This window comes from Pseudorasbora parva, chromosome 8 (assembly GCF_024679245.1).
Source record: "Pseudorasbora parva isolate DD20220531a chromosome 8, ASM2467924v1, whole genome shotgun sequence".
NCBI lineage: Eukaryota > Metazoa > Chordata > Actinopteri > Cypriniformes > Gobionidae > Pseudorasbora > Pseudorasbora parva.
The window spans coordinates 741,214-813,302 of NC_090179.1; the positions used below are offsets into that span (position 1 = coordinate 741,214).

General features: G+C 43.6%; 2 protein-coding genes across 5 annotated transcripts in view; both read left to right on the top strand.

The window, feature by feature from the left end:
* Window positions 1-15,148: 15,148 nt before the first annotated feature.
* mlf1 (myeloid leukemia factor 1) lies at window positions 15,149-52,405 on the top strand. 4 transcript variants are annotated; one of them, XM_067449916.1, is made up of 8 exons: window positions 15,156-15,289; window positions 17,052-17,117; window positions 27,208-27,370; window positions 42,614-42,694; window positions 45,070-45,198; window positions 45,273-45,432; window positions 47,827-47,965; window positions 51,493-52,405. In XM_067449916.1, the coding sequence occupies exons 3-8, from the start codon at window positions 27,236-27,238 to the stop codon at window positions 51,569-51,571; spliced, it is 723 nt and encodes a 240-aa protein (XP_067306017.1). In that variant the 5' UTR covers window positions 15,156-15,289; window positions 17,052-17,117; window positions 27,208-27,235; the 3' UTR covers window positions 51,572-52,405. The 4 variants fall into 4 exon arrangements, with proteins under 4 accessions (XP_067306015.1, XP_067306016.1, XP_067306018.1 ...); XM_067449914.1 differs by lacking the exon at window positions 17,052-17,117 and having other exon boundaries at window positions 15,149-15,289; XM_067449915.1 differs by lacking the exon at window positions 17,052-17,117 and having other exon boundaries at window positions 15,149-15,289; window positions 42,617-42,694.
* Window positions 52,406-61,330: 8,925 nt separating this feature from the next.
* The window catches only part of gfm1 (G elongation factor, mitochondrial 1), a 48,689-nt gene continuing 37,930 nt past the window's right edge, over window positions 61,331-72,089 (top strand). The window contains exons 1-3 of the mRNA XM_067449918.1: window positions 61,331-61,502; window positions 62,212-62,364; window positions 69,377-69,509. Of these exons, the coding sequence (XP_067306019.1) occupies window positions 61,434-61,502; window positions 62,212-62,364; window positions 69,377-69,509 (355 nt within the window). The 5' untranslated portion in view covers window positions 61,331-61,433. The remainder of the gene's footprint in view (window positions 61,503-62,211; window positions 62,365-69,376; window positions 69,510-72,089) is intronic.

A 72,089-nucleotide genomic window follows, 5' to 3' on the forward strand; every position in this document is an offset into this window, starting at 1 on the left:
GTTTGGTCACCATTATGGAGATCAGTGTTTCCTTTAGTTGGCCAGTTTGCCTCTTGGCTTCTGAGATCAGTTTGTGATTTAAGCAATTGTGTATTTTAAACACTTAGTTTGTTGTGAAAACAATATTGCTTTCATCATCATAAAACAAGATGTTATCTTAACTTCTCATTGATCAAAACAGGTTTCTTGATGTTAATTGATGATATTCACCAACAATAATTTCTTTTAACTAATAAAACAGTCTGAATTGTTATTTTTATTTAAAAAAAAAATGGTGTTACTTATTTTAGATCCACACACAAATCAGGAATCAGCACACTCTAAAAAATAATTCAGTGGCTTAGTAAATATCACAGTAATAATTAACTTTATTAACTAAAACCATCAAGTAAATTATATTGAGAGATTTTATTAAGTTAAACATACCAAAATAATTGACTAAAAATCCAACAGTTAATTTTGTCTAAAATTTATAGTTATATTTAAGTTTTTTTCACTAAAATAATTTAGTATTCAAATAACCAATTATTTATTTTAAATATACTTAATACATTTGTGAAATTTATTTCAAAATATTTGAGAATGGAGAATTAAACCGATCTGTTTCAAGAACCACAAATATTACTTAATTAAAATCAAGATTATAAATATTTAACACACACTGAAGAAATTGAGTAAGTTTACTCGATTAAAACAATGCACCCCTCCCCCACCCTCTGACGCCACGACAGCTCGCCGGTTGAGTGAGTGCGGATATTTGAATTCTCCTCAGTCACCAGAGCAGTTTCTTCTTCTCAGCGTCGCAGAATTGGGGCATTTCCTCTGTGAAATTCAGGTTTGTATGTTTTGTTTTATCTATATAATCATTACTGTGCTAAAAGGCATTTTATTTAATTCAAAACAACATACAGGGACAATGTGAGTCACCTTAAGTTAACGTGTGACGTTGGTCTTTGAAACGCCTGCTGTGTTGCTCAAAACACACAACTTTATTCGTAAAGATAATGAATATAATGAATTTGGATGATAAAATCTTATTAAAACTGGGCACTGTTTGTTTATTGTCAGGTTATGGAGTCTGGCGCCTCGCAGCATCTTTCATCTACGAATGAAACGCAGGACAGCGGTCTCGAGTTCAAAGTCCACCCGCGGACCGCTAACGTTAGTCAATCTCAGGCTCGAGAAAGTCAGCGCTGATACGGTGGAAATGGGATAACAGGCAATCAATAACACTGATTACACTTGAATTAACTGTTACTTTTAAATGTTTAATTTTTACTTCTAAAATGTTTGTTACATGATTTTAAATGTAAAATAACTGTTATTCTTAATATGTCAAAACAGTATATGCTGTAACGTTACTCGTCGACAATAAAGGCCATGTCATGTATAAGTTTGTTTGTGTGCACTGTGGAGTATTTTACAAAGGTTTAGAGGAAATTAAAGTTATACTATACAAGTTAGTAATACTCATAAATAAAAACAGTTCATATTAGTCATAAATATTGGTTTTTAAATGCTTTTTACCCATTTTTTTCTACTCAATTGAATTTGTTAATGTAACAAATGCAGTTACTCAGATCTACTTAATTTTTTTACTTACATTTACTCAGATCATATGGTGTCTATAATTGATTTCACTGCTTAAAAATTTACTCAATATTTTTAGTGTAAAAATGTTTCACCAAAAAAATTGAGTAAATCATAGTATTAGTTTTTAGAGTGCATATGAATCTCAACAATGGTGACACACTTAAATGCTGCAATGTATGCTGGGAGCTATGGTTTTTAGACTGTAGTGGCTCCGAGAATGCATTACAGCATGAAAGCGTGTCACCGTTGTTGAGATTCATTGGCTGATTCTTGATGTTTCTGTGTTTGGATAAAGATTATTTTTCAGAATGTTTGATCTGTGGCGAGGAAGCACTTGAATATAATCTGTAAAGAGTTAAATAATTTAAGCCTGGATGAGTTTAATCAACACTTTCTTATGATGAACCAAGGTTTATCACCTGATAATCTTTGGTTAAACTTATTTTGTAACTAATTATGTGTTTTGATAAACACTGTTACACAAACTGACATCAGAAGCCAAGAGGCAAACTGCCCAACTAAAGGAAACACTGATCACCATAATGGTGACCAAACATTTCAAGAAAACAGCACGATCTTTCCTTCAGTGATTCTGCTCATTATCATCAGGTGTCATCATTAATCAAACAATCATCCCTCAGTAAATCACTTAAGTGTCTTATTAACTCTAACACTGCTTCAGTGTTACTTTAACACCCTGCTGGTTGTTCCCATATGAACACCGACCGGTGTTAATTCAACACCGGGGAATTTACTGTGCATGTGCACACAAGACAGGACAGGCATGTGACAATAATCAAGTAATCGTCACACATAAAAAGTTCATGAGGTAGTTTAAGAATGCGTGCATCTTTGGTTTTCTAAAAGCCATATTTTTGAATGAGTTTTAAAATTAGTGTATGATGGACAGGCCCTTATTGTGGTGGGTAGGCTATTCCAATATTTACTTCCCTTTACTTACAAGACAGTTTGTCCAAATGTAGTGCGCCTAAAAGGTCTCCTTTTAGAGAGGCCCTTGTTCTACCATCACTCTCAGTTCTCTTAAAAAAATTATTCAGTGAGGGAGGGGCAAGATGATGAATAGTCTTATAGACAAAGCAGGCGTACTTAAAATTTATACAATTTTCAAAATTCTATAATTTATGTTTTTCCAGTATGGTACAGACTGACAGCGGTTTTTTATCAAAAATTGTAATGGCTCTTTTGAAGAGTACTTCAATAGGCTTAAGTGTTGTTAGTATATTAGTTAAGTGTTGTTATATTAGTTAGTGACCAATTTGTAAAACAGTACTCAAAATGTGAGAATATCATTGTGTGTAAATACATTCTGGCAGCACTTAGACTGAGAAATGGCCTGATTTGTTTGAAATTCTGTAAATTGAATTTAACCTTATTTGCTACCCTTTTTATGTGGCTTTTAAATGTTAAGTTACAGTCCAAAGTCATCCCCGAATATTTAAATTCCTTTAAAATTTGTATCTCCTCTCCTCTAAGAAACATGTTAGACTGTATCACCTTTGTGTTTTTTTTTGAAAATATCATGCAAACAGTCTTGTGGGTGTTCAAATGAAGACAAGACCTAGTAAGCCAATAATCAATACGGACCATTGCAGATGTAAGAATAGATGAAACCTCCTGATAGTTTTTGCCATATGTGTAAATTACAGCATCATCTGCATACATCTGGATGTTAACATTTTGACATACATCAGGCAAGTCATTAATGTAGAGTGAGAATAAAATTGGACCAAGTATGGAGCCTTGAGGGACCCCTACTGGACAATCAAGAAGGGGGATTTGGTGTTACTAACACAGACAAACTGCTTTCTACTGGATAGGTATGAATTCATCCAGCAGAGAGCTTGCTCAGAAAAATTAAAATATGTTAATTTAGACAAAAGCACTTGATGGTTAACAGTGTCGAACGCCCTCTTTAGATCCAGATAGCATTTGATTTTTCTAAAAAAAAAAAAAGAGGCAATTTGCCGTTTCTGTGGAATGTTGGGCTCGAAACCCAAATTGCATCGGGTGTAATGGATTATAGCCTGTGTTTAGATGTTCAATCATTTGCTTAGCAACCCATTTTTCTGCTACCTTAGACACAACAGGTAGGAGGCTAATTGGCCGGTAATTCACCATTTCTGATCTTTCTCCTAATTTAAAAATGGGACTGACCACGGCCACCTTCCAAGCTGATGGCATGATTGAATGTCTAAAGGACAGGTTGACCCAATGAGTGATTGGGTGTAAGAGAGAGTCCTTGTGCCTTTTTATGAAATTGGTGTCAAGCCCATAGAAGTCCTTAGCCTTGGAGTTTTTCAGAGTCCCTCTGATATTTGCCACTTCTGTTGCTGTTATTTGGTCTATAAAGAAACCCGGATGTGTATGATTTACACTAAGAGGTACCCTGATTAGGTTGTTTATAAAGTTGGGTAATTTCATTGACTGAATTTATAAAAAAGATATTTAATTCTGTAGCTATACAGTTAGGATCAGTTACCAGTTCACTTTTAATTTTCAGTTCTAACTCTTTATTATTGTGATTCTGTTTTGTACCAGTCAATTTATTTATGTTTTGCCAAAAACATTTCCCATTCCCTTTGGCATCCTCAATAATTTTGATGAAAAAGTTATTTTTTGCTTGCCTTATTGTCTTTATTACTTTGTTTCTCATAGAAGTACATTTTTGTCTATCTGTTGTGAGACCTGATTTTAAAGATCGTTTCAGTAGCTGGTCTCTATCCTTCATGAGGTGTCTACATTCTTAATTTAACCAGGGCAGAGAGTCCTTCCTTAATTAGGTTGGCTCCGCCTTTTTAAAAAAGGTCTCATAGTTTCCTTGATTTTCGAAGTGAATTGGTTACTGTCACTCACCTGTAGAGAGGACTTTATCCCAGTCCACCTCTCCTATAGCTATACCGATGTTCTGCATTTAATATAAATATACTGGCTGAAATGACCGTTGTATTTTTATAAGTGCAAATCTCAAATAACAGATCATTTACAATGCCATAATCGTATTTACTTTTAATGTACTTAGTTACAACAAAGAGTCTGAGAAAATGATCTAAAAAAAATCCCATTGAAAGTCGTCCCCGGTTACGTATGTAACCTTAAGGCGGGCGTACACTGTGCGAATTCGGACACTCGGAAGGTCGTGAGATATTGCAGACGCTACGAGTCATTTAATTTGATCATCGCATCAAATTAGCTGGTACACGGCACGACTGTTTGCACCGCGAGCCGGCCGCGATCACACGAGTTTTCATGTAACACAGACACCGAGCTTTCAATGTTGCTGCTATAGCTTCAGATACAAAAAATAAAGAAAAAAGGTGTAAACAAAAAAAAAACAACCAGAGGGAGAGAGAAGAGTGCACGTGAGAGAGAGAAAGTGTGTGTGTGAACGCAGTATGTGGCAGCCACTGAGCTAATAATAGTCATATAGATTGAGCGTATGTGACGTGCTTGTGCATGATTTGGCTATAGGGGACAGCCATATGCTGGTAAAAATCGGGCCGACTCCCCGAACTTTTTAAACATGATCGTAAGGTCGGGAGGTGCTCTTAACGTGCTCGGCTCGTCTCGTATTTCCTCTCACACGGTGCGAGCCGCGACCATACGAGCATCCACGATGTCCACGCGATTTCTCCCGAGAAAAAAAAAATCGTCTGCGAGTTCGTACGACAGCAAAAATCGCACCGTGTACGCCCGCCTTTAGTTCCCTGAGAACAGGGAACGAGACGCTGCGTCAGCTGACGCTACGGGGGAATGCCTTCAGCGTGACAGGTGTCTGAAATCGCTATCAAATCACAATCCTGCTGACCATCGGCAGCTGGTGATGTCATCACCGTAGGAAGTATAAAAAGGGCACCGTGCCAACATGACGCTATCCGCTTTGTCTGAAGGGACTGTGGGCAGAAACACCTTGAAGCATGGCCATGTGACGCAGCGTCTCGTTCCCTGTTCTCAGGGAACTAAGGTTACATACGTAACTGGGGACGTTCCCTTTCGAAAGGGAACTCGAGCTGCATCAGCTGACGCTACGGGGAACGATATACCCACGCCGCCATGCTGAGGGGAGTGCACGCCCCTTACTGGCAGTGGGAACTGCCTGGACGAGAGTTCGAAGAAAGTCTGAACCACTCCCCCTCTAGCCACGCAGGCTGCCAGCGACATCATTCCCTACGGTCATAGCCCAAGCTATATCCCTAAGAGAGAACCTTATCAAGTTTTATCTGAGGTTTCCTACTCTCGGCTTGCTCGAGGGCCTGGGACCTACTACTTCGAAGGAAGGAGTCCCTTAAGGGGATGTGGCTAGGGGACCCGATGGCGCCCCAGCCGTCACTAATTCGGGAAAACCTTCACCGAACGCCACCAGGGAGGCCTCACCTGGCATCACTTCTGTGGGACACCCCAGCTTGGCCAACCCTGTCTGTAAAACAGAGCCTCCGGATATTGCTCTTACTCATGAGCATCCAGACTGAGGGACTGCAAACTGGCAGTGTCCTCCTCAGACCGGAACTCAGAGATGGGAATCCTGGAGAGCAGTACTGAGCTTAGTGCTTCTTACCCTTGCCAGCGAGGGCAGTCTCTTCTGCTCAATCCTAGGATCTACTGAACACATTTATTACAGGGGTGCTCAGGAGGCCGGAAAGGCCTATGGACTGATCTAACCAGGAGGCCCCGAGGGGGGCCTACCCGTCTGACCAGACTTAAGCGGCCGTGAGCTCGCAGACGACCCTCAATGAGGGGAGCTCTTAAGCCAGCCTGGTAGGTAAACCATGCTGTAGGCTAGCCAGTCCCTGTCCTGAAGGGACTGCGCAGCAGAAACGGAGTCTCGTCGCGCTGGGGCATGAGCCCGTCCTTGAGTTATACCGGCCAAGGCCGGGACCCACTGGCGGGCAGCCGCTAGCTGTCAGCACAAAGCCAGTTATGCGTTCCCGCTCAAGGGAACCGATTCCCGTCCAAGGGAGGCCAAGAGGTGCCTCTACCTGGCACCGTTAGCGCTAGCTGTTAAGAGCCGCAGGAAGGTGGCTTTACTGGTTCCACAGGGGGCCCGTGAGGCCATAACCCCAGAAGCCACCCATGCTAATGGCTAGCTTGTCACTGAGACCTGGTCCGGGAATCCCTTCCCAAAGCGGCCAGAAAGGCCTGACAGCATAACACACTGGCCTACCGAGCGTCCCGGCTCGGGGGCTCACCCTCAGGTGGCCTGAAGAGGCCTGCTACCTGTCAGCCAATGTGCAAACTTTTGGAGGTTGCTGTGTTCCCGGGGCTCGCCTCCAGGGAGGCCTGTTTGCCACGTATAGTATGGTCTTCTAGGGCGGCCTGGAGAGGCCTATTGTCGAATGGCAGTTCCCAATAAGATTGGTGACAGACGGTGCTTATCCGATGGCAAATCCCACCCGAAACCCTGCAGGGCCGGGAAACGACCATAGGACGGCCTGAAGCAGCCTGCCCCTGATAGCAGACCATGCTAGCCACCTGGCTAGCACCCACACACACTGTTGCAAGACCTGGGAACCGGGGCTCACCCTACAGGAGGCCTAAAGCGGCCTAGATCCTGTCACCCAATGGTCGGAACCCTAGGTCACCCCCTCAGGGGACCTCCTTCTGCTGCAGCCGACATCATTGGGGAGAACCCTCCCGGCTCACATGGGCCACGTCGGAACTCACCCGCAGGGAGGCCTACTGAGGCCTATCACCTGACCCAGAGTTAACTGCCCAGACTGTCTCGGCTGGCATCTCCCCGCCAGCCAGCCTTCTGTAGATGGTCCGTCCCAGCGGCCCGTAGAAGCCTTCTGTGACGGCGCAGTCTCCCAGGCAGCGCCTACCAGCGTGGAAATAAAACACAATGCCCACAGCAGTGCACTCAGCATAAAACGCTTGGACCCTCTAAAGCGAGAGGAGTACAACTTACGCCACCTGCCTCCAGGGCGGCCGCCTGGTCGTCCAGCGGTCCGCCGTCCGCGCAAGGGCATCAGCCGTGACAGTGTTTCGTCTCCAGGGGAGCATCCTACCAACCCATGCTTTCCGATGGTTGCGAAGTACAGCTCGACCCGAGCCCTAAAAGGTGAAGCAGAAGACACAGAGCAAGAGGTGAAATATTGAACACACACAACCGGCCATTTCCTGAACCAAGCCGGGGGGGCTCTGGGGGGCAGGGCTAGCAAAGCCAGTCTAACTGCGCACCGCGAAGAGACGCCTACCCCGTCCCCACGACCACTGGCCGAGTCGCGATCCATTCTGCTACACACCTTTTTGCATTAATAACAACCCCCAAATGCAGAAGGGGGTGGGCATTGGCCGGACGACCCTAACTGCGGGGAGGCCGGATAGAGATAAAAAGCTCCTGCGGGACTACCGACAGGAGCCCCGGCAACTGCCAGGGCGACATGCCACCGCGAGACGCCACCACCATCCCATCAACAGCCTAGGCCAACTTGATGCACTAGCATCGGTCTGATAAACCCACAAACAAAGGCCCTAAAGAGGGCTGGGACAGACCTTACTGCAGTTCATGCGGTAGCCTAACCTCACGTATTCATCTAGATATTTCACTAGCAGAGGTGCCAACGCTACCCAGAGGTGGCTGCAGCTAAAAAGTTCGCTATGAGAACGTACATCTGTTTATATCGCCGCTACATGCCGCATGTGCGGTGGCCTCAACTGCTCATATTACACATATCCAGAAGAGAAACAGCCTTATAAACTACTGTTGCTACACTAGCAAACATACAGCCTACATAAACACTCTGTGTTTATCACAAACATCGTTCTAGCCACCTTCACAGGGGAACTACAGGCCAACTTCTCCAACTGTTACATCTTCTTTTTTCACTCTTTTTGCAGAAAAAACATCCCTCAGGAAAGCATAGAGTCCAAACATATGGCATTGAAAAGAAGAATGTTTGTCCTAAAAGGGGACTCACCCGCTGTCTTCAGTGCCTCATCGCTTCATGTAACATGCATGCTTCGGCGCACTAACCTGAGGGTGGGACGCTCTCACACACCGGACTGGCCGGCCGTCAGAGTCTCACATCTGCTCATCATAGGCCTGCGCGGCCTGGTGTAAAGCGCGCCCGGGGAGAGAAGGAAACAAAAGAAAACAAAGGAAGGGACACAACATCGTGTTCTCCGCGCCCTCGGGGGCGGAGAATCACCGCCTCGCTTCCGGTGCTGGAAGCGGTTCTTCTCCCCGATGTCCCTCCTCCTGTTGCGGGTGTCCCGCCTCTTCTGCGTCCTACTCCTCCACGGAGGGGGCGCACGAGAGGCCACGCTACTGTGTTGGCCCAGCCGATGATCCTCGGATCTCGACGGGCCAGGGACACCCTCCTGCCTGGGCGGCACCCCGGACCTCAGCGGAATACAAGTTCTATACGACGCCGAGCGCGTCGTCGCCTCTCTGAACTTTCCCACCACCGCCTCGACGGAGGTGCCGAAAAGTTCAGAGGGCGAGACCGGGGCATCGAGGAGAAAGGCCTTTTCTTTCACCCCGATGTCCGCCAGGTTCAGCCACAGATGCCTCTCCGTGGCGACCATAGCTGTTTGGCTGCCTGGAGAGAGAGAGATCCATGGTGCAGCGCAACTCAGCCATCGCATCAGGGGGTAGGCCCTCCCCCTGATCGAGGTCCCTCAGCAGGTCAGCTTGATAAGCCTGCAACACAGACATCGTGTGCAAGGCCGCCGCCGCCTGACCCGCCGACGTGTATGCCCTGCCATTAAGACACGAAGTCGTCTTTAAGGGTTTCGATGGCAGGGCTGGAGCTCTTAGTGCCGATGGCCGCCCAGATGCAATAGTTCGCGAACGTCTCGTCGATCGGCGGCATCGACCCATACCCTGCCTCGGCCAATCCCTCGACATCAGCGAAATTAAAACGCTGATGTCGATGGACTCGCGCCGAGTAGGGTTTCTTCCATGCCCCCACGACCTGCTCGTGAAGGTCGGGGAGGAATGGAAGGCTCCCGGGAGCTGGGCGGCTATGGTCGGGGAGAAACGGATCGCCCAATCTGTCAGGGCGGGCGGCCTCTCCCCTGGCTCTCTGCCACGGCAGCTGAAGTCTCAGCGCCACGCGCCCCATTACGTCCAACAGCTCCCCATACACGGGGCAGGATGGCTGGGAGGATTCAGCCTCATTCTCCTCCTCATCTACAGCCATCCTCTGATCGACCGGAAAAGCACGGGCTGCCGAAGAGGAGGAGTCTCCATCCGACTCCTCCTCCGTCAGCCTGCCCTCGCGACCTGGCTGATCGTCCGCGAGCACTGTACTCTCCAGACGATGAGCCAGGTCCATCTGGGAGCCCCAGGACAGACAGCGCGCTCAGCCTCGGCATGAGCGGGACCGCTCCCAGATGCTGGCTCTTCTTCCCTCGAGAAGAAGGCCAAGCGAGAGCGGAGCGTCTTCAGCGGAAAACGCTCGCAGTTTGCGCAGGAGGCCCCCTTGAGAACCTCCCGCGCGTGCTCTTCCCCCAGGCAGAGCACACAAAGGGTGTGCGTGTCCTCAGGCGTGAGAAACCTGGGACACGGATCAGCGCATTTCCTATACGTGTCTTACTTGGTCTTACGTGTGCATTTCATTTTAACTGATTTAGACAGACTTTCTAGCGAACCAGACAGAACAGTCCCTGAAGACGAAAGGATAGCGTCATGTTGGCACGGTGCCCTTTTTATACTTCCTGGTCGCACGGTGATGACATCACCAGCTGCCGAAGGTCTCTAGGATTGTGATTTGATAGCAATTTCAGACACCTGTCACGCTGAAGGCGTTCCCCCGTAGCGTCAGCTGACGCAGCTCGAGTTCCCTTTCGAAAGGGAACTGCAAGTTTTCGCAGAAGTGAGGAAACCTGTGGGTTTTATAGTGGTGTTCTTTTTTTGCACAACTTGGCCAGTTTTCTTTGAAGTTACTTTTCCTTTCTTTGTTTTTGATCCATGTTCTGGATTGATGTCAAGAAAGCATCTAAAAAAACAGAAGAAAAATAAACAATTGTTACAGAAAGATGCAATGTTGGATGTTGTGATTATCCCCTCATCATCCCCTCATCAGTTCCTATATTAGGTCCAATCTGAGTATCAGTGGAAATGCAGCCACATACAAATGCTGCACATTGCCATAATCCAGTCCAAACCCTTATGACTTCAATACTTTAACTCATTTGCAAGCCTTGCAGTGTGATTATGACTGCATGATAATGTTAAACATCATTTAAAATGCGTGTTTGAGCTGTCTTAACTGAAATCTTTTTGAAGCTGCTTAAATACCCTAATTTTACTGAAGCCTACACCTGGCAAAAAATAATAGGTCAGTCAAAACTGAAAATGCGACCATGATTTACTCACCCTCAAGACATGTATATGACTTCTTTTAGATGAATACAATCAGAGTTCAATTTAAATAATATTCTGGATCTTACAAGCACAATGGCAGTGTCAACTTTGAACCAGCCATTCACTGCTATTATAAAGCTTGGATTTGCCAGGATATTATTTAATTTAACTGTGATTTTTTTCTTCTAAAAGTCATATAAATCTAGGATGGCTTAAAGGTGAGTAAATCATGGGTGGATTTAAAAAATATCCCTTTAAACTAAACCCTGTCTGAAACCAGGGCCATTCGCCTTATTCACCTGGCGGCCATTTTGAAAACTCTAACGCCGTTGTGGGGTACACAAACCCGGAAGCTGGACTCCGATACAGTACTAATCAGTAGCAGCATTCTGTGTCACTGCACTTCGTCACTCAGGAAAAAATCCAACAGAGGACAAACCTTTCACCGTTTTCCGGAGGATAAGGGATTACATGGAGAGTGGATTAAAAAAATATCAGAAGGGATCCTGGTCGTAATTTCTGCATTTTACTACAGACGAAGTTCAAAAGACTCGAGCACTAGCAAGACTGGGACATGTCAAGTCAGCTTTATTCAGCGCTGTTACAATACCGATTGATCCAAAGCAGCTTCACGGTGTTAACAGGACAATATTGCAACACAATTTGATTCGGCTGTAATCATTCTGGAGAAAACGGTGATGTTATCAGCTTATTTTAATCTATCATATAGTGTCAACGTGGGCAGATCAGTATTATAGTTGATACAGTTGATTTACATGTGGGAGATATGTGTATGTATAAGCTACTGGATCTTCATATATGTAAAATAAAATGTCCATTTATCTTAATAAAGTACAATTTTATTACACATGGATGATGTCTTTCATCACTTGACAACTGGTCAGAACATCAGAAAGAAATAAGTCATTCAAAAACATTGATAGGCACACTGGTCTAGGTTTGTAAATGGTAACTATGTACATTTATTGGTATGGAGGAATACAAATGGCCTGCTTGTATATTGTAAGTATGGAAAAACGTACCAGAAAAGGGCAGAACATTAGAAATTACATTAGGAGGAAAATTAAAAAACATTAACAAATGAAAACTATACATAAACATATTATCAGTGATGCATTACATGATTTTGTTACACACAGCAGGCAGAAAGTGCAGTGACACAGAATGCTGCTACTGATTAGTACTGTATCGGAGTCCAGCTTCCGGGTTTGTGTACCCCACAACGGCGTTAGAGTTTTCAAAATGGCCGTCAGGTGAATAAGGCGAGTGTTGTTCATTCCTGTAGTCAGCTTTACAAAATGTTTGTGAACAAAAAATGAAGTCCTTAAAAAATGCTAAAAAAGGTTAGTGACAACTCAGTCTAAAATATATTAATGGCAAAAATGCTAATGACTAACCTCTGAACAAACTCTAAACAAACTAACCTCAAGGGTGAATGGTGCTTCTTCCTGGTACTGCACGTTGTGCTCCTTCACAAACAACTTGACCTTCCAAACTTAACATCCAGCGCTGGTTGCTTAGAGATTGACCTGTAAATGAAAAATGAAATAAATAAATAATAATACTAATAATAAACATTAAAGGGGGGGGGGGGGGGGGGGTGAAATGCTGTTTCATGCATACTGAGCTTTACACTGTTAAAGACTTGGATTCCCATCCTAAACATAGACAAAGTTGCAAAAACTAATGTTGGACGTTTGATGGAGTATTTCTGTGTTAACATTCATGTAAACAATGTCAAAATGCGAACGCAAAATATTTGGCTTACCGTATCAATACTGAGTCGAACAAATTTACATCTTCTTAAACTCTAAACTCCTCATCCTCTTCTACAGATGACAAATTCTTCCGCCGCTCCATCTTCGTGTAAAGGTACGTACACACCGAACGCAAATAGAGTGCGGAGCGAATGATTTCCATGTTAAGTCAATGGAAAGGCGGTTGATGCACGCCTGGAGGTCCTGCGGCGCGGCACGAAAACGTGGTAAAGTGACGTGATGAGAAACCCTGCATATAATTAAAAATACTGTTATTTTGTCACTAAATGGCACACTGTCTTTATTAGTAACTAAATAAAAGTATTTTTTTAATTATATGCAGGGTTTCTCATCACGTCACTTTACCAGGTGACAGCAGCAAGCAGGCTCCTCATTGGTTAACGTGGCGCGAATTGACGCCAAAGTTCAAATTTTTCAACTCGGGCGTAGACGCGAATTGGCTTCAAACGCGTGAATGCACAAAAAGCACCACTTGCGCAAGACACTCAATTCGCTTCAAATTCACGTTCTCCGCGAACAGGACGCGCGAATGAGGCGGAATCGCGTCCATCACGCCGCACGAAACGCGTCTATTGCGCCGCAGGACCTCCAGACGTGCGTCAACGCGCCTTTCCGTTGACTTAACATGGAAATCATTCGCTCCAGACGCTCTATTCGCGTTCGGTGTGAACGTACCTCTAGTCCTCCCTTTCTGATGCGTCACAGGCAACTAGTTAACGTAATGTTTTGAAACGCGAAATGAATCAACCGAAGCACAGAAAGCTTAAAAACTGCTCACAAATTCACGTTGCAGTGTTTTAACATGATAGCATGAATAATGATTCTGTGAAGTTGAGTGGCGCTGACAAGACGAGTTTGCTGTTTGTTCTGTCGCATCTGATCTGAAATGAGCACTAACGAAATAAATCCCACAATGCAATGTTTTTACAGTGTGATACTGTATTACGAATTAAAAATAGAAAAGTGCTGTATATTTACAGATGTGCTGTAAAAGATACAGTATATTACTGCTTTATGGAAATACAGTACAATACTGTTAGATATTCCCAATGGTCAGTGGTTTTCAGTTCCTCACAATATCACCGCTCGAACATTATGCTCCTGAACACTCCTGGTTTAGACCAGACGCCCATGGGGGAACACACACACACACTCACACTGACTCTCTCTCTCTCTCTGATGGGTGAACAGATGAGAAAGTGCATTGGATATTTAAACACTGTGAGCTGGATGTGAAAATGAGATCTGTGTTGAGCTGAAACTAGTAGAACACACTTGCCTGGTGTCACATTGCACTGGGTGTGTGTGATAGATCTCTGTCCTGGTGCACTAACACATAAAGGAGTATCGTTGGCACAGTCTCTGTTTTTTTTCATGGAGTTCAGATTAGAGTCACTAGATGGCCTCGTTCCCCTGAACACTACACCGTGAACCTGTGTGTGCTGAAGGTGCTAGAAAGAGTGTCCTACATGTTTTTGCTGAAACCATGCTCTCCTGTTAGAATACATGCTACTGTGGAGAGAGTCTGTCCAGCTCAATAATGAATTAAATCAATCAGTCCCCAAAAACAAAGATCATACAGAGCTGGCATCGAATTACAGCACACAATATGAGTGCCTTTGTTTTGTACGTGGGTCATGTATGCAGCATGCAGACTAATCACACACACACACACACACACACACACACACGCACACACACTGCCCCTAAACCTACCCATCACAGGAAACATTCTGCATTTTTACTTTCTAAAATAAACTCCTCCTGTGTGATTTATAAGCCTTTTGAAAAGTGGGGACATGGCCATATTTCACCCTCTCCTTGTAATACCTGTCATACCCATGGCATTATACACATTTGTGTCCTAATATTTCCCACACACACACACACTGCATGTCTGAGTGTAAAGGTCTGGTATGTTATTGACAGAGATGAGAGAAAGCTTGTCTGTTCTCTGAGGGAATGAGTGGCCTCATGCCGGAGTATCGGGTCTCTCTCTGGCCTGCTGGATGTCCTCACACACACACACACACACACACACACACACACACACACACACACACACACACATACACCTGCTGCTCTACATCTGCAGGACACTCGGTGCATTGCTTTACTGTGGCTCTGTAGAGATATTAATGTCATAAAGTTACATGAATGAACGGTTACTTAACAGATCAAGGTTACAGTATTTCAGTTACTCTGATGACCGATATTAGCCATCCACGTTTAGGTATAATGCAATATGTAACAATGATAAAACTGTACACATATGGCAGTGAACACATGTGGGAATAAACATGATGGGGATGCTTCCAGAAAATAAGAGTTGCCATGACGACACACACACTACATACGGGGGTTGTGAGAGGCGGGGCCAATGCTTCAATATTCAGCCAATTGCAACGCTCAAAGTTGGTCATGTGCGCCCCTCTCCGCCTCCGCAGCGCGAGGAGTTTCGATAGTAACCGCGAGCGCGTCCTCTTCTCCTCCTTCTCCAGCTCCTCCGTTTATCCGTCGACATGTTCAACAGTCTCCTCGGACAGTTTGAAGAAGACCCTTTCTTTGCGTGAGTCTTAGAATGCACTTGTATATTCAAGATGTTGCTGCTTTTATTTATTTTTAAAATGTGATAGCCTAATATAACCATACAATTATTTTACACTTAGTTTTAGAATAATTTCGAAATAAGCAAATTATGAGGTAGCCTTACTTGTAAATTAGGTTCAGTGAGTCCTCATTTAATCTCAATTGCATTATTTCATTATTAGTGCTGGGTATATTGAAGTGGCGTTAAGGATTAAAGGACGCTCTGTCCGGTGACCGGTAGCCTGTCGTTTGCACTGTTTGCTCTAAGCAACATATTAGTGCAACAAATAACTGATTTTTTTCTTCAATCGGTTTGTCTTTCAGCCACAGTTTCCTTGATACACGTAACATTTTAGTTACTACAGCCTCACGAGAACCTGAAAAAAGTGAAAATACTTATTTACAATACTTACAAATACTTGAATTTAGTATTTCTTCATGTCATTATGTTTATGTTTAAACTGGGGTCCGGGGGGGGGGGGGGGGCATGGAAAAGAGAACCATTAAACATTTAAATAAATAAATAAATAAGATTAAAATAATGATTGAATTGAATGGTAAATAACAATAAAAATGTAAAGTGCAAATAAATAAATAAATGAGATTAAAATTCAAATTATGTGGAAAAGCTTAAATTAAAACTGAATATAATATTGCAGTAATAATGTGTCCGGCATCTAAAAGTTTGAAAAGCCTCGGTTTAGAGTATAAGAAACAAAGGGAAAATATACATTTTTGAAAATATATTTTGTTCATATGTTAGTGGACACTGTATCAGGTCTCAGTTGTTAAAAGAACAACAACATGAAACCACATATAGACCGGTAAGCTAAAACCATGGGATATTTTACTCTTTCATTCAACAATTAATTTTTAGGTTTCAGAATTTTTTTTCAAACTAACTTTGACTAAGATGATCAACTATGTTATGAAAGATATAATGGAATGATTTGGTTTACCATTTTACGTCATGCAATATGTTGGTAAAATGCAATAAACGTAGGCCTATACAATGCAATGTTTATTAATGTGTTTTTGAAACAATATGTAATGAAAAAAACTAATAATGGGAGTAATAATTGGCAGCATTTTCATAATAATATCTAATATTTTATAGGAATATTGATATGTTATTTCTTTCCCCATTCAGTAGTTGTGTCTCCCAGAATGCCTGACAAACATGACTTTTTTTGTTGAAAATATTAAAAGTAGTCTGATTTAAATGATAATTACAAAATATTATCTACATACATTCAATAGTGCTACATTTGCTCACTAAATTAATATCAGGCATTTTTTAAAGACCAAGGAGAAGTTGTTGTCCGTCTCGTTACAGGATGTCCAGACTTAAAACTGTGACATGGTGTCAAAAATTCACAATTTTTCTCTTAAATATAAAATCAACTCTAAGAAAGAAACAAAAAGTCTATTCATGGGTCCCAGGATTATAGTACTAACTAATAATAACTGCATATTTACATGCAACTAACCCTAAACTAAACCCATAGGTACATGTTGTAAATGAATATTACTCAGTACTTAAAAGTAAAAAGGACACCTTAAAATGAAGTCTAACGAACACCTTTTCCTATGTCCTTTCATGCATGAGTGTGTTTAGTTTTGGTCTGTCAGAAGTCTTCTTTGTGAAGTCACTGTATATGAGATGTGCTTCATGCTGTAATACTGTGAAAATAGAAAGTGTAATGAAGTGTCTTGTCTGTCTTCTTTCTGTTCTGGAATAGCTCCTCAAGGTAGGCCCTTCCGTTCTCAACGCATGCGGTGCACTGCAACTGTCTCGTACAAAACAGGTCTTTGAAATCTAACATTAAAGTCTCGTAAACTACATTGGCCCAACAGTTTGGAATATGATAAGCATGACACAGTCTAAATGGGAAACAGTTTGTTTATCCTCACTGCATGTAAAGCTGTATTTTATGTCAAATGTAATTTGTTTGACTTTTTAAAAAAAAGCATGCAAGCATGATTGCCTTAAAAAAAAGAAAGTAAATTGAAATAGGATTAGTATGTTGTGCTAACAAATGCTTAGTATAGTTCACATACACAGGAGCTCCAATTACACAGAACTGTAGAGTACTTCATAATTTACTTTAGATTTAATCTTGACTTAGTATCGCTAATACTGTTGTGTTTTGCTAAATGTTGAAGTCTGTGTGTGACTCAAGCATGATCAACTGAAAGTTATTGTCACAAATATAAAAGTGATTATATCAACTCATTATACGACATGAAGGGAAGCATTGCATTTATGCCCGAGCCCGACGGGCCCCTACTTTTTTAGGGCCCCTAGGGCCGGGCTTCGGGCCAATTTTCACGCCTGACCTAAAACGTGGGCTTCGAAACGCTTCGGGCTTCGAGCTTTTTAGGCTTCTCCTTCGTTTTATACTTATTTTATTAATTAAAAGGAACAAGGAGATGTGCTGTGCTGGTGGAAACAACATGAGACCATAATAGCTAGCGCACAGTGTTCAGAGCATAGGTTCAGAGTCCGCGCCAGCAGCAGCGCACGTTTTTTTCAGTGCAGCTGCTAGAGTTATGGCCTTTTTACAAATGGTTCCTTCATTTGTTTTCTCTGACCAGGTATTTATCTGATTGAGAAATGACCAGGAGTAGGCCCGAGATTCTTTCGAGACGTAGCCTATTTAATTCCGATCACTAAACAAACCAATTCAGAAGGATGAAAGCATTTCAGACGAAACCGGACAAATGTAAATGTAGCCTATCTGGTTGTTTAAACCACATGTAAAAAAATTTACTCCTGGCAAACGGTTAAAGGGATCCCCTGGTGTTGAGACTTGTATGGCTTAATATAACATAAATGATGTCTCTTACTGAATTATGTAGTAGAAAACCCATGAAAGATCTACGTTATTTAAAAAATCGATTTTATATTTGGACCATGGGCGGCGCCATTTTGTTTGCGTTCTAGGTTGATGACGTAGATTGGTTGAACTCCTCAATCAGCTGGCGTTACCCGTAGCTATTTTTACCACAACGCAACTCGAAAATTGTTTCAGAGTTAAACAAAACCAATGAATTGCTTTGTAATTGTACTTAAAACACACTCAAACATACATGTGCACACAAACTCACCTACACAAACAGATCGGCGGGCGGGCACACACACCTGACAGACTGCGTTGTGTCTCAATCGAGATGTTGGGCTGCTCAGTCTCCACGACAGGGGCTGAATCTGAAATCGACCCCCTATACCCTGAAATAGGGCATTATTTGAAGGGACGGCCATTTGTAGTGTTGTCCGACACCATAGGGACATGTTCGAGTGCAGTCATTCAGTCTCACGTTCACCGCAATAACGAGTGTACAGCCGATTTACAAACAGCTGTCCGACTTCACGCACTCGATCGTCTTCATTCACTCCTTCAAGTTGTATTAGTGAACAAAAGTAGCGAAAGTAATTTGTGTCTTAAAAGTGAAAGTTTAAAGATTGAGGTTAATTCACTGAGCGTGCTCAAACTTTAATGCACAAACCAATCCCATGCATCATCACCAAAACATCCTGCCTCTCTTCCTCACGTTAACTTATCCCATCATCCTACCTAGATATTTCCCTCTGCTGGAAACATTAGGCATTACAGTTAATCTACTGCATATCAACAGTCTATCTATGATATCAACACAGGGATTAGTGATGTATGCGCGCACGCAGTGCGTGTGTGTTCGCGCCGATCTGTTCGCGCCTCATATGTGTGTGTGTGTGTGTGTGTGTGTGTGAGCCTGTTTATGTGGTTTATGAGGACACAAATTTGTATAACTACATGGGTATAACACTGGTATTACTCTATAAATGTGGTTTATGAGGACATATCAAATGTCCTCATAATTCAAATGGCCTTAAAAACATACTGTAACAAGTTCGATATAGTAAGGAAGGAAGAGGACACAGGGGTCGGCTGGACTGTTGATGCGTATCTTTATTTTCTCTTTCTCAATGTCAATAACACACTTCTTCGTGTGTTCTCAGTCAATCTCATAAGCAACAATAACTTCCGGTTCGCGGCACTTCCGGCTTCCGGGTAAACTCAGTCTCTGTGTTCTCGCACCAACAGTCCGACTCTCTCTCTCCTCGATCTCCGGTTCCACCGATGTTTTGTACCCTCTCCGCGCTCATTACTGGAACGAGAGACAGGTGTTATTAATCTGCTTCCAACCCACTCACTTACCGCTCGTCCCGCGGCTCTCTCTCCCGCTGCAGACCTCGCTGAACCACGCCCCCCTTGCCACATACCCCCACCGCCCGACTCAGGCCGGGGAGCCGTCCGGCCTGCAGCCCCCTCCCCCCCCATTTCTGGAGAGGAAGTCGGCCACAGCCATCTGAGCACCCGGCCTGTGGACCACCTGGAACTTAAAAGGCTGAAGAGCTAGATACCAACGGGTGATCCGCGCGTTGGTATCCTTCATGCGGTGGAGCCATTGGAGAGGAGCGTGGTCCGAACAGAGGGTGAACTCCCGCCCCAGAAGGTAGTAGCGGAGGGTGAGAACGGCCCACCTGATGGCAAGGCACTCCTTTTCGATGGTGCTGTACTTAGCCTCTCTCTTTGAGAGCTTACGGCTAATGTACAGCACCGGCCGCTCTCCCCCCTCCACCTCCTGGGCCAGGACTGCGCCCAACCCCCTGTCCGATGCGTCAGTCTGCAACAGAAAAGGGAGAGAAAAGTCAGGGGAGTGTAAAAGCGGCCCGCCACATAGAGCAGCCTTAACTTGGGTGAAGGCCTGCTGGCACGGCTCCGTCCATTGGACCGTATCTGGTAGCCCCTTTCTAGTAAGGTCAGTCAGAGGGCTGGTGAGGTCCGAATAATTTGGTATAAACCGTCTATAATATCCCGCCAGCCCCAATAACTGCCTTACCTCCTTTTTGGTCTTGGGTCTCGGACAGGTTGCAATTGCGGCGGTCTTATCAATTTGGGGACGCACCTGTCCATGACCCAAGTGGAAGCCCAGATACCTTACCTCCACCCGCCCAATTGCACACTTCTTCGGATTGGCCGTGAGCCCCGCTCCCCTCAGCGACCTCAAGACCGCCCTGACATGCTGCATATGCCGCTGCCAATCGTGACTGTAAATCACGATATCATCCAGATAGGCAGCAGCATATGCGGCATGGGGACGCAAAATCCTGTCCATGAGGCGCTGAAAGGTAGCGGGCGCCCCGAACAAGCCGAAGGGAAGCGTGACGAATTGGTGCAATCCAAACGGCGTGGTGAAAGCTGTCTTTTCTTTGGACAATGGAGACAAGGGGATCTGCCAATAGCCCTTCGTTAAGTCCAATGTCGAATAAAATCGAGCCGTGCCCAGCCGATCAAGCAACTCGTCAACCCGCGGCATTGGATATGCGTCGAATTTCGACACTCCATTCACCTTGCGGTAGTCCACACAGAACCTGACCGAGCCGTCGGTCTTAGGGACCAAAACGATCGGGCTCGCCCAGTCACTGTTGGACTCCTCTATTACTCCCATATCGAGCATTGCCCCTAATTCTTCCTGAACTACTTTTTTCTTGTGTTCAGGCAAGCGATACGGCCGGCTGCGAACTACCACGTCCGGCTCGGTCTCGATATGGTGCTGAATTAAGTTGGTACGACCCGGTAGGGGCGAAAACACACGTCGGCGAACTCCGCCTGCAGTTTTGATAATCAGTGAGTTGGGACGGTGAGAGGTGATCTCCCCCAGGGGCCAGCGCGACCGATTGTGCTTTGATGCTCGCCTCTGGCCCGAGATCATCCTCTCCCCCGATCACCGTCGCCAACAACACTGATTCCACCTCATTCCATTTCTTAAGGAGATTGAGGTGGTATATTTGACGTGCCCCGTTCCTATCGGATCGTATCACTTCATAATCGAGGTCTCCAACCTGTCGTGCGACCTCAAACGGCCCCTGCCACTTTGACATTAATTTAGAGCTCGATGTAGGGAGTAATACGAGCACTTTCTCTCCCGGTGTGAATTTGCGTAGTCTCGTACCCCTGTTATATGACCGGCTTTGGCGGTCCTGGGCTTGCAACAAATTCTCCCTAGATAGCCGCCCCAAGGTGTGGAGTTTTGTTCGCAAGTCCAGCACATATTGAATTTCGTTTTTGGCCAAAGAAGGTCCCTCCTCCCAAGTTTCTCGTAGGACGTCCAGCACCCCCCGGGGCTGCCGTCCGTAGAGAAGCTCAAAGGGGGAAAACCCCGTGGAGGCTTGTGGAACCTCCCGCACGGCAAATAAGAGGGGTTCTAACCACCGATCCCAATTTTTGGCGTCTTCCTGCACGAACTTACGGATCATGGATTTAAGCGTGCGATTAAACCGTTCGACCAAACCGTCCGTTTGTGGGTGATAGACACTTGTTCGAATGGATTTAATGCCCAATAAACCGTAGAGTTCGCTCAACGTGCGTGACATAAACGCCGTGCCTTGATCAGTGAGGATTTCTTTCGGAATCCCCACTCGGGAGATTAGACGAAACAGTGCGTCCGCAACACTCTTCGCGGAGATGTTGCGGAGAGCCACTGCCTCCGGATATCGTGTTGCGTAGTCCACGATGACTAGCGCAAAACGATGTCCGCATGCGGATCGCTCTAATGGCCCGATGAGGTCCATCGCAATTCTCTCGAAGGGGACCTGCATTAATGGAAGGGGGCGCAATGGCGCTTTTGGGGCGGCCAGTGGATTCACCAACTGACATTCAGGGCAAGACGCGCACCACCTGCGCACATTGTCATGAATGCCTGGCCAAAAAAATCAGGTCATTAAGCGATTCAATGTGGCCGCCTGCCCCAGGTGGCCCGCCATCGGGTTCGAGTGAGCCGCCTGGAAAAGCATTTCCCGGCGGCTCTTTGGTACTAATAACTGGGTTGTATCCACTTTTGTCTGAGCGTCTTGGGTCACTCGATACAACCGATCCTTAATTATGGCAAAATAAGGATACGTGACGGGCAATGCGGGTTGGAGAGACTGACCGTCGATAGTGCGGACCTGCTGAAAAGCATGTTTTAGGGTCTCATCTTGAGACTGCTCCAGAGGGAAGTCATCGCGGTCCGAGAGAATCAGTCTCTCGACCCCGCTCGGTTCCTCTGAAGCTGTTCCCAAGGGCCCCGTATCAGTCTCGCCAACCTGCACTCGCACCGCCCCGTTCCTAGCCTTGTTCTCCCAAGCGGCATTCGCGCATAACGACCCCAATAACGCGGGAAAGGCGGGCCAATTCGTCCCCAGAATTAGCGGATGCCGGAGGTGGGGACTAACCGCCACCTCAACACTATGTTTTTTTTCCCTAAACTGTATCGTGACTGGGACAACCGGATATTCCACCACATCCCCGTGCACACACCGCACCTTAACCATGCGGCTTGTATCCAATGCCCCCGGCTGCATCAGGCTTTGATGGATCGAGGTTTGGTTACATCCTGAATCCACCAAGGCCTGATATGTACCCCCCTTGATACTCACAGGAATTTGGTACTCTCCTGCTTGATCGGGGGTGGTCCGCTGGAAGTCCGGGACCCGGATCATTGTCCCGATGTCCATCATCGGACATCGGTCCACAAAATGGTCCGGGTCGCCGCACCGCCAGCAGGCCAGCCCAGGCCTGCCCGCCGCCCCTGCGGCGGGGAGTGGGTTGGAAAATGAGCGCGGAGGGGGGGTGGAACCGGATCCGTTATCCCCGCCCGACCCCAGCAGCCCCGCCCCCCTGGGCGGGGCCCTCGAACTCCCGTACTGCCCTGGGCCCATTCCACCCCGGCCTCTGGGGGGAATGCGAGGGGGCCCTGGAGGGCGGGACCTAGGGAGAGGGACAGGGCGAGAAGGAGAGACAGAGGGGGGAGAGAGAGAGGGAGAGGTTAACAGGGGCTCGCCGACCCCCGGGCACGCCACCAGGTGGTCCTCCGCCAGGTTGATGGCCGTCGTCAGCGACGTGGGCCGGTGGCACTGGACCCACTCGGCGGTCTTCTTGGGTAGCCGAGCGATAAACTGCTCCAGTACCACCAGATCGACGATGTGGTCCACGTCGCTTCCACCGGCCAATAGCCATTTGCGGCACGCGTCCCGGAGCTGTTGGGCCATCGCGAAGGGTCGGCCGGCCTCGCCCCACTCCAGCGAACGGAATCTCTGGCGATGTTGTTCGGGGGTCCGGCCGACCCGCTGGATGATGGCCCTCTTCAGGTCTTCATACTCCAGGAGGTTCGCCACCGGCAGTTGTTGGGCGGCCGCCTGGGCTTCTCCAGTAAGCAGTGGTATGAGGCGCACCGGCCACTGTGCCCGGGGCCACCCGCAGGCCTCCGCGGCCTTCTGAAAGAGGTCTATAAAGGCCTCGGGATCGTCCTGTGGCCCCATCTTATGTAGGGGCACGTGGACCGGTGCGCTGGCGAGCCCGGCGGCTTCGGTGCGAACCTCCCGGTCGATCCAGCTCCGGAACCTCTCGCGGTCCTCTTGCTGGCCGCGGACAATGGCCTCGAAGCGGCGCTCCTGGTCTGCCCGCAGGTCCAGCATGGACTGATGTTGTTCCTGATGGAGGGCCGCGAGAGAGGTGATGATGTCCGCAAACGGCGAGGCGGAGGGCGTTGGCGTTGTCATGGCGGCGGCGCTGTCCTACTTCCTTTCCGGGTTTCGGCACCAGTGTAACAAGTTCGATATAGTAAGGAAGGAAGAGGACACAGGGGTCGGCTGGACTGTGGATGCGTATCTTTATTTTCTCTTTCTCAATGTCAATAACACACTTCTTCGTGTGTTCTCAGTCAAACTCATAAGCAACAATAACTTCCGGTTCGCGGCACTTCCGGCTTCCGGGTAAACTCAGTCTCTGTGTTCTCGCACCAACAGTCCGACTCTCTCTCTCCTCGATCTCCGGTTCCACCGATGTTTTGTACCCTCTCCGCGCTCATTACTGGAACGAGAGACAGGTGTTATTAATCTGCTTCCAACCCACTCACTTACCGCTCGTCCCGCGGCTCTCTCTCCCGCTGCAGACCTCGCTGAACCACGCCCCCCTTGCCACACATACTAAATGATGTTTTTTTGAGAAAGTAAAAATGCAGAATGTTTCCTGTGATGGGTAGGTTTAGGGGCAGGGGCAGTGTAAGGGGATAGGAAATACGGTTTGTACAGTATAAAAGTCATTACGCCTATGGAGAGTCCCTGTAAACCACATAGACCAACATGTGTGTGTGTGTGTGTGTGTGTGTTCGCGCCGATCTGTTGGGGTGTGTGTGAGTCTGTGTGAGCGAGAGAGTTTGTGTCCACATGTATGTTTGGGTGCGTGAAGTCGGACAGCTGTTTGTAAATCGGCTGTACACTCGTTATTGCGGTGAACGTGAGACTGAATGACTGCACTCGAACATGTCCCTATGATGTCGGACAACACTACAAATGGCCGTCCCTTCAAATAATGCCCTATTTCAAGGTATAGGGGGTCGATTTCGGATTCAGCCCCTGTCGTGGAGACTGAGCAGCCCAACATCTCGATTGAGACAGCGCAGTCTGTCAGGTGTGTGTGCCCGCCCGCCGATCTGTTTGTGTAGGTGAGTTTGTGTGCACATGTATGTTTGAGTGTGTTTTAAGTACAATTACAAAGCAATTCATTGGTTTTGTTTAACTCTGAAACAATTTTCGAGTTGCGTTGTGGTAAAAATAGCTACGGGTAACGCCAGCTGATTGAGGAGTTCAACCAATCTACGTCATCAACCTAGAACGCAAACAAAATGGCGCCGCCCATGGTCCAAATATAAAATCGATTTTTTAAATAACGTAGATCTTTCATGGGTTTTCTACTACATAATTCAGTAAGAGACATCATTTATGTTATATTAAGCCATACAAGTCTCAACACCAGGGGATCCCTTTAAAAAATAAACTTGTGAGAGCGTATTATGGGCTGATCACCATAAGTGTGAGCGCTTTTGTTTGCTTGACAAAAATGACACTCAAACCAATCAATTAAAGGGGTGGGGGGGGGGGGGGGGTGAAATGCTGTTTCATGCATACTGAGCTTTACGCTGTTAAAGACTTGGATTCCCATCCTAAACATAGACAAAGTTTCAAAAACTAATGTTGGACGTTTGATGGAGTATTTCTGTGTCAAAAATACTCCTTCCGGTTTCTCACAAGTTTCAGAGAGTTTTTTTTCGAGTATGGGTCTACTTGACGTTAATAGAGCGGAAGGTCCTTGTATGGGCCGTACGGGCTCTTCTCCCGGTAGGGCGCGCGCGAGTGACTAGAGCGAGAGAGGAAATGCACGCCCATAAACACTCTCTCAGCTGCAGATCCAGTCGTCCGTGAACACTTCTGTCGTTATAGTCCGCGCCGCGCTCCACTTTATTCCTGTGGGTGACGTCAAGCGACTTCAACGCTTCAGCACAGCATTCTGGGAAGGCAGCGCTGCATTTGAACCGATTTGAACGCAGAAATGACGGGAAGCTTCACAACATCGCTTCAGTCGCGTCTCAAAGTGGATCTCCACACTCCAAGAAGTGTGTTTTTACGGAGCGGTCCCAGCGATAAAGGTTCGGTGCTGCTTTGGAAGCAGCCGGTGAGTTAAACTGCTTCAAATGTCTGTGCTGTCGGCTATCGTCGCGTGAGTAAACATCAGTAAACGACGCGATCGCGTGCTTCGTCATTCAAATGCGCTAACAGACTCCATTGCTGTTCTCTGTATAACGTTACACTAGTCTGACGTGCAAAACCGTTTTGCTTGCTACTGCTAAGGTTTAGTCGCATACAATAGTCCATAAACCGAATCATGTCCTCATAAACTGCGAGTAAACACACACAAATGTTGACAGGCCACTAAATACAGTCCATACCACAGAGACGGACGTCCTGCTGCTGCTGCTTCACCTGTTCAATTTATTTCAGCCTCCGAATCTGATTCTGGATCATATATCGATTAGCTGAGATCGATAGCGATGGGCTTCTCCAAGCTTGAGGACGTCACCGCTTTGCGCTCGTCATTCTTTAGCTCCGCCCACTCGATACGCCTCCAGGCGCTCAGTTTTTTCCGGAAAGACTCAGTACAGGCCATATTTCTTTTATAAATATAATAAAACTAAAGACTTTTTGGAGATATGAAGGATGCAATACTACTCTATAGGTACTCAAGATTGACATGAGATTGACTGAAACTGAGTGTGTGTGTGTCCCCCCCCCCCCCCCCCCAATCTTAACTTGGGTTTTCTGAGTAAAAAAGGCATAGTATGTGAATAATACTGATTACTAGATTTGTACAATTAAGCTAAGACATTAAGTAAAGTTAACTGGTTAGAGTCACTGTTGGATTGGGTCTTATTGTCTTTCTCATGTCTTGTGAAGTTTGGGTCATTGTGTTTGACAATGGGAGCACGTCAAGTGGCTGGTTGCATAAACTAGTTAAAAGTTAGTCACTATCATTTTTTTCCTTTAAGGATTTTTAAAGTCAGTTGCATAAACAGGTTGATTGGTCTAATTTGAATTGGAAAAATTGTACGACTGATTACCTCTTGTCTTATCTAGTTGGTCAAACTAGTTCCTTAGACACAGTCTTAACATAGACGTTTATGCAACTGGCCCCAGTTGGCACGACCCATTCCAAAAGAGCAAGACCTATTAATGGGTCACGACTCACATAGAAAGCAACACTGCAAAAAAAGCTCTTCTTACTTAGTATTTTTGCCTTGTTTCTAGTCAAAATATCTAAAAATTCTTACATTAAAAAAATAACTCAAAATGAAGAGAGTTTTTGCTTAAAATAAGCAAAATAATCTGCCAATGGGGTAAGAAAAATAATATAGCTTTCTGTTTGAATTAAGATTATTTTTCCTACCCCATTGGCAGCTTATTATAAAAGAGCAACATTACAAGCATGATGTTATTGTTTATTCATTTCACCTTTTTTGTCTGATCTCCTTATTTAGCGACCCATTCCAGGTGCATCATGAGCGCATGCGGCAAATGATGAGGGGCTTCTCTGACCCCTTTGGCCAGGGCTTCATGCCCAGCATCACAGATGGCCATCACAGGGGTACCCACAGGGGTGCGGGTCCACCAAACACGAGTGCGAACCATCGCAGTGACAGAGTGAGTGTTTGAGTTTGATTCTTAACTACTATATTCTTCACTTAGGCTGTGTTGTGGTCTGCTATTGTCTACGTTTACATGCAAACAAATAATCCATCAGTGATCGAAATGATGGCTCAATCAGACTGAAAACATTTCATAATGTGCTCAATCTGAATTATATTTCGAATTTGGTTTTAAGCGCTGGTTTATTCCTTCTCTAATCTGATCGAGAGGACTTCGGATTGAAAAACGAAACTAAAAAGGACTGCGCATGTGCAATGACGTAGAAATAGTGTAATGGCGCGTGGACCGAGCTCTTCTTTCTGTCGAATAAATGAGTATCCCGTCATCCTAAAATGATCCTTTCATGCAGCATCATGGCTGTTTCGATCCACAGACGACTGGTTTTGTGCGCAGGACGGGGCATTTTTACAGCGTGATAGTAGGATGAATGACGGAGAAGGATTTAAAATTTGGATTAAAACAAATGCCAAAAAAATTCTAACTTTAGGACTTTCTAAACTTATTAGAGTGTTGTGCATGTACTCATCTTGAGAATGTAATTTATCTTTTTGGTGAATCAGATATTGTCCCCCATGAAAGTCTCATTCCTGTGTAACGGTAATAATATTTGATATTAATTACATTTCTACCATTGTTGGCATATACAAAGGTACTGATATCCATAATTGGAACTCGACAAACAATTAGTGCTCAAACTACATTTTAATCACAATTAATGTAATTAATTTGGGATTTTATGTAGACATGGGCTCATTTTTAACTGCTGACAACTCAAAAACCAGGGGGTGGAAAATGTTTAAAAATGTGTTCCAATAAAGTAAACAATCCTAAATTCAACAAACGCAGAATTTGGAAATCTTTTTAAAACTTTATGATGCCAAGGACCCCCAAATATGATGAATCTTTTATAAGGTACCCCTTCCTGAAATCTGTCTATATATTTTATGTATGAAATTAACATTTAAACTGTTAGATAAATAGCAATTGTGACATTATAAATACAACATAGTTTCCAAACTTAAAGGGTCATGAAACCCCAAAACACCTTTTTTGAGATATAAACAGATATGTGCTGCACATCATTGAAAAACTAAAGGTACTCATTATTCTAATTCATAAGTGAAACATATTTATTTTTTGCATTTTTCAGAGCGATTTCTGTCTTCCGGTTTGAAAAGTTTAGTCGGAGCAACGTCACGGAATCTGACGTCAGCGTGTGCTTTTCGGTCCATGTATGGGCTGCTGGGCACATGCTGACGTCGACCGCCCCGAGCGATTCTCCATATATATTCATGACATAAAGCTCATTCAGTCCAATCCCTGCGCTGTAGTATGCATACAAGATAATTTAGTTAATATACATGAGACAGTCACAGGAAAGTGAGGCGTTGTGCTGATACGAAGTAACGTAAGGGCGCCGAGCGAGCTGTAACCGGCCGCCGTCTGTGGAAGCCTTTGCTTCCAAAGGCTCGGTAAAGTAAAATTAACTTGAGGAATCGCACGCCGAACCTGCAAGCGTTGACCATCTCATTTATGTCAGGAGTGCAAAATAACCGATCTATAGGCTAATGAACAATATTTTTGATGAAATAACAAGAATCAAAAGCCACCTTTTTGTTTTATTTGTGGTCATAGACATGCACTAAACCGCATGTGTTCGGGCTCTTAGTGAAACAGCGTGCTGCATATTTGGATAAATATAGATTAAGCTGCGGAGTGACAGACAGTGCGGATCGTCACGGTAACCGAGCGCGCGTCGCTCTGTGCTTCAGATGCGCGGTCAAGACTGTGAAACCTCAAACCCCTTTGCTTTTACCGATCTAGAATTACGCTGCCTTCACGTGCCATCGGAAATTGTATCATTCCGACTTCTGAAGTCGTGACTACGAAATCATTGCAATTCAAGTTTTAAAATGTGAGAGCGTTCATGTGCAGTTTTTACCTCAGGAAACTCGTATACGATAATCCCGAGAGCACCTGAAGGCAGCATTACACCTCTATCGCATTGCTCATGTTCCTGAGTGGTTCATGTTCTCTTAGTCTTATCACGTCGGCGCGTTGTTTCCAAACAGCGTGCATATTTGGACAAATATAGTTTTATTATCACGTTTGCAAAATATTTCGTCATACAGAATAACATTTATTTTCATTTCTCACTGAATGCTGATTTGAAGAGCTGAAAAACGTCTCGGGTTATGAATATAACCCATGTTCCCTGAGAGGGAACGAGACACTGCGTCATCGTAGATGACACATCGGGGAACGCCCACGGCGTGACGCTGCTGAGTTATATCAAAAAAGTCCAATCTTGATTGGTGTTGCGTGATGACGTAACGAGTGACGGCATACCCGGAGGTATAAAGGGACGCCGGCACAAGCAAACGCAGCTTACTGCTATGAAGCGGGCCGCTCTGTAGATAGGCGGGGCTACGAGACGCAGTGTCTCGTTCCCTCTCAGGGAACATGGGTTATATTCATAACCCGAGACGTTCCCTTATCGAGGGAACTCGCACTGCGTCATAGTAGATGACACATCGGGGAACGAGTACCCACTAGTCCTCGCCTATCTTGCACCCCATGACATGAACCGGAGTGCATAATCAGGGGGCGAGCACCCTAGCGCCTGGCGTCGCCGGGAGGTGCAGACTATAATACCTCACGAAGGTATGCGGTGTGGCCCACCCAGCCGCCTTGCAAATCTCTTGCAAAGAAGCTCCGGAAAGGAGGGCTACCGAGGAGGCCATGCCCCTGGTAGAATGAGCCCTCACGGCTATAGGTGAAGGCAAGTTGCGCACCTGATAGGCCGTGGCTATTGCCTGGACAATCCAGTTACTAATTGTCTGTTTTGCTGCAGGCAGCCCTTTCCTAGGTGGACCAAAGCACACTAACAACTGGTCTGACTTCCTCCACTGGGCAGACCTCTCCAAATAAATCCTCAATGCCCGCACCGGGCAGAGGAGGTGAAGCCTGCCCTCATCTGCCGTCACATGAGGCGGGGGATGAAAAGCCTGGAGAACCACCGACCGTACCGCATTAGACGGTACCTTGGGGACGTATCCCGGGGTCGGCCGCAAGATAGCTTTCACGTTGCCTGGGGCAAACTCCAAGCAATTGGGTGTGACTGCCAATGCCTGAAGGTCCCCCACCCTCCTCAGAGAGGTGATGGCTAAGAGAAAAGCTACCTTAAGCGTGAGGTTCTTGGCCTCAGCCAACTCCAGCGGTTCGAAGGGGGCCTCAACCAACCCTTCGAGAACCACTGCCAGATCCCACGCAGGGATCCTAGAACGAGCCACAGGTCTCATCCTCCGCGCTCCTCGGAGGAACCGTACAACCAGATGGTGCCTCCCCAGAGGTCCTTCACCTAATGGTGCGTGGAAAGCTCCTATCGCTGCCACATACACCTTAAGTGTGGACGGGGTAAGCCCGGCGGAAAACCGATCTTGCAGAAACTCCAGTACTGAAGCCACAGCGCAGTTCACTGGGTCTACTTCACGGTCTCTACACCATATGGAGAACACTCTCCACTTCAAGTTGTACAGCTTCCTGGTGGAAGGAGCCCTGGAGCTGAGTATAGTCTCCACGACACCTGCTGACAGCCCTTCTTCTATGAGCTCTGCCCCCTCAGGGGCCAAGCCCACAGGTTCCATAACTCTGGCTGGGGGTGAAATATCGAGCCCCCCGCCTGAGTCAACAGATCCCTTCTCAGAGGAATCTGCCATGGAAGGTCGTCTAGCAGGTCCATAATGTCGGAGAACCATACCCTGGTCGGCCACCGGGGTGCTATCAGAAGCAGGCGAATGCCTTCCCGGCGAACCCGCTCCAGAACTCCCGGGAGCAGAGCAATCGGGGGAAATGCGTACAGACGCAGCCTCGGCCACGCCTGTGACATGGCATCCAGGCCCAACGGAGCCGGATGCCTGAGGGAGAACCAAAGTGGACAGTGGGTCGTCTCTCGAGACGCAAACAAATCCACTTCCATTTGGCCAAACCTCTCGCATATGGCCTCCACCACCTCTGGATGGAGACGCCACTCCCCGGGCCTCAGCCCCTGCCTTGACAGGATGTCTGCTCCCTGGTTCTGGTCCCCCGGGATATAAACTGCCCTGAGAGAAGACAGTTTCCCGTGGGACCACAGGAGGACCTGATGCGCCAGTCTGTACAGAGGGCGCGATCTCAGACCCCCCTGATGATTTAGATACGATACCACGGCAGTGTTGTCGGATCGTATCAGGACATGGTGGCCGCGAAGGTCCTCGAGAAAACTCCTCAGAGCTTTCCAGACAGCCAGCATCTCTAGGCAGTTGATGTGCCATGAAGCATGCTGGGCTGTCCAAGGACCTCTCGCCCCTCGGCCTTCCATGACCGCGCCCCAACCAGTAAGGGATGCATCTGTTGAAACGGTTTTCCGGCAACACGATGCTCCCAATACTAGCCCCAGGGACAGAAACCAAGGTTTCTTCCATATAACCAGGGAACGAATGCATTTGCGCGTTACCCTGATCATACGGAAGGGATTCCCCTTCGGAGAAAACCCCTTGGTTCTCAGCCACCACTGTAGCGGTCTCATGTGGAGCAGACCGAGCGGAATCACACTGAACGCTGCTGCCATGAGACCCACCAGTCTCTGGAACTGTTTGACAGTGATGCTGTGGCCCAACCTTATACTTGAGACCTCCGCCCGTATGGTCTCGATACGTGCGGGTGACATGTGTGCCCGCATCGTTACCGAGTCCCACACTATTCCCAGGAACGTAATTCTCTGGGAGGGCGTCAACGCGCTCTTTTTCGCGTTGAGTCTCAACCCCAAACACCTCATGTGTGCTAGAACAGCATCTCGATGCTGAACTGCCATATCGTACGACCTGGCCATGATCAACCAGTCGTCGATATAATTCAGTACCCGGATGCCCTGGAGTCTTAGCGGAGCCAGGGCTGCATCCATGCATTTTGTGAAGGTGCGAGGTGACAAGGCTAGGCCAAAGGGAAGGACCCGATATTGGAACGCTTCGCCCCCGAAAGCGAACCTCAGGAACTTCCTGTGACTGGGAAGGATGGAAATATGGAAGTAAGCGTCCTTTAGATCTATCGTGACGAACCAGTCCTCGAACTGGATCTGACTCACGATAACAGGAATGGTTAGCATCCTGAACCTGTATCTCCTCAGAGACCGATTCAGAAGCCTGAGATCTAATATTGGACGCAACCCCCCATCCTTCTTGGGGACTATGAAGTACCGGCTGTAGAACCCGACCTCCCTTTCTGGCGGGGGGACCCTTTCTATCGCCCCTTTTTCCAGCAGAGAGTGTACTTCCTGCCCCATTACCCCCACCTGCTCGGGACCGACCACTGTCCAGACTATCCCCCCAAATTTCGGGGGGGGAACTCTGAACTGCAGTCTGTATCCCCGTTCTACAGTGCGCAGGGCCCACACAGAGATATTCGGAAGGCATGACCATGCGCCGAGATACTCTGATAAGGGGACCAGCCTCTGTCTCTGTCCCTGATCCCCGACAGGTTCAGCCAGAGATGTCTCTCCGCGCACACCAAACCCGCCATGGAGCGGCCGATATCACGGGCCGCCTGTTTGGTGACACGAAGAGACAAATCCGCTGCCTTCCTCAGCTCAGTCACATCCTCCGGAGAGGGACCCTCGCCCTCATCGAGCTCCTTCAGCAAGTCCGCTTGGTAGGCCTGCAGAACCTCAAGAGTGTGCAGGCACCCACCAGCGCGACCAGCCGCACTATATGCCCTCGCCACCAGCTTCGAAGTCTCTCGGCATGGTTTCGAGGGCAATGCCGGGGTCTTCAATGAAGCTGCTGTCTCGGGAGAGAGGTGGCCCGCGAGCGCCTCTTCTACCCTCGGCAGCGCAACATATCCCTTCTCAGACACCCCCAGCACGTTAGCGAAGTCAAGCGCAGGGGGCGTAGTCAAACGTGCTGAGAAGGGTTTCTCCCACGCCCTGCACAGCTCACTGTGCAGGTCGGGGAAAAACGGCAGACCCCGGCGTGGAGGCTGGGCTCGACGCTTGAAGAAGCGCTCGTCCAGCTTGCTTGGCGGCTGGACGTGCACTTCCTCCTGTGGCCAATCTAAACTCAGCTTGGCCACAGCGCGAGTCAAGACCTCCACGAGCTCCTCCATAGCCTGCGAGTGGGGTGGCGACTGCCCCACTGCGCCTGCTTCGGTGCTCATTGTCAACGATCCCTCGGAATCGGACAGCATGAGCACCTGATCCTCCGCCTCGCGGGAAGAAGCCGCAGCGCGGGCTTCCACACGTGGCGGAAGATCCTCTGAATCGTCAGAGGAAGAGAGAGATGCCTCAACATTCCCTAATCCCGCTGACAGATCCAGCTGCGAGCCCCACGACCTGCGGCGCCGCTCTGCCTCGGCAACAGCGGGCCCAGAACCGCGAGGCTCGCGAGGCTGACCGGCCTCGTCAAAGACCGCCAGCCGCGAGCGCAGTACTCTCAGCGGCAGCTTATCACATTCGCCGCAAGCCGCTCCCTCGAGAGCGGCCCGGGCGTGCTGCACGCCGAGACACTGCACACAGAGCTGGTGTGTGTCCGTGCCCGAAATAAAGCGCGGACAGGGAGGCACACACCGTCTGAACTGCTCGCTCGCCATTCTCTACTGATATAATAAGCCCTACGGGACAGACAGAACACAGAGCGCGACCGCTGAAAGCAGGAAGCTGCGTTTGCTTGTGCCGGCGTCCCTTTATACCTCCGGGTATGCCGTCACTCGTTACGTCATCACGCAACACCAATCAAGATTGGACTTTTTTGATATAACTCAGCAGCGTCACGCCGTGGGCGTTCCCCGATGTGTCATCTACGATGACGCAGTGCGAGTTCCCTCGATAAGGGAACTTGCGATCTCTGCTGCACGCCACTTAATGTCTCAGAGCTCTCTCATTCGCTGTACTTATCCCTCATCTAATCTCACTGTTGTAAACAATGCCAACGGGAACCATGAACATGTCTCAGAATCGCTCTAACTGCTGCTGTTGGTATCTCTAATCTTAATGCACATAATGACACTCCCCTGTTTATGCAAACCATTCCCTCTTTCCACACAATACCCATCCCAATTACAAAGCAAAAATTAGCTCCGCCCACTCGATACGCCTCCAGCCGCTCGGTTTTTTTCCGGAAAGACTCGGTACAGCCCATATTTCTTTTATAAATATAATAAAACTAAAGACTTTTCGGAGATATGAAGGATGCAATACTACTCTATAGGTACTCAAGATTGACATGAGATTGACTGACACTGAGTGTTTCACCCCCCCTTTAATAAAGTCATGTAAACGCGGTTTACTTGCGTTGTCCGTTTACTGGTTTGCATGTAAACAGGTAAAACTGGTTATTTCATTAAGCGGATATTTGTGAGTTATCAGCTTACTGGTGTGCATTTAAATGTGCTCAATGATACAAAGGAGTGGATTCTAGCACAAACTTTGTCTTAATTTATTCATTATTATCATAAAATATCAATATTATCATTAAATTTAAGTTTTTTTCATATAATTCAGATTTTTTATATAACAGTATACAAAGTGCTGGATAACTTTAAATTGAATCATGTATAGATGTGTGATGTATAGAGCACTTAAGGTGGGTGTGAAATCAGGTTAATCGCAGTAAGAAGGTTTAGATTTTTACAAAACAAACCTTTTGAAACCATGGGTGAGGTCTGAGGTGCTACTATAAGTTGTTGGCTTTCTGTTTGGTAACAGACTGCCCGCAGTGGGCAGCGTGTCAGAGTTACGGAGCGTCACAAAGGCCAGCTGGCTACTTTGGCAGCTCAGAACGCTAAACTTAGTCTCCGTGTCCATCTGTAATCCCCCACCTCTCTCTCTCTCCTCAGTATATTTATCCCTGCTAGTTACTTTCATCTGAGGCCAGCCTCTTCAACAGCCCTGCAATCTCTTGTTTTATCTAGTGACCTTCCCCGCGTAAACGCCAGGCAAGAGGTGGTAAAGATAGCATGCTCACCCTTGGGTCAGGGCTTTATTTGAGGTTTGGGTTGTTTTGGGGTCATGGACGGATGGGGCGGTCTGCAGTACACGCGTCGCCGGACGTCTGACTAGCAGCATTAGGTCTGGTCCACTTGGCAGCTTATTTTGGCCAAGAACGGCCCACTTTGACAGATACATACAGTACAGTGACCAATCATAGTTTATTTTGTTATGTGCCATTTAGGGGTGTAAAATTTGGGTTGCAAAAGATGCCACAACAGGATTCTGGAAGTAAATATTGCATATATTTTCTTCAGTTAAAATGATTGTTGATGACACAGACCTACCGTGGTTCTGAGGTAAAAAAAACAACAAAAAAAACAATACAAAAGTATTTGTAACAACAAATGCTTTGTCGTTACAAAGCCCATCTCACTACAGTGGCTCTACAATCGTTTTATGAAGCCACGAGAATAGTTTTTGTGTGCAAAAAAACTTAATAACAACTTATATAGTGATGGCCGATTTCAAAACACCGGTTCCTGAAGTTTAATGAATTGATTAATCGATTCATGATTCAGATCGCGTGTCAAACCGCCAAACTGCTGAAATCACGTGACATTAGCAATCCAAACCACTTTCACTTTCAACACTTCTCACTACCGAGAGGTAATACCACCACACCTGTCCCTAACTTTACCCTTAAACCTATATTTTCTAAGTAGAATTTATGTAGAGGCGGACAGTAGTGAAGTATTTTTACTTTCTACTCAAGTAATTGTACTTTATCTGTGTTTTTCGTTGGAAAACTTCCAGAGCATAATTGTTCATCTGTTGTGAAGTAAAAAAAATCCAAAGAAATACCCTGATAAAATATAGACACTTGAAAAATGAACTTGAGTAGAAAGTAAAAATACTTTGCTACTGTCCGCCTCTGGTAGTAAGTTTATTGATATCAGAGAAATGGTAGTATTGCTTGTATATGTACTATTTTGTGGGTAAATTGGCTAATGTTTTAGTTTATAAAAGTAGCATTTTAAGTGTAACAGTAGTTAACATCTAACTTTTTCTTTATTATTGCAACTACACTACAAGTTAACTTATTGGTATACTTTTAGTTTACTATACTTCTAACTCATTTTATGTCTATGAAAGTACACTACTAATTTAATAGATTATAATTTTTATTTAAAATCACCATGAAACCAAAATTGACCACTCTTGTGTTTTATGGAGTATTGTAGTGTTTATTCTAAATTATTTATCGGTGCACATTATTATTGTTTTATTAATCTTGAATCAGAATAACTTCTCTTCTCTGATGATGAGGGCGGGGCAATCTGTCACTCACATGAGATCCACCAATAGCAAACCACAACCATCCAAACAATTCCCCGCAGACAGAATCAATCCCTGCCATAGATTTGTTCTAGTTTGAACAGCGTTTGTTCTGGAACAAGATTGTTAATATATTAATTTGGCACTGTTTCACCCTGAAAAATAAACGTGCCAATATGCCACCCAATTTGATGAATGTGTTCATTTAAAAAATATCCATTAGCCAATAACATTGATGGACAACATTTTACATACAAATATTTTTTATTCAGTGTCTGAATTGTAAATTCATTAACAGCCATCCATCCATTTTCCAAACCGTATGATTGTGGAAATGTAAAAATTCATACATATACATATTGCTGTACATTATGTGTGATAGCAGTGTTGCCTTATCTAACACTTTGCTTTAGCAGAATAAAAGAGAAATATGGACAGTTGACTGGAAGATGGGAGTTATGTTTTCTTCTTTGTGTTTTATCTGTTAATAAATGTTGTATGTATGTATAATTTAGACATTGAATAAAAATATTTTATTGCATATTGTTGTTGTTCACTGTTATTGGCTTGCAGATACTTTTTAAATACATAACCAACCCGATCTCACGGCAATTCATACGTATTTTACGAGGTGGCTAATTTGTATGAATTTGTACGAGATCGTACAAATTCATACAAATTAGCCACCTCGTAAAATATTTTTTGCTAAATCATACGTATTTGATGAGTTGGTCAATTTATACGACCTACCCCTAACCTCTCCCTATTACTAAAATATAGACAAATCTTATGAATCCATACATGTGAGGTCGTACGAATTAGCCACCTTGTACAAATTGGCCGTAAGATAGTGTTGACAAACACCAAATTGGGGGGCACGCTGGCTCAGTGGTTAACAATGTCACCTCACAGTAAGAAGTTTCTCATGGTTCAAATTTACCGGAAAAGTTTTTCTAGAAATTTTACCGTAATTTTACGGGATTGCTGTGTAAAAGGGGTTCGAATCTGTGTGTGAATCTGGGATAGGCTCCACCCCTCCTGTGACCCAACAGAGGACATGTTGTTTGAAGGATGGTTGGCTGGACATACTGCAAAAGTGGAATTAATCAATTATATAGCCTATAAATGTTAAGTTCACTTAAAGAAAACTTTCACTTTCAAGTGCACTTGAGGTGCAAAAATTATTCTTAGAATAAAATGTGTTGATAAACTAAAAAGTAGACTAGAAGAAGATAACCAACAGTATACCTAAAATTTGCTTGCAATACCATTGTAATACTAAACAAACAGTTAAATGTAAACTAGTTATAGTTATATGTGTTAAAGTACATAGTACCATATACTGGGTCAATATAAAGAGCCCCAAGATTACTGAAATTGCTTTAGTTACGAAATCTCACACAATAAACATAGCCTAATGGACCACAGACTTTTAAACAAGTTTCACATTTACTACTCTATACAGTTGTACTACTATATTTGAGTTAAGGAAATGATTAAATGTGGTCTGACGGACGATGGAGCGTCCTAAATTATGAGCACATTACTTCTATAAGTCCTGCTATGACACCGGAGAATGAGCTCTGTGTTTAGCATTGGAAGAATATTTAAGCTTAATGACTATTGCCACAGACGCAAACAGAACTGTGTGCTCAAGTTCTTCTTGCAGTTAGCTAAACTAGTTTGCTGTTAGCTAGAGCGGTTTGCTAAAAGTGAACAATGTCTGACTTTTCCTTTTTGGTTGCTTATGGCGATCATCATTTGATCATATAAAATACTTAAATAGAAACATTTTGAACCAACTTAGGAGTCACATGCGCAGTTTAGTAACAGATGTAACCTGAGAAATGTTTTAGTGTTAAGGTCACGTCCAAAATGTTGATGGTGTTCTGATTATTCCCAGAACTGCATCCTCTTCCAAGAGCTTGTGTGGGTCATTTGCTAAATCAAAAGTGTTTTTCTCAATGCATCTGTTGAATAATCCTTCTGTACAGATGAGACACAAGACCTGCAATATGAGACCCCCTGCTGTGATAGCATGTAGCATAAATGGGTCATGACCTCAGGGTTGTGTCTTCCAAACACAGTTGACCTAAAATAGTGTACATGACCTGTCCTCCAGCTGATTTTAAAAAATCAGCGCTTAAAAATACACTCCAACAGCGAGCAGATAGGGGTGTCATCCTCTCCAGAGGCATTAATAGCTTGAGGAGTGTTGATGGTTTTAAATTGACTCGACCGTATGAAGGCATTTAGGCAGTGCTGCCCTAAACTGTTTTAGAGAAGCAAAAGCTGCTTCTCCATTATTAGATGTGATAACCAGAGATGACAGCGACTTATTCAGAGCTCTCAGCACCATGAGTTATATAAACATTTTCACACACATTACATATAGATAGGTGAATCTCATAAAAACTGTCAAATGATGACTGTACTATATTTCATGCCAAAATCCAAAGAAGATAATAAATAAAATCACATTGAAACTATTATTTTTTTTGTTATATTATATATAATATATTTGAATATACTTTAAAAGTGAGAACTGAAAGTAATGTTTTTGGACTCTTCCATGTTATTTTCAATTAAAAAGGTAATAGTTATATGCCTCAGCATGTACAATCATAATATAATGATATATTTGCTAATTATTCATTAAAACAGATGCTGGAAATTAAAATGCATAGCTTCAACCCATTGTGGTAATTGTGGCCATGACATGATAAGGTTCTGGCGTAGTGGCCATGATGTGATGAGACTCTGGTGTAGTGGCCATGATGTGATAAGGTTCTGGTGTAGTGGCCATGATGTGATGAGACTCTGGTGTAGTGGCCATGATGTGATAAGGTTCTGGTGTAGTGGCCATGATGTGATGAGACTCTGGTGTAGTGGCCATGATGTGATGAGACTCTGGTGTAGTGGCCATGATGTGATGAGACTCTGGTGTAGTGGCCATGATGTGATGAGACTCTGGTGTAGTGGCCATGATGTGATAAGGTTCTGGTGTAGTGGCCATGATGTGATGAGACTCTGGTGTAGTGGCCATGATGTGATAAGGTTCTGGTGTAGTGGCCATGATGTGATGAGACTCTGGTGTAGTGGCCATGATGTGATAAGGTTCTGGTGTAGTGGCCATGATGTGATGAGACTCTGGTGTAGTGGCCATGATGTGATGAGACTCTGGCGTAGTGGCCATGATGTGATGAGACTCTGGCTTAGCGGCCATGATGTGATGAGACTATGGTGTAGTGGCCATGATGTGATGAGACTCTGGTGTAGTGGCCATGATGTGATGAGACTCTGGCGTAGTGGCCATGATGTGATGAGACTCTGGCTTAGCGGCCATGATGTGATGAGACTATGGTGTAGTGGCCATGATGTGATGAGACTCTGGCTTAGCGGCCATGATGTGATGAGACTATGGTGTAGTGGCCATGATGTGATGAGACTATGGTGTAGTGGCCATGACGTGATGAGACTCTGGCGTAGTGGCCATGATGTGATGAGACTATGGTGTAGTGGCCATGATGTGATGAGACTATGGTGTAGTGGCCATGACGTGATGAGACTCTGGCTTAGCAGCCATGATGTGATGAGACTCTGGCTTAGCGGCCATGATGTGATGAGACTCTGGCTTAGCGGCCATGATGTGATTGGACTCTGGCTTAGCGGCCATGATGTGATGGGACTCTGGCTTAGCGGCCATGATGTGATGAGACTCTGGCTTAGCGGCCATGATGTGATGGGACTCTGGCTTAGCGGCCATGATGTGATGGGACTCTGGCTTAGCGGCCATGATGTGATGGGACTCTGGCGTAGCGGCCATGATGTGATGGGACTCTGGCGTAGCGGCCATGATGTGATGGGACTCTGGCTTAGCGGCCATGATGTGATGGGACTCTGGCTTAGCGGCCATGATGTGATGGGACTCTGGCTTAGCGGCCATGATGTGATGGGACTCTGGCTTAGCGGCCATGATGTGATGGGACTCTGGCTTAGCGGCCATGATGTGATGAGACTCTGGCTTAGGGGCCATGATGTGATGGGACTCTGGCTTAGCGGCCATGATGTGATGGGACTCTGGCTTAGCGGCCATGATGTGATGAGACTCTGGCTTAGCGGCCATGATGTGATGGGACTTTGGCTTAGCGGCCATGATGTGATGGGACTCTGGCTTAGCGGCCATGATGTGATGGGACTCTGGCTTAGCGGCCATGATGTGATGGGACTCTGGCTTAGCAGCCATGATGTGATGAGACTCTGGCTTAGCGGCCATGATGTGATTGGACTCTGGCTTAGCGGCCATGATGTGATGGGACTCTGGCTTAGCGGCCATGATGTGATGAGACTCTGGCTTAGCGGCCATGATGTGATGGGACTCTGGCTTAGCGGCCATGATGTGATGGGACTCTGGCGTAGTGGCCATGATGTGATGAGACTATGGTGTAGTGGCCATGATGTGATGAGACTATGGTGTAGTGGCCATGACGTGATGAGACTCTGGCTTAGCAGCCATGATGTGATGAGACTCTGGCTTAGCGGCCATGATGTGATGAGACTCTGGCTTAGCGGCCATGATGTGATTGGACTCTGGCTTAGCGGCCATGATGTGATGGGACTCTGGCTTAGCGGCCATGATGTGATGAGACTCTGGCTTAGCGGCCATGATGTGATGGGACTCTGGCTTAGCGGCCATGATGTGATGGGACTCTGGCTTAGCGGCCATGATGTGATGGGACTCTGGCGTAGCGGCCATGATGTGATGGGACTCTGGCGTAGCGGCCATGATGTGATGGGACTCTGGCTTAGCGGCCATGATGTGATGGGACTCTGGCTTAGCGGCCATGATGTGATGGGACTCTGGCTTAGCGGCCATGATGTGATGGGACTCTGGCTTAGCGGCCATGATGTGATGGGACTCTGGCTTAGCGGCCATGATGTGATGAGACTCTGGCTTAGGGGCCATGATGTGATGGGACTCTGGCTTAGCGGCCATGATGTGATGGGACTCTGGCTTAGCGGCCATGATGTGATGAGACTCTGGCTTAGCGGCCATGATGTGATGGGACTTTGGCTTAGCGGCCATGATGTGATGGGACTCTGGCTTAGCGGCCATGATGTGATGGGACTCTGGCTTAGCGGCCATGATGTGATGGGACTCTGGCTTAGCGGCCATGATGTGATGGGACTCTGGCGTAGCGGCCATGATGTGATGGGACTCTGGTGTAGTGGCCATGATGTGATGGGACTCTGGCTTAGCGGCCATGATGTGATGGGACTCTGGCGTAGCGGCCATGATGTGATGGGACTCTGGCGTAGCGGCCATGATGTGATGGGGCTCTGGCTTAGCGGCCATGATGTGATGGGACTCTGGCTTAGCGGCCATGATGTGATGGGACTCTGGCTTAGCGGCCATGATGTGATGGGACTCTGGCTTAGCGGCCATGATGTGATGGGACTCTGATGTGGCGGCTATGATGTGACAAAACTCTAGCGTGGGAGCCAACACATGGGTTTTTGAATCAAGGTGGCAATCTTTTAGCTATCAATCTTGCAACTCTAGTAATTAGCAATTAATAATTCTAAAAAATATTAATAAGAGTTTGTAAAAACATTAAACTAGAGATTGTCAAACATCATATCATTTCAACTACCAATTTATTAACTTTAGTTTAGTTACTCCCACACACCCCTAGAAATTGTAAGGCCAGTAAACTCTGACCTGTGATCTCCAGAGCCAGCCTGAATCAGCCACGCTCAGTATGACTCCCAGTTTGTCCTCATACAAGTTATTAGAGAAAATGGTTTACATAACAATGTAAATGATGTGTGGAAGTTAAGTGATGATATAAACTCAAGTATATTTTCTTAAATCCTGCTGTCTATATGGCAGTAGTTGAATCTGTTGTCTGCTGTGTCACTAAATGTGTTATAAATGTCAGCAGGAGCTGGATTTCTTTGGCAATCCTTTCTCTATGATAGACAGCATGAGGAACAGGATGGAGGCGATGCACAGAAACTTTGTAAGTCTGACCTCTGTTCTCCTATTATACTAGCATCTCTTTAAACCTCTATGAACCATAGAGTCACTGAGTTTATATGCACCTTCTTCCAACGATTCAACTTCATAAACATGCTGTTCTTTTAAAATGGATTTCATTTCATAATTGTAGGCAGTTCAGTGATTCTGATTCATTAACAATTCCACTACTTATGAAGAATAATCAGTCCTAATTATTAAGGATTAACTTAAAGCTGAATACCTTATTTGGAAAGGAATGACTAATGGCTTCAAAAAGAATTAAACATTTTTCATAATAGTAGGTAAAATATTTGCCAGACACAGTCACTCCTCTTGTTTGCTGGATAACAGGTGAGCCAGGGGATCATGATATCACACATAACCCTCTAAAATCACTACACTATAATGAGTGTGTAAAGTGAGTTCAGGCAGATACAGAAAGTTGAGTTTAGTTCAGTTCATTTTTCACACGTTTTCATATTATACTCAGAATTGTATTTTTTATATATATTGTGTTGTTCATATTTGCTTGTTCAGGCACAATGCTCGTGTTTTAGTGACTTCTGCTGTCACTGCGGAGGAAAAAAATAACCAATAATCTGCTTTGTGTGGTGTTAAACACGAAAAGTCACACACAGGGCCCTATCATACACCCGGCGCAATGCGATGCCATGCAAGTGATTTTTGCTAGTTTCAGACCAATGCAGATTTTCACGTCCAGCTCCACGTTGTTCACCTCATACTCATGACCGGAAAAGCAGAAATGGCGCCAGTGACTGTGTCCCATCATAATAAAAGTCCCGCTGCTCGCGAGCTGTGTAACAATCGTTCCAGTGTACTCGCTGAGCTCCTCAACACTCGGTCCTGCTCTGCTTCACTACAGTAACGTTAAAGCGGCGGTGAAATGCTGTTTCATGCATACTGAGCTTTACACTGTTAAAGACTTGGATTCCCATCCTAAACATAGACAAAGTTTCAAAAACTAATGTTGGACGTTTGATGGAGTATTACTGTGTTAAAAATACTCCTTCCGGTTTCTCACAAGTCTCTGAGAGTTTTTTTCGAGTATGGGTCGGCTTGACATTAATAGAGCGGAAGGTCCTTGTATGGGCCGTACGGGCTCTTCTCCCGGTAGGGCGCGCGCATGACTAGAGCGAGAGAGGAAATGCACGCCCGTAAACACTCGCTCAGCTGCAGATCCAGTCGTCCGTGAACACTTCTGACGCGCGTCGCGCTCCACTTTATTCCTATGGGTGACGTCGAGCGACTTCAACGCTTCAGCACAGCCTTCTGGGAAGGCAGCGCTGCATTTGAACCAATTTGAACTCAGAAATGACGGGAAGCTTCACAACATTGCTTCAGTCGCGTCTCAAAGTGGATTTCCACAGTCACTGCTGTCAGGACTTCACCAAATCATACCAAAGAAGTGTGTTTTTGACGGAGCGGTCCCAGCGATAAAGGTTCGGTCCTGCTTTGGAAGCAGCCGGTGAGTTAAACTGCTTCAAATGTCTGTGCTGTTGACTATCGTCGCGTGAGTAAACATCAGTAAACGACACGATCGCGTGCTTCGTCATTCAAATGCGCTAACGGACTCCATTGTTGTTCTCTGTATAACGTTACACTAGTCTGACGTGCAAAACCGTTCTGCTTGCTACTGCTAAGGTTTAGTCGCATACAATAGTCCATAAACCGAAGCATGTCCTCATAAACTGCGAGTAAAGACACACAAATGTTGACAGGCCACTAAATACAGTCCATACCACAGAGACGGACGTCCTGCTGCTGCTGCTTCACCTGTTCAATTTATTTCAGCCTCCGGATCTGACTCTGGATCATTATCTGTATTAGCTGAGATCGATAGCGATGGGTTTCTCCACGCTTGAGGACGTCACCGCTTTGCGCTCGTCATTCTTTAGCTCCGCCCACACGATACGCCTCCAGGCGCTCAGTTTTTTTTTCTGGAAAGACTCGGTACAGCCTATATTTCTTTTATAAATATAATAAAACTAAAGACTTTTCGGAGATATGAAGGATGCAATACTACTCTATAGGTACTCAAGATTGACATGAGATTGATGCTTTAAGTAAAGTCAATATTATTATGTTTTCTAGATACATTATTATCCAAATTATTTAGATTTTTAGAAAGCACATTATAGACCCCATTCTCTTAAACCTAGATTCATTTTTAATGTGTTTATCAATTGTAGATTTTCAAAGCTATTCAAACTGGACACTTTAACACATGAATCAGCTCTGCTGGCTTATCACTGTACATCTGCAATGTTATTATGTGTTTTATATGTATAATCTGTACCTTTTATATATGTATTGTCATTCTGTTCGCTCTCAAGAATTTCCCTCTGTTTCTTTTAGGAAAACATGGCGTCAGACTCCAGCAATCACTCATTTTCCTCTTCCTCTGTTATGACATACTCTAAAATGGGAAATGAGCCCCCAAAAGTGTTCCAAGCCTCATCTCAGACCCGCTGTGCTCCTGGAGGAGTGAGTACTTCTCTGAATTACTCTCATCCCTTCCCTTTTGATCAATATTAGGGAGTGATTTATGGTGTGTTCAGTTAAAGGAGACCAGGAAGAGTCTGAAGGACTCTGAGAGTGGACTGGAGAAGATGTCCATCGGCCATCACATCCAGGACAGAGGACACGTCATCGAGAGGAAAGAGAACAGGAAAACCGGAGAGAAAGAACTCAACCAGGACTTCCAGAACATGGATGAAAGTGAGGACTGATTTAAAGAGACAAACAAGTGTTGAAAGTTTCTCTGGTGAAGTAAACATGTGAAGAAGGATAAGCAAGCAGCATCAGTGCATGTTCTTTTACGATTCTCAACCCTCTGGTGCTCTTTGCATGTTGCTCAAAAATTACCAGAAAAAAAATATATAAATGAAATGAATGAACTATCTTTTAGTTTGGTAATGTTTTTTATTAATATTGGAATTTTTCATGGATTTTATGAAACTCGTGAATTCACTTTTTGGGCATAAACCTGAAAATTAAATTTCCTACTTAAAGCTGCTGTCCGTAACTTTTTTTGTGTTTAAGATTTACAAAAATTATATAATGAGAATGTACAACATGAATCCATTTTCCAAACCGTGTATTTGTCTTACCCTGAATCATTATGGTACACTTATAATAAGTATTTATATTGGGACTATTTCAGGCCAGACTGGTAGGAACCGCTGCGGAGGAGCACAGTCCCTGCGTGACCCGCCATAGACATAAACAGAGAGAAGTAGCTCCGGTTGCAATGTTCTTCCGCAAGATGCATGCAGTTCAGTTTATTAACCACTAGAGTGCAAAAAGTTATGGACTGCAGTTTTAAACTGTCATAAATCTTGAATACTTTAGGGCACAGACTGAAGTTAGGTCTCTCTTCAAAGATGACACTTGGCAAAGTAGTGCTGAAGTGAAAAAGGTTTTAAAAGGTAAACTTAAAAAAAGCTACAGTATTGTATATTTATTATTATGAAAAATGCTCAAAAATACAATAAACAACTGTATATGAAATATGAAATATTTTCGAAAGCACATTTTACTCTAAAACTAAAAAAAAAAAAATAGCAAAGTCATAATTCAAAATAAGTTGTGTTCTAAATTTGAGGTTGACATCTCACAAAATTAGCTTTGAGTAAGATTTTGTGTGGGCGCAGTACCAAACACTTCCACTCGATGAAAGAAGTTCATTTTTGACCACGAGGAGTACAAGTGTGACACTTTATTCAGGACCATTTAACCTTTTCAAATCATGTCCATGCTTTGTTTTGTCAAGTGCCAAAACCTTTACAAAGTTTCATTATATTCTGTTGGAAGTAAAAAATAAATAATAATAATTACCGGAGAGCACCAGAGGGTTAAGCAAACACTCTATAGTACAATATAGTACACGATAGTACAAAAAAAATATTTATTTTACTCATGCCAAAATGTAATTTCTAAGAAATCAGATTTTCAACCTGCAGACCATTGACAAACAAATCCCAATGGGTGTCATTAATGAGTGCAAAAGGATATATATTTTGCCAAAGTGGCAGGTATTTTTTCTTTGTATCTCCATCATTTCTTTGGAGCTGTTTTGAGCCAGAACACACTTAAAAGACACGCAGTGATAAATGAGCGCTGAAGAGCCATGAACAGGGTTATTTTTCTATTTCTCTTCAGACAAGAGAGTATTTAAATTAATCATGCGAGGTGTTTTACTAAGGTTTGCACTCGTCAGTTTACTGGCGTTTGAGCCGTTATTTACAGCCCAAAAAAGCATGTCTTAAACCAGACGCTAATGGGAAGATTGTGTTGGTCATTATGGAAATGAACCGGCTGCATCTGTGTTCTTTGCGTGTCGTCAATAGATCATGGCAGAACTTTACACTCCCATCAGCACTTTTACGGCATTTCACTCTCACGCTAAGTGTAATGCAGCAACAATATGAAACAAAAGAGTTGAGGTATTTTCAGTCTGAGCCTTAGTCTTGTCGGCAGCCCTGCACTATATGATGCAGTTCATTCAGCATGACGGCATGAGTTCAGATCCTGGATTGTGGTCATAATCAGGCATTTGTTCTTGTATGTTATATGTTGTATGGTGTTATTGGGCCCCCTCCTAAAAGCTTTCAGTAGCTTCTTTGGGGTTTCCCCTTTTTACACACAATAACCTTTCTGTAACTATTGTTAATTTTATTTTGTCTTTAAAATGATGAAGTGTGTTAAATAAATTCTTCAAATCAAATCAAATTTGTGAAAAAAGTTTGCTTTGGCAAGCTGTTTCAAACTCCAAACAAACTTCCCTAAAACAGAGAATGCGAAAGAGATGCTGCACGCGGTGTGAAATGTACCCTGGAACGTAATCTGTGCTGTTTGGATGTAAGGAATGGTTCCACTCCATAGATAAAGAATTTCTAAGGCACTTGAATGGTGTTGAAAAAGTTAAAAAGCCTTTAATTCATCATGGCTTATTCATTTAAAAAGTACACATACGCATTGTAGCTTACAAGCATTCGCCGGATTTTGTTCAAAATGGCATCACACCAGTTCATTCAAGCTTTGAAGTAGATCAGGGCAATTAGCTCCTGCAGACACGGTTTCTGAAGTTGGCTTTGTGTTTTGTCTTTTCAGCGGAAGCCCAGTCCTTTGATGACGAATGGCAGCGTGAAGTGTCCAGATTTCGGGTTTCTGCGCCCATGTCCCGCCTGGAGGCACCGAAACATCGAGCGGTACACAGAGCAGCCATCACAGGACCACAAGAGCCACGCAGGTCATGACGGATGGACATGTGACACACACTTCTGAAGCTTCTCCCGTACAAACAGAAAAAAGCTCAAGAATACACAATTGGAGTTATGTTAAAGCGGTGGTTAATTATGATTAGACTTGCTTAACTTTAGTGAGTGTGTAGTGTCGCTGTTTGAGCATAATCAACATCTGCAAAATTACGACGCTCACAGTTCAAAGCGAAGGGAGATATTTTCTTTCACAGAAATCACTTTTTAAGAACTATAACAAACGGCTGGTAGGGACTACAACAAACTTCTTCACGGGTCAGTGACATCACTAACCCTAATTTGCATAACCTTGCCTCCGGGAACATGTTGAGAAGAGGAAGAGTTGCTGTAGTCGAGCACATTTGGGAGTCGCTCAAGCTGTCGTCCGTCTTTCACATTTATTGATACAGTATGAACACAAATGGAATGGCATGTCATAAAGCAAGATGACAACATAAGTTATAACCGTAATTAAAATAAACTATCCCTGTTCTCTCTTCATCAGCAGATATTATAACCGTAATTAAACTAAAATATCCCTGTTCTCTCTTCATCAGCAGATATTATAACCGTAATTAAACTAAAATATCCCTGTTCTCTCTTCATCAGCAGATATTATAACCGTAATTAAACTAAAATATCCCTGTTCTCTCTTCATCAGCAGATATTATAACCGTAATTAAACTAAACAATCCCTGTTCTCTCTTCATCTGCAGATATTATAACCGTAATTAAACTAAACTATCCCTGTTCTCTCTTCATCAGCAGATATTATAACCGTAATTAAACTAAAATATCCCTGTTCTCTCTTCATCAGCAGATATTATAACCGTAATTAAACTAAAATATCCCTGTTCTCTCTTCATCAGCAGATATTATAACCGTAATTAAACTAAACTATCCCTGTTCTCTCTTCATCGGCAGATATTATAACCGTAATTAAACTAAAATATCCCTGTTCTCTCTTCATCAGCAGATATTATAACCGTAATTAAACTAAACTATCCCTGTTCTCTCTTCATCGGCTGATATTATAACCGTAATTAAACTAAACTATCCCTGTTCTCTCTTCATCAGCAGATATTATAACCGTAATTAAACTAAACAATCCCTGTTCTCTCTTCATCAGCAGATATTATAACCGTAATTAAACTAAACTATCCCTGTTCTCTCTTCATCAGCAGATATTATAACCGTAATTAAACTAAAATATCCCTGTTCTCTCTTCATCAGCAGATATTATAACCGTAATTAAACTAAACAATCCCTGTTCTCTCTTCATCTGCAGATATTATAACCGTAATTAAACTAAACTATCCCTGTTCTCTCTTCATCTGCAGATATTATAACCGTAATTAAACTAAAATATCCCTGTTCTCTCTTCATCAGCAGATATTATAACCGTAATTAAACTAAACAATCCCTGTTCTCTCTTCATCTGCAGATATTATAACCGTAATTAAACTAAACTATCCCTGTTCACTCTTCATCAGCAGATATTATAACCGTAATTAAACTAAACTATCCCTGTTCTCTCTTCATCAGCAGATATTATAACCGTAATTAAACTAAACTATCCCTGTTCTCTCTTCATCAGCAGATATTATAACCGTAATTAAACTAAACTATCCGTGTTCTCTCTTCATCAGCAGATATTATAACCGTAATTAAACTAAACTATCCGTGTTCTCTCTTCATCAGCAGATATTATAACCGTAATTAAACTAAACTATCCCTGTTCTCTCTTCATCAGCAGATATTATAACCGTAATTAAACTAAACTATCCGTGTTCTCTCTTCATCAGCAGATATTATAACCGTAATTAAACTAAACTATCCCTGTTCTCTCTTCATCGGCAGATATTATAACCGTAATTAAACTAAACTATCCCTGTTCTCTCTTCATCGGCAGATATTATAACCGTAATTAAACTAAACTATCCCTGTTCTCTCTTCATCGGCAGATATTATAACCGTAATTAAACTAAACTATCCCTGTTCTCTCTTCATCGGCAGATATTATAACCGTAATTAAACTAAACTATCCCTGTTCTCTCTTCATCGGCAGATATTATAACCGTAATTAAACTAAACTATCCCTGTTCTCTCTTCATCAGCAGATATTATAACCGTAATTAAACTAAACTATCCCTGTTCTCTCTTCATCAGCAGATATTATAACCGTAATTAAACTAAACTATCCCTGTTCTCTGTTCATCAGCAGATATTATAACCGTAATTAAACTAAACTATCCCTGTTCTCTCTTCATCGGCAGATATTATAACCGTAATTAAACTAAACTATCCCTATCACAACAGTTTATAGATTATCATGACAGAATATGCAAATTAATGAAAGTGCATCCGTCCATCATAAAAGTAATCCATACGGCTTCAGGGGGTTAATAAAGGTCTTCTGAAGCGAATCTATGCTTTTTCTGTAAGAAACATTTCTATATTTAAAACTTTATAAACTATAACCACTGGCTTTCGTCAACGGCCGTACATGCGTTAACAAGATAGTCGAGTTCTGGCAAGAGAGTGACCTCTGTCCCTATATATTTTTTTACGATTTTGGGGGTACTGTTTCTTTTATCCTAGGAAAGTTAATAACAGTAACGCTTAGGAACAGAATCCACTTTTGCTAGTTTAACGACGGGAAAAACGGTCTGTGCCAAAATGGTTGTCCCTAGTCTTGTGTAATAAACCAATCAGAGTCTCATCTCCCGTTCCTTTAAAAGCCAGTTGTGCTCACACCATGGAGGATTCACTCTTTACATGAAAGACTGAACGCTTCTCCAGAGGGGAATCCTATTATTTGTAATATTTAAATGTGTGTGTGTGCTGCCCATCCCTGTGTGTGTGTAATAAGCAGATGGTACGCATGTTGTGCAGCCGCCTATAGGCTCATATTACCAACACACCCTTTAAATAACACTGAAATACTGCACTGTTGACTTTAGAGCAGGTTTGTGTTGGTCAATGGTCAGTGGTTTTTAGTTTTTACAATAGTAACGCTCCAACAATGCTCCTGAGCACTCCTGGTTTAGACCAGACACCCATGGGTGAACCACAGGGTGTATGATAGGGCCCACAGAAGCCAACAGAGGCGATGCTGTTTTATCTGTAGCCTTGTTTTCCTTCTGACTGAGTAACGCACAGCTTTTAGATCATTTACTAATATTAAATTACTAACCTGGCACCGTTATCCAAAATATTTGTCCACATTGAATTCAAAATCGCATTTAAAGTTTGAAAACAATTGTAGAAGTTGTAATGTTGTTGGTGGAAGATTCAGGAAGGGAGGGTGATATCACTGTACTCAACTGCAGGCTGGCAGAGCGTTTGCCAATAGTTAATGCTCCTTAAATAACTGAACTGACCAGCTGATACACGCACAGCCATATTACATGACACCGTGATGTTAAAGGTCACATGTGAAAGGGAATCTAGGGTTGCACTCAAATGCAATTTGTCCTGTTTAATATAAAAATGTATCTTTACTATTTTTTGTTCACAGAAATGCCAAGGCCGCTGCAGGAAATCAAACCCATTACAATGAGCTCAACGTTAAAGGCTCCAGCATGAAGAAGCACTAAAGCTCATTCAGAATAAAACACTCTTGACGCTGCTGCTTCTTACTAAAGTTTCCTCATATCTATGAGCTTGAGCAGTGTGAGCTGCTGCGCTCTGTACAGAGAAGTTATTTCTTGGTAACTCCAGTAGAATATTTCTTTTTTTTTTAAATGTATAATGACCATATGTTTTAAAATGGTTATCAGCATTAGACCTGTTCTTTGTTTAATAGCACATAATCCGCTGGTTAAGTCATGACTTTAAAGTCGATTACTGTTTCCTGGTCCAAGCCTCCACCAAAGTCCCTTTCAAGGAAAGCCTGTTCACTCTGTGGCCAGATTTGCAGCTCCTCCGGGCAGCTATTTCGGGCATCAAGACCAGCTCTTATAACCATTTGAATGGGAAATTCAAATCAGCAACAAAATCCCAGACACCAATATTTTAACAACTTTTAAAAGATCAGTCTGGACATCTGAGACTCTGATATGGAGATGAATTTTATTCAGGAGTACAACAGAACACCATGAGTGTATATGAGCACCGTTTGTTGTTTGCTTTTGGGATTTGAAGGAGCATTTGGACCCGGAAATCATGCTGTGTGATGTCGGACTGAATAGCCATGTTGCAGAACCAGATTTGGGAACCAGTGCTGTAACACACTTATGGATTGACTTATTCAGTGTGTATTTATTCTGCTGTAATCTCCATAAACCCTCTACACAACCCTTCTTTAAACATCTGTAAAAAATGCATGAAAGTTGACTTTTTATATAAATGTTTCTCACAGTGTTTTCTTCCTTGACTTGAAGCTACACTTTAATTTTTCTCATTTAAAGAAATACATTTTTTGAGAACAACCACTGAGTACAAAAGAAATTACTGTCACAATAAATGCATTTAAAACGGCAATTCACAATTAAAGTTTATAAGTTTTGGTTGATGTTTATCCTGCTAGTTTCATTTGTCTCCTGGTTTGTATTCAATTCTGTCAAGACCAATATTGTCAAAGATGATTGATTGTCGCAATTTAAGTGAAATGTGGGACTAAATCCTTTTGAAACAGTAACAGTATATGACGCAACGAAGCCTGAAATCACGGGACTTTTATGGGAATTGTTAATCTATCTTTCAATATAATCTATACAAATGTATTCAAAAGAATAGGGGGGAAATGGCTAATGAACCAGTAAGTGTTCCTCTTCTGCCATTGGCTGGCTGTATTTTTTATTTTTTTATTTTAATGTTTTTAAAGGAACACCACCGTTTTTAGAAAGAGGGCTTATTCAACTTCTTTCCTACATTTAGATATGTTGGCAAATGCATTTGTCTCAGTGCATGCATTGTTTTAGTCTGGCACGGTCGCCGCTAGCTTAGCTTAGCATAATGAATGGAATCCCATGTTGCCAGATAGCATGTCCCGAGTAAAAGTGATCAAAAAAAAAATTATTGGGTTCCTTTAACGTCCTAATGTTAATTTAGGATGGACTACTCCAAGCATACACAACAGGTGAATATAAATGAATGATGCTTATACAGAATTTAACCCAAGAAAGAAGTTTTAAATAATGTTTTAAAAAAAAAAAACAGGGTAACCACTTTGTTGAGGCTATCCTGTAAGCCTCGGCATGGATGGCGTGGTGTTCTCAACTCATAGCAACAGGAATCCAAGCTCAGACGTTAGCTTTCTTTTCTCATTTATTATAAAAGTAAAAATAGCATTTTTCCATCGAATGGCTCTTCACCCAGTGTGGCTATAAACAAGTGTTGTTGTGCTGTTGGTGGAAAAGGTGTGTCACGTTACACACACAAAGGGAAAAGGGTGCGAGGACTCAAGTGCAGAAAATGATTAAATATTTATTTATAACAAATAAAACATAAACTCAAAACAAAACCCACGAGGGGGAAAAACACATAATAGAATAATAAAATATAAACTTAAACAAACCAACAGAATCACGGGGAGGACGGGAGACGCAGACATTACACAAGGATCCAACACAGACTGACAAACACAAGGAGCTTATAAGGGGAAGAAATCAAGAGGGAACAGGTGGGAGAAATCAACACTAATCAGATAACAAGGGGGAGGGGTCAGACAATGACAGGAGCACATGCAAGACATGACAAAACCCACATGTGCACACAAGACAGGACAGGCATGTGACATTACCCCCTCCTTAAAGAGCGGCTACCAGACGCTCCACTAGGGACGGGCGGGACAGACCAGGGGGGACGGGAGGGACACACCAGGGCGGGACGGGAGGGACAGACCAGGGCGGGACGGGAGGGACAGACCAGGGCGGGACGGGAGGGACAGACCAGGGCGGGACGGGAGGGACAGACCAGGGCGGGACGGGAGGGACAGACCAGGGCGGCACGGGAGGGACAGACCAGGGCGGCACGGGAGGGACAGACCAGGGCGGCACGGGAGGGACAGACCAGGGGGGCACGGGAGGGACAGACCAGGGGGGCACGGGAGGGACAGACCAGGGGGGCACGGGAGGGACAGACCAGGGGGGCACGGGAGGGACAGACCAGGGGGGCACGGGAGGGACAGACCAGGGGGGCACGGGAGGGACAGACCAGGGGGGCACGGGAGGGACAGACCAGGGTGGGACGGGAGGGACAGACCAGGGTGGGACGGGAGGGACAGACCAGGGTGGGACGGGAGGGACAGACCAGGAAGGAACAGACAAGGGAGGGGTAAACAAGGGAGGGACAAGGAAAACAAAAAGTTCAGGAGGCCATGGTGGCCCACAAAGTTCGAATGGCCAGGGCGGCCCGCCGAGTTCGGGAGGCCCACCGAGTTCAAGCGGCCGGGGCGGCCCGGAGAGTTCAGGCAGCCAGGGCGGCGCGGGCAGAGCAGAACTCCTGGGTGGTGCGGCCAGTGCAGGGAGCGCCAGGGAGGTGCGGCGAGAGCAGGACGCCTCAGCGGCGCACGGAGAGCAGGGCGCCTCAGCGGCGCACGGAGAGCAGGGCGCCTCAGCGGCGCACGGAGAGCAGGGAGAGCAGGGCGCCTCAGCGGCGCACGGAGAGCAGGGCGCCTCAGCGGCGCAGGCAGGGCGTTGGGGAAACTTCTCCAGTCCAGCAGTATCCACCAGCACTGGGACCACCGGAATACGATCTGCTGGCATTGGGACCACCGGAACATGATCTGCTGGAACTGGGACCACCGGAACACGATCCACCAGCACAGGGACCACCGGAACACGATCCACCGGCACAGGGACCACCGGCACACGATCCACCGGAACTGGGACCACCGGAACTGCCTCCGGGGCTTCGGATAAAGCCCTGTGCTCCTTCCACGCATGCAGGACTGCCACCACAAAGCATCCCATCACAGCCCTCCAGGCCGTTTCCGGACTCGGGACCACCGGAACACGATCCACCAGCACAGGGACCACCGGAACACGATCCACCGGCACAGGGACCACCGGCACACGATCCACCGGAACTGGGACCACCGGAACTGCCTCCGGGGCTTCGGATAAAGCCCTGTGCTCCTTCCACGCATGCAGGACTGCCACCACAAAGCATCCCATCACAGCCCTCCAGGCCGTTTCCGGACTCGGGACCACCGGAACGGAGTCCACCGGCACAGGGACCACCGGAAAACGATCCACCGGCACAGGGACCACCGGAACACGATCCACCGGCACTGGGACCACCGGAGCACGATCCACCGGCACTGGGACCACCGGAGCACGATCCACCGGCACAGGGACCGTCGAAGCACGATCCACCGGCACAGGGACCACCGGAGCACGATCCACCGGCACAGGGACCACCGGAGCACGATCCACCGGCACAGTGACCACCGGAACACGATCCACCGGCACAGGGACCACCGGAACACGATCCACCGGCACTGGGACCACCGGAACACGATCCACCGGCACTGGGACCTCCGGAGTTGTGGATGACACCCTGTGCTTCTCCCAAGCATGCAGGACTGCCACCACAAAGCCTCCCATAACAGCCCTCCAGGCCATGTCTGGACTCGGGACCCCCGGGACTGGCACCGAGGGAGAACTTCTCTGCTGAGTCCTCATTGTATGGTTGGATCCTTCTGTCACGTTACACACACAAAGGGAAAAGGGTGCGAGGACTCAAGTGCAGAAAATGATTAAATATTTATTTATAACAAATAAAACATAAACTCAAAACAAAACCCACGAGGGGGAAAAACACATAATAGAATAATAAAATATAAACTTAAACAAACCAACAGAATCACGGGGAGGACGGGAGACGCAGACATTACACAAGGATCCAACACAGACTGACAAACACAAGGAGCTTATAAAGGGAAGAAATCAAGAGGGAACAGGTGGGAGAAATCAACACTAATCAGATAACAAGGGGGAGGGATCAGACAATGACAGGAGCACATGCAAGACATGACAAAACCCACATGTGCACACAAGACAGGACAGGCATGTGACAAGGTGTTCACGGCTATGGTAAGAACCGTGTGTTCCCAGCCATCCACACCTTGTCTAACTAAATTACCACACCTGTAAATATACTCAACTCTCAGTGAAGTGCCACGCCTATATATAGTGCAATGCTCCCTCTAGTGGCTAAAATAGGAAATAAAATTAATCTGTCTAAAAGTGAGTATAAATGGCTCCTACACACTTTATTAAACTCTTTATATCCAGGCGATAGATATGTTATTCCTTGAATGGCAAATGGCAAATACTTCATAGAAAGACATTTGACAGAAAGAATCTGTCAAAAACTGTTCAGAATCGAAAAACTGTTGAAATGACAGATAGCATCTGGAGCTAGTAGTGATCTCAGTTAGAGTCTGATGATCTATTAAATAACAATATGCAATAACTCTAACGTGCTTTATAAAATACATCTATCAATATTCCTGAGAGGTTAACTAATGCCATAACATTTCAAAATATGTAGTAATTTCATCAATTCGCCAGCGAGTGTGCTTGAATGGGGTTTAACGCTGGAACTATAGTTCTACCAGAAAGACTCGGGAGGTAAAATTATGAATGAAGCATACATTTATTGACAGCCCAGCAAGCATAATAAAGTTTTGGCATAGGCCCCGTCCATAGTTTATAATCCGAGGGTAGCGGATCAGCATATTCCTGCCTGAAGATGAAGGCAGGGGCGCAGCCGACCCCCCTTTGGAGGTATGGACGGAACCATCCTGGTGGTGGTGGGGAGGATGGAGGTTATTGTCGCATCGGCATCTGCGAACTCAAACATGTGTTAGTACGACCTTTATACAGAAAATATGAAGACGTGATTGGCCAGAGATTAGGTTAATAAGTGACGAAGTGATTAAGTCTTCCTAGCAGAACTTAAGCTGAAGCTTCCATTGTCTTTTTTTTTTTTAGAACACAATTCTTCACAAAACACAATTTACAAAATCTCTCATTGGGAGACTAAAGTGCGGAACAGTTAAGTAGAACAAAATATAATAATACAAATATATATATATATATATATATATATATATATATATATATATATATATATATATATATATATATATATATATATATATATATATATATATATATGTCAGGGTTCTACCCTGGCAGCTCTGTCTGTTTTGTCTTTGTTTAATGTTTCTATGTTTGTGTTGTGTCTTAGTGTTTGGATCGGTCTCTCTCTGTGTTTGTCATGTGTTCCTCTTGTCCTGCCTCCTTGTTTGCTGTTACCACGCCCCCTTGTTTAGTCTGGTCTAGTCCTCGTTTCACTAATTGTGCTCACCTGTTCCTCATGTGCTCTGGTCCCTTTATATCAAGGGGGTAATCTAGCGCTCGGAAAGCGTTCCACCCCTAGGGGCTGCCATTGCTAACCAAGCCATCACGTGCTGTTAGCATCCCATTGACTCCCATTCATTTTTGAGTCACTTTGACAGTGAATAACTTTACATCTGAGACGTTTAAAGACTCCATTTGTCCATTGTTTATTTCTAAAGAAACACGACAATGTATAAAAGGCTCCATTACCTTGTATCTTACACTATCGCCCCACAGAAGCTGTTTTTGTAAAAATAGGCTAACGATTGCGTCATAACCAACGCGACCCTGTCGCACAGTTGAGAAATTACCGTATAGACCTGAGGAGACGCTCGCAGGCAATCTTTTACTGTCTATGAGACAGTCGGGGGGACGTGGAGACATGTCCTGGAGACTAGTCTGATAAAGTCAAGGGGGAAGAATGGGGAGAAGCCCATAGTGAGCCAAAAGCAACGGGAGAAAATATTTAAACAACGTGATTCAGCTTTCGCTTTCCACATCTACTAGAAGACTCACAGCTGTCAGACAGGAGGCTCACGTCACATCTACGCCGTCAAGCTCAGTCTGAGCCTGTGCAGTTCGCTCAGCCATCAGGAAGTGAGTGCCCCTAGGTTGACTTCATTCTTTCGCCGTTGACGTCAATGGGAACGCTCGGTCCATTTCTTTTACTGTCTATGCTTTATATTGTGCTGCCTTCCCTCATGTCTTTGCTGGTTCGTTGTGTGTGTTTGTGAGCGTTTGCTTGTGCGTACATGTCTCTAGCTCCTTGTCTAGCCTAGTCTAGCCTTTTCTAGTTTTAGTGTCTCCTGTTTTTCTAGCTTTGAATTTATTTTCAGTTTTTTCTTTGTTCCTGAGTTTTTGAGTCTAGTGTAGTTTCTGTCTTTATTTTGCTCGTTTTCGCCAGGTTTTATTTTGGTATTTTTCTTCTAGACTTATTGTTTAGTTTTCTTGGTTCTGATAGCTTACCTTTTTATTTTTCCTGTTTTCCACTTTTATTTTCTCAGTTCAGTCTTTTTATAGAGATTGGTTTTGTTTTATTTTTCTTCGTTTTCTAGCTCCAGTTATTATTTTAAGTTTTTGTTTAATTTAGTCATAGTTCTTAGTTTGTCTGTTTCTTGTTGTCTTGTCTAGAGTCTTGTCGTGTGTGTGTGTGTCCTGTGTTGTTTTCTGTCCAGTGTTTTTCCCTGGCCGCTGTCTCCACTGCCTGTCAGCCAAGACTCCTGCTTCTGTGAGAACATCAAGCCTCAGGTTCCTGCCTGGATTGGTCCAACACCGCCCTGCCTGGTGTTGCCTCCCAAGCTGTCGTGAAGTTCATTGGCTGCCTGGACTGGTCTCAGTGGTCATCCTCCCCTGCCCGTCATCGTCGTGTCTTTCCCCTGCCCTGGTGTTTGGATTGTCACTCATCCACTACCCCATTGTGTCTGTTGATTTGTCTTGTTAATAAACTGTCCTTGTTCACTCTGCATCTGGGTCCTCCACTCCCTGATCCGTGACTATATATATATATATATATATATATATATATATATATATATATATATATATATATATATATATATATATATATATATATATATATATATATATTAAGCAAGGTATTCCATAAGGCATGTAATAATTATACACATACATGATAAATTGTTTCAGTCTTTAAATATTCTTAAAATCAAGTTATATGGGAGCTTAGCAAATTATAATGACAAATAATTTGAGACATCTTCACATAGAGAGTAAATGTTATCACTGGAATCTTTCAGAAGTTTCACAGAAGTAAAGTATTCCCTCGGGTCAATTTTAAACACTACTAAGGAAGGATTTTTGTTTTGCAATTTAAATATATGGATATGATATCTACCCATAGGCTAATTGTTATGATATTGTAAATCCTAAAGAGTTCTTTTGGAAGATTTTCATTACCAAAAAGATTTTGCTCTAACTTTATTTGTGTGATTCTCTCCATTTTTGTTTCCAGCCAAATCGTGACATCTTGCCTGAATCTTTTTGTCAGTGAACAAGAGAAAAACAAATGTTCAGTAGTTTCATCTTCCTTGAAACAAAACACACACGGCTCCGCTTCAAAACCACATCTCTTGTTAAGCATTGCTGCTGCTGGGGAATATCCATTCAACATTTTGAATTGCATTTCTTTGATTTTAGGAGGTATAGGCCATTTCATGAACTTGATGTACTTTTTGGATATTTTATTATCATAATGCCTTATTTTTATATTTTGGTCAAAATCATAAAATAGCCTACCTTTGCTAATACAATTATTATTGCAGTTTTTGCTATTTAGGGGAATTTGGTTTAGTTGTAGTTTAGGCAAATTTATTTGACTTTTGGAAAAAAGTAATCATATTTAACAGGGCTATCGGTATTGCTTTACATACCTTATTATACTCTCTTATAGAACTTTGTATATTGAATTTTGTTTTGAAATCCCTAAACCTGAGAAAATGACCTTGATCATCTAATATATCAGTGATGAAAATGATTCCCTTATCATTTCCGTTTCATTTCATATCAGTTTTCCTACTTATTGTTATCCCTCTGTTGTTCCACAAGGTGGAGCCATGTGGTGTAAAATTGTGAGTAACTACCATCTTCCAGTAATGAAGAACTTGTTTATGGTATTCAGACAGTTTAACAGGTCATTTGGAGACCTCATAATCGCACTTCAAAACGACATTCTAAGCCTCCCACTTTATCAAAAATATTTTTGGGAATATGATACCATAAAGAAGCAGGTTTCTCTAAAAATGCTTTTACTTAGTTAACTCTAAAACCTCCAACCATAGATTCAAAATCAATAGTTTTTAACCCTACTTTATTATAGTCCTTTACAAGTTGGGATTTTTTGATGTAGTGAGTTTTATTACGCCAGATGAATTGGTAAATTATAGTATTTGCTTTTTTAATGTTATGTGGACTAATATAAAGAGAATAGCTTGGGTAAATTAATTTTGAAATCCCTTCTGATTTTAACAAAAGGTTGCGTCCTAAAATAGTTAAGTGTCTTGTTAACCAATGATTTAGATTTCTTTTTATTTCTTCAAATTTCTCTGTGATATTTTTGGATTCTCTTATTGCCATATTTTTAGATATATGAATGCCCAAGTATTTTACTTCATTCTTAACTGGAATCATCTCCAAGTTAGTCTCAGTGCAATTATACAAAGGTAGAATTTCACATTTTTTAAGGTTAAGGCAATGCCTGATGCATGCCCTGGAAGAAACAGAAATCAAATTTAAAGCCTTCTGAAGAATTGATTTGTCCTTTAGAAATATCACAGTATCATCAGCAAATTGGCTTATTTTCAATTCGGTGTCACAAACTTTTATTCAACTCTGTTTTTCAACGTGATTGGTTAGAGCGAGAACGTGCTACGATTGGTCAGCACAATGCGGGCGTTATCTGTTTGGGTGAAGTCTACCTAATTGTGGATTGTTTTGAGTCTAGACCTTTACAGTCTATGGTCTAGACGCTGTGCTTCGATTCACAAATGTGCAAGCAGAGATCCACCAATGCAGAAGAAGCCACCAACAAAGACACAGAAGCGATTCACACATGAACGCAAGGCAGAGTTGTGTTTGTGACATAAAAACATATGGTTGAATTTTTTTTAATTCACAAATGGCATTGTATTTTTTGAAACTCCTGCATATAGATCTCAATCTATTTATTTGTGAATTTATTTTTTGTGACTCTTCTTACATTTATTTGTGAATCTAATTATTTTTTTTGAAACTCCTGCATATATTTGTAGATCTCAATCTATTTATTTGTGAATTTATTTTTTGTGACTCTTCTTACATTTATTTGTGGATAACAATCTATTTGTTTGGAATAATGCAACAACTCTAACCCCATAGACTTTGGCAGTTTGACACGCGCTCTGATTCAATGGTTAAAAAAAAAAAAGATTCATAAAAGGTTTCGAAGCTTCACGAAGCGCGTTTAGGTTTCGAGACTAGTTTTGTCCCCGTCGACTCACCGTAGAACAGGAAGTTGTTTCACAAGCAGCAGCCGGTCGGCGTGACTTTGAGCTCGTGTGTGACACCAGAGTAAACACACTCACACACATCTACTGCAAGTGAACTGAAAATGCGCCTTCTGAGAGCGGCCTCAGCTTTAACGCGACTGCACAAGCCCGGACACGCCACTTTAAAACAGGTGTGTGTTCTTGTCATATATAATCACCCCGTGTTGTGTCTGTCTGTCTGTCTTTCTTTCTTTCTGTCTGTCTCTCGCTGTCTGTCTGTCCTGTTCTCTCTCTCTCTCCGTGACTCCGCAACAAGTGACCGTTACAATTGCAATTAAAACTAAACTCCTCAATATTGCAATAAATCTAGGTCGACACAACAGCCTCTTAAACGTCTAAACTCTGGAGTCTCAGTTAAGCTCAAGTGCACAGAAAGGCCATAAATAATGTAATAACGCTCAAAAAGGTCTCGTCATTATAGCGGATAAATAATGTTACGTAAAATGCAATTGTCAAAGTCTTCTTGCACTGGATGTGCTGGTTTCAGCCTCATCTCAAAATCAAACACCTGTGATTTATCAACTCCTGCTAATGCACTCACATCACATCCATGTATCACAGCCTTGCTGACACGTTTGGGTGAGTAAAGGCGAAGCACACGATAGTGTACCTTCAATGCCCTCATCACTTCTTTAAAGCGGAAACAAACTGCTGCAGAAAAAGTTAGGTGGCATGCATAATGCATTACTCAAAACAAATGTATTTAAAAAGTACATTTACTTGTTCAAATTTTAACAAATAGAGAGAAAAAGTTGCTAATATCTTTGATAGTCAGTACAACTACAAAGTAGCCAGTAAGTAACCATTTCCTCAAATGCTTTACGCCTCTGGTCTCGGCAGGTGTTGATGAGCTGCTGTCGCTCGTGCTCGAATGGACTCACGCCGAACGAGCGGATCCGAAACATCGGCATCTCCGCACACATCGACTCCGGGAAGACCACACTGACGGAGCGCGTGCTGTACTACACCGGCCGCATCGCGGAGATGCACGAGGTGAGCCGCTCTCGAACCCCTGTTCTCTCAGGGTTTGAGCTAACCTTCTCCCTGTAACATCTTCAGCACTTAAAGGGTTAGTTCACCCAAACGGAAAACTCTCTCATTAATTTCTCTCCCTGCTGTGGTTGGCCAGCCGTCAGACCTCCGCTCATCTTCACACACAGATGAAGATATTAGTGTTGAAATCCGATGGCTCAGAAAGGCCTTCATTGACACCAATGTCATTTCCTCTCTCAAGACCCATAAAGGCACTAAAGACGTCGCTACAAAGCCCATCTCACTACAGCGGCTCTAGATCATTTATGAAGAGGCCAGAAGAGTTTTTGTGTGCTAAAAAAACAAAATAATGACTTATAGTGATGGCCGATTTCAAAACAAAGCTTTGAACTGTTATGTATCAGTGAATTGATTCATGATTCGGATCACGTGTCAAACTGCTGAAATCACTTGATGTTGGCGATCCGAATCGATTCACTGATTCAAAATCATTCAAAGCTTTTGTTTTGAAATCCGCCCATCACTATATAAGTGGTCATTTCGTGTTTTTTAGCACACAAAAACTCTTCTGGCCTCTTCATCAATGATTGTAGAGCCGCTGTAGTGAGATGGGCTTTGTAGCGACGTCTTTAGTGCCTTTATGGGTCTTGAGAGAGGAAATGACATTGGTGTCAATGAAGGCCTTTCTGAGCCATCGGATTTCAACACTAATATCTTCATCTGTGTGTGAAGATGAGCGGAGGACTGACGGCTGGACAACCACAGGAGGAATTAATCACACAATTTACATTTCTGGGTCAACTAACACTTTAATGGGAACACTTGCAAAACGTTCTTTGAAGTTAGTTGGGTTAGTTCACCCAAAAATTAAAATTAGCCCATGATTTACTCACCCCTCATCCTCGGTGTGAATGACATTCTTCTTTCAGACAAACACAATCAGAGTTATATTAAAAAAACATAATGGAGACTCATGAGAGCCTGGCCTTTCAGCGTATGCCATAGGACACTACGTTGAGAATATGCTAGTTTTTGTGAGAACCAGATTTTGTTTTGGTCAATCCTCTGCGCTTCAGCCTTCATCACCGGCCCTTATGCTACGCCTGCGTCCTACGTCACACATCGAAACGCCAGTCTCTCGTGAACGGAGATTATGGTTCATAGTGTTGTCACGATACCAAAATTATGACTTCGATACGATATCAGACTAAAATATCGATATATCGATACTAAATCGATACCACAGTAAAAAAATAAATAAATAAGATAAGATGCTTAATATGACAACAGAACTTGTTATTATTCATTGTTATTTTTTACTAAAAATTCATGTGGCCAGCATGTTCCTTAGGGTTGGGCATCGTTTTGATTTGAACAATTATTGATCAATTACTATTAAAATTATCTCACAAATTTTTGCTATCTCAATGTATTTTTTACAACGGGGTAATTGTGTTGCAATAGCTTACACACAGCACAAGAAAGCTTGATTTCGAATGGTAAATTGAATTAAAAAAGACGAGTAAACAGTAATAAAATAAGAACAAATAAACAGATTACAAACAATAGCACAAATAAATGCAATAGAATAGAAGATACAAACTAAATAGACTGCTTTATTTTTTTTAGGTAGGTCTAACATTCAGATAAGAAACTGAATTAAAAAAATGCATAGTAATTACATTTAAAACAACATTGGATAATGTTCTTTGTAAAAATTCAATAGCGTACAGATGAAACTATTAAAGTTACACAAGTCGATCAGTCAAGAGCAGTTGATCGTTTGTCTTTTTGTAGTTTGAATAGCAAATGACTGCGGTCCCTTTAAGACTAACAGACGCATGGATCCTGAACACTGCTCCTGTTACTCGTTCTTCCTGAACTGTTTGCGACTGTGTTCACGTTAATACTCTTCCAGATGTGCACTGATCATTCTTTGAGTGTATTTGACCAATAATAAGCTGGAAAAAGAAGCAAATGTTTGCACTTGTATCATGTCAGAGGCGGCTTTATTACGGTAGGCTGTGTGTGTGCGCTTCAGATGTGAGGACGAATCTGCGGGGATTAGTAGAATTAATTTATGTGCAATCCCGCGCGAAATTCAGACCGATCATACACTAACACTAACACACTGTCATGAGGAAAGAGTCCAGCAGAACGCGCGTTCGCCGTGCTCAGAGGTTAACCGGGCTGAGTGAGAATATGCCGGTGTGTGTGTCAGCTCGCTGACGGTCGGAGAGGAGAGCGCAGCTGGTATCGATACTGTAAAAACTGAGAATCGTATCGTTTCAGATATTCCAGTATCGATATATATCGAAATATCAATATTTTTGACAACACTAATATGATGGATGGATGTGGGCAATTCCAGTGTTATGGATGTGACATTTGAACTCATAATGACAGCTGAAATGTCTCAGTAAAAATCTATTTCTTACAATATTTATATTGGCAATGCATATTGTCAGAGCACCCTATCTGGGGAATTGACAGCAAAAATATTATTTTCTAAATTATATTTAAGACCCCCCAAAAAAGGAAAATAGTTGTGCGTTATGGATGTGACAGGAAAGGACAGTGTTTTCAGTATACTGTTCGATTTTCTTTAAAGTCTGTGAACTTTTAAGTCTAATGTATAAATATTGCTATCCACATGAGTAAGGGGTCTTATCTGAAAATAAAAATATCAATGTTTAAAATGTTTAAAAAAATTGTGTATCATGAGAAAAAACCCTGTTATGGATGTGACGAGTCTGAAATACACAGAATCTGTTTGGGAAATCAACGAACAAACCATCATGGCACATTTGTCGACACACAATTACTCTAAATGTTAATTTAATAATTTGAATAGTAATCTAGTTATATCAATGACTCATATGAAGTAGCCTGACCTGATTTGGGGCCCTGATTGGGGCGGCAGTGGCTCAGTGGTTCATGTAGGTTGTCTACAAACCGAAAGGTTGGTGGTTCGATCCCCGGTTCCACCTGACCAAGTGTCGAGGTGTCCATGAGCAAGACACCTAACCCCAGCTGCTCCCGACGAGCTGGATGGCGCCTTACATGGCTGACACCGCCGTCGGTGTATGAATGGGTGAATGTGAGGCAAAAATGTAAAGTGCTTTGGATGGCCATAGGGTCTGTTAAAAGAGCTATATAAATGCAGTCCATTTACCATTTAGTTGAGAGAGCCCATTATCTCAGGTAAGATGGGTGTTAATCAACATGTAAATATCATGACAATAAAATGAGTAATATATATAGATATATTAGGGCTGGGTAAAAATATCGATTCATCAGTGCATTGCAATTATTTGTTTCTCAATTCAATATCTATTCATCAAATCCTATGAATCGATTCATCCCACCGGCCAGTGGCGGCGCTGTGGACGACACTCTAGTGAGAGCGTTCAGCGCTGTACACAAGACGCGCTTTACCAAAACAGCAGCTGCACTCCGTTCAAGCCTGCACCACTAAAGACTGCAACATACTCCGCAAGAACAGAGAAAAAAGATCTCGCTCCCAGGGCTGCGAGAACAAAAGGACGTCATGTTGTTCTCACAGCCCAGGTTTGGGAGTTCTCGCAGCTTGTTCTCGACACATCCCCTGAACAGAACTTTTTCCTGCGTCTGTCCGAGAACTATTGTGTGATTGGTCAGACATTTAAAGTGGGCGTGGCTAATGCTGAGAAACGCAGATGATCGGCACCTGCTTTTCTCATGAAGTATGAATGTACTGGCCAGAACTAACTTTGTTCTTGTTCTTGCCACCTCGAGAAAACGAACACATTTCTTTGTTCTTGCAGAGTATGCTCTAAGATTAACGTTAAAAGCCGACGTTTGGGCTCCTTTTGGATCAGCTGCTCAGTTGTTCAGAGTTATTGCGCCACAGAATCAACACTGGCCGTGTTGGCGACATGCTTTCATATCGTGGCAACGCACGCGGTCACGTAGATCACCGCACTCTCAATAGTTGTAAAACAAACCACCGCTCTCAATACATTTGAATGGCTTAAGTGGACAGACAACAGCTTCACTTCACTATACAGTTAATTGCTTTCGAATCTGTGTAATGTTGTAACGTTATAATATCAATCCACTTTGTTTTATGAGTTTGCACATTTTGTGCTTCTGTTTACATTTCTTTTATAACTTGAATGTATAGTAAGAAAGAAATATACTTTCTACTTCTTACAGTTACATGCACTTTAGAGGTGTTAATAAAGCACCCGTTTGTTACAGGTGTGGTTTGTATTCAACACACGTACAATATTGTACAATTTATTCTGCTAAATAAACCATGACAGGAAACATGCTGGGGTCAATTTCTTCTTAAACATTGATAATACTGCACACATTATTTAAAAATATACTCAGGTACTTAATTACTTGTGTATTTACTTATTAATGAATCGATATCGAAGCTAATAAATCAATATCGGATCGAAGCCTCAAGAATCGAAATCGAATTGAATTGTGAAATTCCTAACAATACCTAGCCCTAATATATATATATATATATATATATATATATATATATATATATATATATATATATATATATATATATATATATATATATATATATATATAGGAGAAATATACAGTCTTGATCAAAATAATAGCAGTACAATGTGACTAACCAGAATAATCAAGGTTTTTAGTATATTTTTGATTGCTACGTGGCAAACAAGTTACCAGTAGGTTCAGTAGATTCTCAGAAAACAAATGAGACCCAGCATTCATGATATGCACGCTCTTAAGGCTGTGCAATTGGGCAATTAGTTGAAAGGGGTGTGTTCAAAAAAATAGCAGTGTCTACCTTTGACTGTACAAACTCAAAACTATTTTTTTTCCTGGGATTTAGCAATCCTGTGAATCACTAAACTAATATTTAGTTGTATGACCACAGTTTTTTAAAACTGCTTGACATCTGTGTGGCATGGAGTCAACCAACTTGTGGCACCTCTCAGCTGTTATTCCACTCCATGATTCTTTAACAACATTCCACAATTCATTCACATTTCTTGGTTTTGCTTCAGAAACAGCATTTTTGATATCACCCCACAAGTTCTCAATTGGATTAAGGTCTGGAGATTGGGCTGGCCACTCCATAACATTAATTTTGTTGGTTTGGAACCAAGACTTTGCCCGTTTACTAGTGTGTTTTGGGTCATTGTCTTGTTGAAACAACCGTTTCAAGGGCATGTCCTCTTCAGCATAGGGCAACATGACCTCTTCAAGTATTTTAACATATGCAAACTGATCCATGATCCCTGGTATGCGATAAATAGGCCCAACACCATAGTAGGAGAAACATGCCCATATCACGATGCTTGCACCTCCATGCTTCACTGTCTTCACTGTGTACTGTGGCTTGAATTCAGAGTTTGGGGGTCGTCTCACAAACTGCCTGTGGCCCTTGGACCCAAAAAGAACAATTTTACTCTCATCCGTCCACAAAATGTTCCTCCATTTCTCTTTAGGCCAGTTGATGTGTTCTTTGGCAAATTGTAACCTCTTCTGCACATGCCTTTTTTTTAACAGAGGGACTTTGCGGGGGATTCTTGAAAATAGATTAGCTTCACACAGACGTCTTCTAACTGTCACAGTACTTACAGGTAACTCCAGACTGTCTTTGATCATCCTGGAGGTGATCATTGGCTGAGCCTTTGCCATTCTGGTTATTCTTCTATCCATTTTGATGGTTGTCTTCCGTTTTCTTCCACGTCTCTCTGGTTTTGCTCTCCATTTTAAGGCATTGGAGATCATTTTAGCTGAACAGCCTATCATTTTTTGCACCTCTTTATAGGTTTTCCCCTCTCTAATCAACTTTTTAATCAAAGTACGCTGTTCTTCTGAACAATGTCTTGAACGACCCATTTTCCTCAGCTTTCAAATGCATGTTCAACAAGTGTTGGCTTCATCCTTAAATAGGGGCCACCTGATTCACACCTGTTTCTTCACAAAATTGATGACCTCAGTGATTGAATGCCACACTGCTATTTTTTTGAACACACCCCTTTCAACTAATTCAACTTATTGCCCAATTGCACAGCCTTAAGAGCGTGCATATCATGAATGCTGGGTCTTGTTTGTTTTCTGAGAATCTACTGAACCTACTGGTAACTTGTTTGCCACGTAGCAATAAAAAAATATACTAAAAACCTTGATTATTCTGGTTAGTCACATTGTACTGCTATTATTTTGAACAAGACTGTATGTATCACTGCCATGCCGCCAGCGACAGGAAAACACATTTATATCACGTGGGTTTGATTTTAAAATGTTCTTTATGTGTAACGTCACGTCCATAACGCAAAATTAAAATGTTTACAAGTAATAAAAGAGCATGAAATGTTCATATACATTTATATAATAAGTTAACATTGCACAGAAATGCTGGACATTTTTTCATCAACACTGTATGTGTAGCATAAACGTATCCTCTGAAACGTTATGGATGTTACTTAGCCCTGGAACTCAACGACACATTTAATAAGAGGCTTATAAATTCATACAGCTTTACTGTTAAAGCATGCTAAGTGCACAATCATCCCCTTGTTAATCAGGAAATTGCCAAATAATTAACTTTTGCTGAAACATTGATTCCATATATTTCCTTTCTTGATAACACTCAAACTTTTAAAAACTCTTCTTGCATTGGGGCACACCTTGTTTATGGTGTAATTAAACAACAAATACCTATACAATTCAATGAGACTGGTTATATAGATCCAAGTAAACATTTTAAGAAGTCTGTTTGTGTGTGACAAACTTTTTTTTTTCACCGTAAAGATGAGGGATATGCTCTTTTATGATGATAGATGCACTTTTATAATGGATAGAGGCACTTTTATGGTCTTCAAAACAGAAACAGCCATTTACTGCCATAATAAAGCCAGGGAATTTAGTTTTATTCATCTGAAAGAAGAAAGTCATATACACCTAGTATGAGTTGAGGGCGAGTCTGTTGCGGTGCACAGCTCATGCTCGTTTTGCGTCCTGTCAGGTGAGAGGGAAGGATGGTGTGGGAGCGATCATGGACTCTATGGAGTTGGAGAGACAGAGAGGAATCACCATCCAGTCAGCCGCCACCTTCACCATGTGGAAACATCACAACATCAACATCATCGACACGCCAGGTAACCTCTGACCTGAGGAGCAGGGTCATGTTCGGATAGGCGGATTACACACTGACAGGGGACGTCCTCAATGGACACGCCGCACTTTCGCCACATAAATCGCTGATCATGCAGGCTTGCATGATTTCATAATCCCTGCATTTTCATTGCAAAAAAGAAGAAAAAAATGTCTTAGAAGAAAGTTAAAAAGGGTGCATTTACTTCACACAAGAGCAGCCATTTCCCCTTCCCACTATACAAATACTAATAATATTTCATGTTTGTTTATTATAAATTTAACAGTGAAGCACAGAGCTTGAATTGAGATGCAGATCAATTGAACAACATTAATGTGCATAAACCACATTTTATTCTGCTCTTATTAAATGTGCCGTTGTTCTTCTATAGTCTCACACTGATCTGACCCTCGGCTTCAGTGATTATTAAGGAGCTCTTTACTTGCTTTCTGTGTAATTCAGTCACAATCTGAAGAAAAGTTTTTGTCCTCATGAGACTTTCTGACTTCCTACTTTAGTCTATATATTAACTCTTCCCGCCAGCGTTTAAGAAAAAAAAAAGTTGCCAGCCACCACCAGGGTTTTAGATAATTTTCACAGAAATGTAATGTCCAATAGAATATTTTATTGTATGAATATCTGAGCATGCAATATACCAGAAGAAAGAGCTGACCCTCTTCTTTAAAAAACAAAACAAAAACAAAAAAAGTTTTGAACAACAAAAGCTGTTTCATTTTTGATGATCATATTATTTTACATAATTATGCATCTTCTTACATACGATCGCTTGTTTCTTGTTTTTTTTGTTTTTTGCGTCTTCATCTGTTTTGATCAGGAGATTCAGTACTCATTCAGAAGATGTGTAATAGCGCCCCCTAGTGTCTAACAGTGGAAACCCGGTAAATAGAGTTTAGGTGTGATAAGACTTCTGGAGTGAAAATGGCTAATAAGTCAATACGAGCTCCTCTGCTGCCATCCACTGGTTATAGTGGTCCTTTCGTGTGTTTTTAAAGTAAAAGTGAGTGCTGGGTTGCCACAAAGTGTCTGTTTTCCTACACCTTTAAAGGGGGGGTGAAACACTCAGTTTCAGTCAGTGTCATGTCAATCTTGAGTACCTATAGAGTAGCATTGCATCCTGCATATCTCCGAAAAGTCTTTATTTTTTTAATAATTATATAAGAAAGATGCGCTGTTCCGAGTCTTTCCGAAAAAAGCCGAGCGGGTGGGTGCGTATCGTGTGGGCGGACCTAAATAATGGCGTGTGCGCGCTGCTGCTATTGTGTTGTGTTGAGTGCGTCGTAAAGCTGTGTCATCCCTAACAGCGGGAAAAAAATTTATTCAAAATAAAAATATGGCTTTTAATCAGATACAGCCATACATCTATGATCCGGAATCAGACCCAGAGGCTGCAGTTGAACAGGAGCAGCAGCAAAAACGACTAGAGCAGGACGTCTCTATGTGGTACAAGTTATACACTAACTATATAATATGCTTAGCGGCTTGTGTTATTTACATATTTATACTTGAATTATATCGTCGTATTTTTGTCTTTGAAGGTGTACATGTGGGAAGTGCAGTTGTGCACGTGTGTGTGTGTGTTTACGCGTGGTTTGTGTAGACAGTAAGCGGACCGGTTTTGCACGGCAGGCTAAGTTAGTGTTTACATAGAAAGACACGGAATAGTAGCGCATTTGAATGAAGAAGCGCGCTTATTTAGTTCAACATATTTCCCCACTCTTTGTGTATTGTTGTTTGGAGTGCTTTTACAATACACAAACATAAAGTTACACATATAGTGGCCAGCTAAACAAATGTACACGCACTACACATCGCATGCTCCATTGATCAATTAACTATACGTGATCATGTTTGGGCTACTTGATGAGCATAGGCAAAGACACAGACATTTGAAGCAGTCTTACTCACCGCCCGCGGTTCTAACGTTGGGACCTTTATCGTTGGGACTGCTCCATCCTTCAGCATTAGGCGATCTGAAAATCCGGCGTCGAGCTGGGCCTTGTTTATGAAACAGTCGGCACCGAAATGCAGCGAACAGATATAAACATTCGCGCAACTCAGTTGCTGATCCGGAAAAGCAAATTCCATCCACTGTTGCCTTAACGCGGGGTTTTGGGGAATCTGTGCAGGACTGTCTTGGTCTGGCAACCAAAAACGCACTTTTTTGGTGACATTGTTATTGTGCACATCACCTGTGCAGCAGCCTACGAGCCAGCGCTTTGATGGGCGTAGCCTGTTGCTTTCCCTCTCTCCCTCGCTCTCTCTCTCTCTCTCTCTCTCTCTCTCTCGCTCTCTCCCTCGCTCTCTCTCACGCGCTTCCGGTAGAATTGTCCGTAAGGCCCATACAAGGAAATTCTGCCCCCATTAACGTCAAAGGGGACGCATGATCTCAAAAAACTTGCCGAAACTTATGACTAACCGGAAGTAGTATTTTTGACAAAGAAATACTCCCATCAAACGTCCACCTTAACTTTTGAAACTTTGTCCATGTTTAGTAAGTCTTTAACAGTGTAAAAAGATTAGTATGCATGAAACAGCATTTCACCCCCCCTTTAAACTTTGTTTT

Excerpts from the sequence above, each read along its gene's own strand:
- mlf1 (XM_067449914.1), top strand. The coding sequence starts at position 15,243 with ATGTTCAACAGTCTCCTCGGACAGTTTGAAGAAGACCCTTTCTTTGC. Across the intron at positions 15,290-27,207 it reads GAAGAAGACCCTTTCTTTGC|CGACCCATTCCAGGTGCATC; the intron begins GTGAGTCTTAGA and ends CTCCTTATTTAG. Across the intron at positions 47,966-51,492 it reads GGACCACAAGAGCCACGCAG|AAATGCCAAGGCCGCTGCAG; the intron begins GTCATGACGGAT and ends TTTTGTTCACAG.